This window comes from Rattus norvegicus, chromosome 1 (assembly GCF_021556685.1).
Source record: "Rattus norvegicus strain SHRSP/BbbUtx chromosome 1, alternate assembly SHRSP_T2T, whole genome shotgun sequence".
NCBI lineage: Eukaryota > Metazoa > Chordata > Mammalia > Rodentia > Muridae > Rattus > Rattus norvegicus.
Window position 1 is genome coordinate 204,939 of NC_141534.1, and position 72,089 is coordinate 277,027.

The 72,089-nt window shown below is 40.5% G+C and overlaps 2 long non-coding RNA genes across 4 annotated transcripts in view; one reads left to right on the forward strand and one right to left on the reverse strand.

Annotated features, from left to right (window-relative positions):
- Positions 1-27,171: 27,171 nt before the first annotated feature.
- Positions 27,172-56,358, reverse strand: Zfp950l14 (zinc finger protein 950 like 14). 2 transcript variants are annotated; one of them, XR_015644559.1, is made up of 3 exons: positions 56,259-56,358; positions 27,572-27,698; positions 27,172-27,380 (listed from the first exon to the last, which is right to left on the reverse strand). It is a non-coding gene; the product is annotated as a zinc finger protein 950 like 14 (long non-coding RNA). The 2 variants fall into 2 exon arrangements; XR_015644558.1 differs by lacking the exon at positions 56,259-56,358 and adding an exon at positions 45,214-45,337.
- A 14,736-nt stretch (positions 56,359-71,094) lies between these two features.
- The window catches only part of LOC148006783 (uncharacterized), a 4,917-nt gene continuing 3,922 nt past the window's right edge, over positions 71,095-72,089 (forward strand). Inside the window, exons 1-2 of one of the 2 annotated variants that reach the window (XR_015644539.1) lie at positions 71,095-71,409; positions 71,760-71,889. This is a non-coding gene — a long non-coding RNA (uncharacterized LOC148006783). Of the gene's footprint in view, positions 71,410-71,759 lie in introns of both variants that reach the window. The other variant, XR_015644538.1, reaches the window with a different exon arrangement.

Consider the following 72,089-nt stretch of genomic DNA (forward strand, 5'->3'; position numbering starts at 1 on the left):
GAGGCCTTATATCCAAAATATACAAAGAACTCAAAGAATTTAGACCACAGGGAGCCAAATAACCCTATTAAAAAAAGGAGTTCTCAGCTGAGGAATGCTGAATGGCTGAGAAACACCGAAAGAAATTTTAAACATCTTTAGTCATAAGGGAAATGCAAATCAAAACAACCCTGAGATTTCACCTCACACCAGTGACAATGGTTAAGTTCAAAAACTCATGTGACAGCAAATGTTGGTGAGGATGTGGAGAAAGAGAGGAACACTCCTCCATTGTTGGTGGGATTGCAGACTGGTACAACCATTCTGAAAATCAGTCTGCAGCTTCCTCAGAAATTTGGACATTGAACTACCTGAGGACCCAGCTATATCTCTCTTGGGCATTTACCCAAAACATGCCCCAACATATAACAAAGACACATGCTCCACTATTTTCAATGCAGCCTTATGTATAATAGCCAGAAGCTGGAAAGAACCCAGATGCCCTTCAACAGAGGAACAGATACAGAAAATGTGGTACATCTACACAATGGAATACTACTCAGCTATCAAAAACAAGGACTTTATGAAATCCATAGGCAAATGGATGGAACTGGAAAATATCATCCTGAGTGAGGTAAACTAATCATAGTAAAACACATATGGTATGCAGTCATTGATAAATGACTATTAGCCCAAATGCTTGAATTACCCTAGATGCACAGAACACATGAAACTCAAGAAGATGACTGAAATGTGGATGCTTCATTCCTTCTTTAAAAGGGGAACAAGAATACCCTTGGGAGGGAATAGGGAGGCAAATTTTAGAACAGAGGCAGAAGGAACACCCATTCAGGGCCTGCTCCATATGTGGTCCATACATATACAGCCACCAAACTAGATAAGTTGAATGAAGCAAAGAAGTGCAGGCTGACAGGAACCGGATTCAGATAACTCCTGAGAGACACAGCCAGAATACAGCAAATATATAAGCAAATGCCATCATTAAAGCACTGAAATGAGAATAGAACCCCAGTTGTAGGAATTAGAGAATGGACTGAAGGAACTTTCAGTTATTTGAGACCCCATATGAAGAACAATACCAACCAACCAGAGCTTCCAGGGACTAAGCCACTACCCAAAGACTATACATGGAATTGCATGAGGAATGACCCCTCATAGGTAGCAATGAATAGCCTAGTAAGAGAACCGGTGGAAGGGAAGGCCTTGGCCCTGCCAAGACTGAACCCACAGTGAATGTGATTATTGGGGGAAGGGAGGTAATGGGGGGAAGCTGGTGAGGGGAGCACCCATATAGAAGGGAAGGGTGAATGGTTAGGGGGATGTTGTCCCACAATCCGAGAAAGGGAATAACAATCGAAATGTAAATAAGAAATAATCAAGTCAATAACGATGGGAAAAAAAAGAAAAACAGTGGCACAGGATCTAAGATCATCTATAGATAATGGGATACTCATATAATTGCATAGCTTATGTAAGGCAAAGGATACTGTCAATAGGACAAAACTGCAACAAGGAGATTGGTAAAACATCTTTATCAATCCTACATCTGATACAGGGCTAATATCTAGTATATAAAAAGAACTCAAGTAGCTTGACTCCAAAGAATCAAATGACCCTATCAAAAATAGGATACAGAGCTAAACAAAGAATTCTCAACTGAGGTATTTTGAATGGCTAGGAACACTTAAAAAATGTTCAGCATGCCTAGTCATCAGGGTCATGGAAATCAAAAGGAACATGTGATTCCACCTCACGCAAGTCAGAATTACTAAGATCAAAAACACATGTGATAATAGATGCTAGCAGGGATATGGAGAACTACGAGCACTCCTTCATTGTTGGTGGAATTTCAATTTGGTACAACCACTCTAGAAATCAGTGGAATGATTCCTCAGATAATTGACATAGTACTACATGAGGACCCAGCTGTATCAGTCCTGGGCATACAGCCAAAAGATGCTCCAACCTGTAACAAGGCCATATGCTCCATTATGTTCATAGCAGACTATTTATAGTAGCAGAAGCTGGAAACAACTAAAATGTCCCTGAAAAGAGGAAAGGGAACAGAAATTGTGGTACAATTACACAATGCAGTACTACTCAGCTATTAAAAGCAATGACTTCATAAAATTCACACGCAAATAGATGGAAGTAAATAATATCATCCTGAGTGAAGGAAAATCAGTCACAAAAGAACCTGTATGGTATGTACTCACTGATAATTGGATTTTAGGGGAAAATGCTTGGAATACCCTGATACAACACAGAAAAAGTATGAAGTTCAAGAACGAAGACCAAGCTGTGAATGTTTCAGACATACTTAGTAGGTGGATCAAATACTCAGGGAGGTTAGAGGGTGGGACAGACTTGGGAGGAAGAGCAGAGGATAATTGGCAAAAGCAGGGCAGAATCAAGGGTGAGAAAACAAGAGGGAAAGTTTGAGAGGGTAAGGATTTTTAACAGAAGTGTATAGCAATAGTGGATGGGGAACTGAAGGTAGTTAGTGGAAAGTCCCAGATGCCAGGAAAACAAGAGGTTTCCAGGATACAATAGGAATGACATTAGCTGAAATACTCAACAAAGGAAGAGAGAACCTGTAGAGACCATTTGGAGAGATAAGGCACTGCCTCCTGTTGAGGAATGGGACCACCCACTCTTCTCAAAAATGTTGCCAGATTCACTCATGTCTAAAGGATATACAGTGACAAAAAGTGGAGCAGAGATTGGAGGAAAGGGCATCCAGAGACTGCTCCACCTTGGGATCCATGTCATATTCAGTCACCAAATCCAGTCTCTCTTGCTGATGTCAACACATGCTTGCTGACAGAGACTGATGTAGCTGTCTTCTGAGAGTCTCTGCCAGAGTCTTATCATTACAGATGCAGATGCTTGTTCCCAAGCATCAGATATAGCACAGGGGCAGCAATGGTGATGGTAGGGGAAGGAATAAAGGAACTGAAGCTATTTGCAAGTTCATAAGAACAACAATATCATCCAACTTGAATACCCAGATGAACAAGGGACTAAATCAGCAACCAAGGAATAAAAAGGGAGTGACCCATGGCTCCAGCTGCATTTGTAGAAGAGGATGGCCTTATCTGGCATGGATGGAAATGTAGGGCCTTGGTCCTGTTAAGTCTTGATGTCCCAGCTTAGCAGAATTCTACTGTGGTGAGGCAAGCGTGGGTGGATTGATGGGGGAGCACCTCATAGAAGCAGGTGTAATAGGGGGTGGTTTGGAAGGGAATTGTTTAAGAGCAATAACAATTGAATTGTAAATGAGTAAAATAACCAATATAAAGATTAAAAAAACAATATGTGTAAAAAAAACTAGAATTAGATGTACAAAATATTTTAATGTATATACAGTAACTTAGTATTATTCAAAATATTTGTGTTACTTAGCTTGATAGCAACCTTCCAAGATCCACAGACACTCTAATATGAAATTCAGTATCATATAGGAGAAACTGTATTTCTAGACATTGTATAGGGGAATTGAAAATGCTGTGAAAACTGTGTTATGGTCATTCATCTTAGTGCCTCCCAGTGTGGGATGATATCACAGATGAGGCAGGTGCAAGAGAGATTGAGGCCTGTCCTTGGTTGAGAAGGAAGGAGGGGTGGGAGAGAATTTTGAAGGAAGAGGATAATACTGGAACAGAAGAGAGTAGGAGACTGAGAGAAGCCACCAAAATAGAACAAGGAGGCTGATGTTAAGATTCTGTACTGTAACTTTACAGGTTGTTATAAATGTGTACAGGGTTTTATATGTTTAGGTGGGCAATTATATCTTATCAATTGGATCAAATTTTATTGTGTTGTGTGTTCTTCAATGTCTAGATTTAATTGTAAGAAAGTGTGCGGCTGCTAGAGATGCTGGGCTGCCTCAGCACTGGGATGTAGGTATCTGGCATAGAGACCAGCCTTGGGAACTAGATAGGTAGAGAAATTGCTGCCAGGCTCAGAGAGAGGCCTTTGGCAGTGTGATATGGGATGGAGCAAAGCGGGTCAGAGGCTTTGCAGACTGAAACTTAAGATATCTAGCAGATATCTTGGGGTACCACAGTGTCAGACATTGACTGTTTAAAAAACAGCAATTTTTTTTTAATTAACTTGAGTATTTCTTATATACATTTCAAGTGTTATTCCCTTTCCCGGTATCCGGGCAAACATCCCCCTCCCCCCTCCCCTTCCTTATGGGTGTTCCCCTTCCCAACCCTCCCCCCATTGCCGCCCTCCCCCCACCAGTCTAGTTCACTGGCGGTTCAGTCTTAGCAGGACCCAGGGCTTCCCCTTCCACTGGTGCTCTTACTAGGATTTGCATTGCTACCTATGAGGTCAGAGTCCAGGGTCAGTCCATGTATAGTCTTTGGGTAGGGGCTTAGTCCCTGGAAGCTCTGGTTGCTTGGCATTGTTGTACATATGGAGTCTCAAGCCCCTTCAAGCTCTTCCAGTTCTTTCTCTGATTCCTTCAACGGGGGTCCTATTCTCAGTTCAGTGGTTTGCTGCTGGCATTCGCCTCTGTATTTGCTGTATTCTGGCTGTGTCTCTTAGGAGCGATCTACATCCGGCTCCTGTCGGTCAGCAATTTATTTTTTATATTTTTACAACAACATCCCAGAATCTATGCCCTTTTCCTGAATGTACCTTATACTTCAGCTGCAGAACCTAGAAGTGCTAAGCTGAAACTAAAAATAGGAAGTTTCCATTCTGAGGAAAATAATTCAGCTTAACTGAAGAGGTTATAAATGTTTCCAATAGTGAAATCATATCCAGGTCCTACCCAGTTGTAAAACTGGTGGACAACCACAAGGCCTAGAAAGAATACAAATATTCTACTAGAGCTGAGGCAAATATAACTTCTAATATACTCTTAACTCTTGAGGGCTTACAACCTAAAGGAAAACCAAATAATGCTATTTCTGTAAACCAGACTAATTTTTAATGCCTATCCTTGTCCACAAATAAGCCCAGTGCTGTTTACTAAGAATACAAGTTATTTTCAATTGACTTATTAAAAATAAGACAATTTTTAATTTTCTGCATTGCAGAAAATCTCTACTTGTAAACAGGAAAGCCATAAAGTACAGGATACCCAGGATATACCCTCTGACCCAAAGAGTTAAACAAGAAGGAGGGTCAAAATGAGAATGCTTGAATCTCACTTAGAAGGGAGAATGAAATCATCATAGGAGGCAGAGAAAGAGAGGGAAGTGGGTGGAAGAAAGGAGGGGGAGGGGAATGGGGGGCAGGATCAGGTGTGTTTATAGATGGAAAGAGGCACAGAGGGCCAGGAGAATGAATAGAAATCTGCAGCTGCAGGTAGTGGGAGAGTTGGGGGAATCTTTAGGAAGTCCCAGAGACCTGAGATTGGGGAGAATCCAAGGAGCCAATGCAGATGGCTGAAATGCCTTAATAGTGGGGACAAGGAATCTGAAAAGGCCACCTCCTATAGCCAGGCAGGATGCCTGAGGGATAAGGACACCAACCCACCTACAAAACTTTTAACCCCAAAACCTGCCCTGTCTACAAGAAATGCAGGGACAAAAGAGGAGCAGAGACTGAAAAAATGACCCACCAATAACCAGCCTAAGTTGAAACCCATCCCATGGGCAAACACCGATCCCTGACCTTATTAATGATATTCTGCTATGCTTGGGGCAGAACATTAAGATAACTGCTCTACTAAGCAGCTGACTGTAACAGATGCAGATAGCCACAGCTAAACATTGGGTAGAGGTAGAGGAGTCTTAGGAAAGATTTGGGGGCTAGGATTGAAGGCTCTGGATGCAGATGGGAACCCCACAGGAGGACCAACAGAGTCATCTTACTTGGACCTCGGGGAACTCAGAGAGACTGAGCCACCAACCACAGAACCCACACAGCCTGGAACAAGGCCCCCGGCACGTATATAGCACAGGTGAAGCTCAGTCTCCATGTGGCACCACAACAACTGAAGTTGAGGCTCTCAGTTCTACAACAGGCTGCTTTGTGGGAGAGGATGTGCCTATTCTGGTGGAACCTTGATGAGCCAGGGTAGGGAGATACTCAGGTAGGTCCCTACCCTCTCAGAGAAGGGAAGGAAGGGAAAAGACCTCGCTTATATAAAGAATTATACATTCACTTTAGTTCTGTGTCTTCTTGCAGAAACCTGAAGTACCCCAGTTGAAACTATAATATTAATAAGATCTTACTAAAAGGGAATGCATGTCTAAACAGTTACAAATGGACAGATGAAGATATTAGCAATGTGAATGTTGATCGTGAATAGGCAACACAGGGCGGGAGAGATGGCTCAGCAGTGAAGAGCACTTGCTGGTTTTGCAGTTACTTACATGGGGCTCACAACTACCCATCCTTCCAAGTTCAGGAGTTCTGAGGCTATCTTCTGTCAAGGCCCATGTGAGAGGAATAGCAAACAGCGTTAGAACTCATTGCGGAGTATGACCCATTGCTTAGCACAACCGTGGTGGTGGTGCCTTAGAGAGACACATGATGCATAGGATTGCATCTTAAGGATTTCATGCACTTATGAAGTTTCATTCCGCTTGTTGTCTTTGTGGTCATCACATCCCTCCTAATCTATGAGTTATATGACAACTCTAAGGGGGTTTCCATCCCCTCACTGGGCAGTGTCCTTGGCATTCGCATTAATAGTCATTGATCTTTTTCAAGTATTGCTATGAGAATGAATTAATGATTCAACTAACACCCTCGGAAAGAACTTAGAGGTGTAGATTGTTACTAATAATCACCAACTTTACAGTGAGTTTGCAAATGAAGACTGTAAGTAAAGTTAGGGTAAGATGTTTTTCAAGCCACTTTGATGTAGAAAATATTGAGGAACAATTTATCAGAAAAGTACACACTTGATAGTTGAGCCAGGGATTTTTTGAAGTCAGGGAGCAAGCACAATGGCAGCCTGGCTAGTAGTAGAAGATACAACTTTCTTGTAAAGTATACAAATTTAATACACAGATTTCACAACTCCTCCAGAAACAACTCAAAGGGACCCCTAAACTGTTATATTTCTGACCCCACCCCCCTAACAGCTCGTACTGATCTCTCTTCCAAACAGAGAGACCCCATGCTTTAGAGAATGATTAGAAAGGTAGGCTATGGCTCTGCAGCTCCCACTGCCCCCTTGTGGTTTCAGGCAAACCCATCCCCACTGAAGCATACATACAAAACAGTGTTGAAGAATAATTTAATGTCTGCTTCCAGCCACATGGATTAAGGCACAAGAAGGGGACGCTGTCCTATGCATCCTGTCCCTACCTAGGAAAAGTCTGCATCTCACAAACTCCTTTTGTGCTCTGAAACTGAATTTCCCTGAATCATGCCAGGGCGGATGGTGGTAGTAGAAAGGTAAAAAGACTCTAATCAAGTACAGCTGAAGGATTATCCCATCACCTCCTTTCTTCCACTTCCATAACTACTTATAAAATTTGTCATAAAAAATCCCTGAATATGGAATGTAAGGTTCAGAATTTCTAGAAACCAAACTTTTAGTTTTTCAATCTGTCTTCCTACTGTACTCCTGTGTGTGCACACTGGAGAGTGATAAGCACCACAGCTTTCCACTGCCAAGGAGGATCTTTTTACAGGCTCTTCCTTCCCCCACCTTTCCCTTCCCAGAAAGGCTAAGCTATAGGAGATGTTGCTCAAATCAGAAACAAATATGAAAGCACTTGAGCAAAAGGAATGGAGTTCTTAATGACCAGAAAACACTGGAGAGTAGAAACAAGAGATTAGAGCAGTGGTAAATAAAGAAAATGAAGTTTAAAAAGTAATACCAGCTCAATTCCAAACTTCACTGAGCCCTGCCCACAGCTCACTGTTCCCTAACCCCGGGGGAGAGAGAGCTCACCGCCCAGACAGGTAGGCACCCCTGAGACTGCAGAGTGGGAGAGACCACCAATACTGCCGACCCCTGCCCACACCCCTGGCCCAAGAGGAAACTGTATACGGCCTCTGGGAATCGGTAGAGAGGTGCACTGGAGCTGCAGACCCCCTGCACCCAAGACACTGCTGGAACCTAAAGGGACTGGATTAACAGCTCTCTGCACCCAAATCCCGTGGGAGGGAGAGCTAAACCTTCAAAAAGGCAGACAAGCCTGGGAAGCCAGAAGAGACTACACTCTGCCCACATTTCTGAAGCCAGAGGAAAACACCAAATGCCATCTGGGACCTCGGTGCACAGGGGCTCCCTGAAAGGGTGGCGCAGGCCCTTCTAGTTGGTGCCCTCGCAGAGAGCTCACAAGCAACACTCCACGAACAAACTTGAGCCTCGGGACCACAGGTAAGACCAACTTTTCTGCTCCAAATGACCTGACTGGTGGTGTCAGGACACACAAAGGCAAAATTCCTCTAGGACCGGACACTTCCAGTTTTTAGCTGGATTCCAAACTTCGCTGAGCCCTGCCCCCAGCTCACTGCTCCCGAACCCCGGGGGAGACAGAGCTCACCGCCCGGACAGTTGGGCACTCCTGAGACTGCAGAATTGGAAAGACCACCAATACTGCCCACCCCTGCCCACATCCCTAGCCCAAGAGGAAACTGTATAAAGCCTCTGGGAAACGGTAGAGAGGTGCACTGGAGCTGCAGACCCCCTGCACCCGGGACACTGCTGGAACCTAAAGTGACTAGATTAACAGCTCTCTGCACACAAATCCCATGGGAGGGAGAGCTAAACCTTCAGAGAGGCAGACAAGCCTGAGAAGCCAGAAGAGACTACACCCGGCCCACATTCCTGACTCACAGGAACACACAGGAACTCTTCAGGCCCACAGGAACAGCTGAACACCTGTAGACAGGAAAAACTACACGCCTGAAAGCAGAACACTCTATTCCTATAACTGGCTGAAAGAAAACCGGAAAACAGGTCTACAACACTCCTGTCACACAGGCTTATAGGACAGTCTAACCACTATCAGAAGTAGCAGAACAAAGTAACACCAGAGATAATCTGATGGCAAGGGGCAAGCACAAAGCCAGGGCTCTGGGGCCTGACTTCGGTGGAGTCAAGGGTTGGTCCCAAGGAGGGTTCCTGAGCCACGTCTTGCCATACAGTGATGTACAGCTGCTGGTCTGGATGGGACCCTGGTTCTCTCGGAAAAAATAATGTCTTTAACGGCACAAATAACATCTAAATTAAAAGTCATTATTGGCAGCCATCCAACATTGGCCACTCAGAGGAACAGAAAGTCTGCAATTTCTTTTTTCTTCACTTCAACAGTCCAGTGGTCAAGAGTCAGGGAAAAGGGGCTCTCGTCACATTCTGTCCCATTCTGTCTACATAGTAGGACAAAAACCCAAAAAAGAAGACTAACAAAATGACAAGAAAGACAAGGATGTCTAAATCTACTTGCCCTGTGCGACTCTTTCACAAGAGACTAAAAGCCAGATCACTAGGCAAAGTCCTCCATGACTCTACCTCCAGGAGTCTAAACTCCTCACTGTGAACCTGAAACCAGGCAACCAGTTCCTTCTGGGCCCCCTCCACCCTCGAGGCGTCTCCCAGGGTTGCAGCCTGCAGTGCCGGACACATCTGTCCCCTGCAGTTGCAGGGTCCTCATGGCCCTCCTCAACAGCTGCCCTAAAAGCAGATCTGCTTCCCTCCTGCCAGGAGACGAATAAAAACGAAAGTAAGGAACAAACAGACTGACAGATGCGGCGCTGCTCACTCAGAAACTCTCAGATAAACATCCAACTCACCTCCAATGGGTCTTTGGGGCCTGGGGTGGTCGAGAAGATCCTGGATGAACCCCCAAATGAAACATCCTGGAAGGGAGAAACCCACTCAAGTCTCAGGAAGTCGCAGAACCCAGACACATGAGAGACCAATCTTGATGCAATAAGCAGAGGTGAGGATTATTACGGAGCTCCCAGTCTACATGTATCCCATGCAGGAGACAGAGGCATTGAACCTGAGTGGCTGGGAGAAGGGCTATTTAAAGGAAGAAGTCACAAGCCCCAGGAGATGAGGGGACGTCAAAAGGAAATACCAAAAATGACACAAGGGGAAACTCTCAAAGTCACAGGATTGTTCTTAAGACACTAGGGTTTAAATCAGAGGAAAGATCAAGCCCTCATTCTCCTGAGAACAGATCTTGATTCCTGTCCTTTAGGGTAAATGTTTGTCAGAATTGACGAAGCGTCTGCATCTGATACACATCTGGCTAGGCTTTGGCCCCGGTTTCCTGGAATACTATCTGCAGGACACAATGGGGGCTTGAACAAACATCACAGGGGCAGAACAGAACCCATTACTCACTTACAGTGACATCCGGAGGGTCAGTGAGTCTGCACCAGCCGTCCTGCACTTTTAACCATCTGTCTTCCTGAGTCAGATCCTGTTGCTGAGTTTTGAGCTAGTTTAAAACTCTATCTCTCAGTAGCACTTATAAATTGATGATTGAAATTAATTGTAAACAGTGCCGAAGTCTAAAGAAACGGAAAGAACATGAATGCTAAATAAAGACTGTGGATTTGAACATTTAAAAAAAAGTGATTTACTCTCTCTTCTGCTCTTCCACTCTTCTACTCTCTCTCTCTCTCTCTCTCTCTCTCTCTCTCTCTCTCTCTCTCCCTTTCTCTCTCTCTCTCTTTCTCTCTTCCTCTCTTCCTCTCCTGGCCTGACACGAAAAAAAAAAGTGATTTGGCTCCTCTTTGACATCATGAACATCTTGTAACAAGCTGGCTTTGTTGTATTTTATAAGTACCACTAACTAGTGCTTGTAAAATACAGAATATGCTTTGGAAAACAAAATGCTTCTCTTTAATGCTTCCGACTCATAACATAATTCTAGGGAACACATAATTTGATTGTTCTATTAGTTCCTTATTGGGGAAGGTGTTCTTTGTAATGAAAAGGTATTTGTCTCATGCTAGTTTCTTAAATTTATTTTTCTTTTAAGTTCAGAATATATGGTTGAAGATAGAATGCTTTTTTAATTTAAATGAAAAATAGCTGACAGAAAATAGCAGTAAGAAAAATATAATTACAGAGAAATAGCATCTTCCACTTTATCAGGAAAGCTACTAGAAAGAATAGAGCTAGAAATAAGAAATTGGAGACAAGGGGTATTGCCTCACTTCTACAAGACCATGTGGGCATTGGTCTTTGCTCTCATAAAGCTGCCATCTACACATCATTATAGACTGCTGTGCAGATGGTGCATGGCACATGCATGTTTCCACCTCAGGAGCCCAACATAGATTGTCCGTCATTATAAAAAAAAAGTCACATAAATTTCCAGCACAGAAACACTGGTAATACTAAGTCAGGGTGCCAGGTTAGGTGTTTGCTGAGGTCCACAGATGTCCATTCCCAGACTACAATCTTCTTGCCGTGTTCCCAAGGCAGAAGGAACAGCAGAGCTCTCCGGTCTCTTTTCTGAGGACAGAACCACACTCATGAGTACTCCATGAGGGAAACATACCTGTGACTTGGTTATCTGCCAAAGGCTCATAATCACATCACATGTGGTCCCCGTTACCACACACATATTTCAGGATGACATAAACATTCACTCTAGAGCACAGATTATCTAGTATTCCTGTGGCTCAATCATTGAGAAAGAAATCTGAGTGTCTAGGTCTTTGGAGAAGGTTGGTTTAGGGGCTAATGATGACAATGTAGAAGCAGCAGATGGGTCCCTGGTCAAGCCTTAGGCTGGGCAGATTGTTCCATGTTTATTCCTAACAATATACTTCTAGAAAGCTATGTGAGGGCTTGCAACATGGCTCAGACACACACACACACACACACACACACACACACACACACACACACACACACACACACACAAAAGCACTTAGCACATAAACCTAAACCTGAGTCCAAGTCCCTGAGCTCATGCAAAGGTAAAAAGATCCAATTCCACAAAATTTTCCTGATCTTCACACATAGGCCATAATATGTATGTGCCCACCCATTCATCATACACTATACACACAATACAAATCAATAATTTTATCAAAAACATTAAAAATAAATGTGATATGAATACCATATTTTAGTACATTGGATCTTATACAAATTGCACTACAGATAACAAATATTAGTGTGGCAATCGCTTTGCATGTTATTTAGAGTAATGTACATATTGGCCAAAATGATGTGCGCAATATAATCCCTGTTGTTCATTGAGAAAAGTGACGATCTCAGAAGACAATGGAGGAGTGACATGACAGCATCCGAGGAGCCGACAGAAGAGCCTCAGTTCCAGCTGCTTGTGGTCCAGAGAAGAGGGGGTTATCAACATGAGACATGAGTAGAAGAGTTAGTTGGCACCCAATGCACAGGAAGTGAGGGCTGCAGAAGCTCAGAGAGGAGGGACCAAGGTGGAGGTGGAAGGCAACATGAGCAGTGCAGGTGTCCCCTGAAGTTCTGTGCCATGACTAGCTTAGGAACAGAAAAGCCCTCAGCACAGTTTTGTGCTGTCTTCCTCGGTTTCACACCTAAGATGTAAACCATTACTTTGTCTGTATACGGTCTGTGTATGTCACCAACCCATGTGCTGCTCCATCACTGTCTCTCCCAAATCTACTGTCACTTCAGATAACCGTTCCACAGAAGCCCATTGCTCCCACAGTGCTTGTGTTTTCTGTCCACCTTTATCTTACTATGGAGTGGCATTGCCATCGCACATCATCACAGGAAGAACAGTGCACATAATATTTTAAGGGCAAAACAGCCAGTTTGTGTTACTTTTACTGTAGCATACAGTTAAACATGGCTGTTAACCTGTTATTGTGTTTAATTTATAGGCTAAAGTTTATCAACAACATTCTTGTACAGAAAAACAGCATGTGTAAGGCTTGATGATATTCCACTGGAGTCTTGGCATGCATTTGCCATGGTTAAGGGACTACTACTACTACTACTGAAGGACAGAGAACAGTACATAAATACACACTGAATGGACTTGACAGGATTAATGCAAACACACAGTCCAAAAGGAGACTATGGAAGCCATCATTTAACCAAAGCCTTCTTAGTAAAAGTGTTTTCCACATATGTACAATTTTCAGCCAACTAAAGTTTAAGTACCAATATTTTTGGTTAAAGTTGTTTTATATGGGAATATTTCTACAATGAGATAATCCCTATAAAGCATGGAACATGAGTCCTGGCACACAGAGTTCAGTAAGTGTTAGTAATTTTTAATGTTAATTAAGTGTATTATGTAAGTGCTTGCCTTAGGATTCAGAATGAACAGAGTATACTTACTCTTCTTGATGGCCCAAGGGTATCTTAATAGATATTAAATACTTAATGAGGCTACGAGCACAAGGACATCTTGGAAGTTACCAGGAATTCTGGGGTTGTTGGTTCCTGCACAGCTCCAATGTGAGGTCTGGCTAATGGTGGGACTGGAGTCAGCTAGCTACCACTAACTCTATCAAGCTGTCAGTTCTGATGGCTGTCAGAGTGCCCGCACTGGCTATTTCTCAAAGTTTCCTACCACTAAACATCTTTGAGCTGAGACATTGAGCTGAGACATTAAATATTGTAAATCAATACAAACAAGGACTGGTCTATCTAACCTACCTGAACCCATTTCCTGATTGTTCAGAAACACTGAAGTTTCCAGAGTGGAGTCTGTGAGTCTATTCTGGTTCGATGCTGCATACCTACAATAACAGCAATCAAGAGGATGAGGCAGGAGGACTGCAAGCTTGAGGCCAGCCTGAGGTACATAGTGATACTCTGTCTCAAAAAATAAAATAAGGAACAGGTAAGAGGCCCACCTGCCCTGAGAATTTTCCTAAGCCCTCAGTTGGGATCCCAGGAAAACCTAACTAAGAAGGTCCCCCAAATCAAATGAGTAGTGTCTTATTAGGGGTTTCTTCTGTTGTGAAGAGACACCATGGCCATAGGAACTCTTATAAAAGAAAACAATTTGTTAGGGCTGGCTTACAGTTCACAGGTTTAGTCCATTTTCATCATGGTGGGAAGCACACGGCATGCAGGCAGTCATGGTGTTGGAGAGGTAGCTGAGATTTCTACATCTGGATTAGCAGACATCAAGAAGAGAAAGGGAGCAACTAGTCCTGGCTTGAGCATCTAAAATCTCAAAGCCCACCCAACAGTGACAAACTTCCTCCAAAAAGGCCACACCTCCTAATAGTCCCATTCCTTAAAAGCCTATGAAGGCCATTTTCATTCGGACTGTCACAGGTAGGAAGAAACCGCACAGCTTTAAAATGTCTATGTGATCATTAGCCACTGTCTAGGTAGGGGAGGTGGAGGGAGGCACGGTGAGGAGAATATACAGAATGAATGTTTCTGGGAAGCATGACTTCAAGACTAGAAATACTTTCTTATGTAAATAGTTTTCTCAAATGCCCACATGTCTCTTCCTTTTTCCCTACCCTTTATAATGCAGAGTTGACATTTAATCAAGATTCTAGAGAAATTAAAGCCCCCATACTGCTGTGCTGGACTTGTGGTAGATGCTTTTCTAGCCTATTCTTTTTCTCTTATTCTTTCAACCACAACCTTTAATCGCATCTTCAGAGAAAAGAGAAAAGAGAAAAGACAGAGAAAAGAGAGGCGTTTGATTCTTCTGATATCACACAGGAGCAAGCACGAAAGAGGAAGGGCCATGGTGGCTGCCAGTGGAGAACAGGCATGTTATTAACTACAGGAGTTGTGGGACTTGGTAATTTCTGTTGCTTCTGAGGATGATATTTTAAGGAAAACTCTTCCTCATGACTGAAGGAGATTTTCACACATAAGACATACACCAGCAGCAGGTGTATCAGTGACATCTCATGGTGTCACTCTGCAAATAGGTATAGGGGAGTTACAGATTGTGGATGTGGAGAAGGGACTGTTAGTAGGTAGTGGTCATGAGAATCACAGTCTCTTGTTTCCACCAGGATCTCTATTTCTATTTTTCTTCCACAGCACTGAACAACTACTCATCCGCACTGTCATTTCCTTTGTTGAAGTTCATGTTTTTTCCTGTTGAACTAGTCTAATAGGGTGCAGCATTCCTAGAGACATCAATTTTCTAGTGTCACCTTGTGTCCAGGACACCTTAAGTAGGACACAACTAGAAGGTGCCCCCTGGTGGCTTCTACTGAACCAATCTCATATAACGAGTTGATAAAAGTTGAGAAAGGTGCTATACTGTGTACAGTGAATTTCCTTTAAATAAATGTTCATGTGTGATGCTTATTTTATTAGAAAAATTTATAATAGTTTTCATAAACAATTAGTTACATTATCTATATAAATACATTTAAAAATAAAAGATTTAAAGTAAAAATTAAATTTAAAAAAGTTTTCATGATTTTTAGTTTTAAAAGAAAAATTGTTTCTGGGTGAGTGAATCTTTGAAGCAGACTTCAGTAGCCTATTCCCAGTGTGATCAGGACTCTAGCTGGGGGACAGGATGTGCAAAATTGCTCAACTACATGTATTTTACATGACTGTCCTCCTATACAAAAGGGAATATACTGATCTGTAGTTTAGGTGCTAATTAAAGCATCTAGTTAACACAGCCTCTTCTTCAAATGGGCCATAGAGCCCTTTCTCATCTCAAATAAATTTCACCTACCTTCTTAAGGAGGGGAGACAAAAATTCTTCTTCCTTTTATGGCAAAGGTTTTGTATTTTTATTCTTAATACAATTTCCCAGTATCACTATATCCATAATTTAGTTAAGTAGTTAAATTTAATTTTCTGATAATGAACAAATTTATAGTAGGTCAAGAGGACTAGATGGAAGAAATCTGCATCACACTTCACAACAGTTTTCAAAAGCAGACTCCAATAATTGTAAATGTGGGCATCTGAAAGCTGCTCTCCTACTTTGGTTATACAAAATTAATTGCTGAGCATACTCCAGAGAAATGACAGTTTTTATAAAAAAAGATTTATTTCATGTATCCAAGTACACAATAGCTATCTTCAGCCACACCAGAACAGGGCATAAGATCTCACTACAGATGTTTGTGAGCCACCATGTAGTTGCTGGGATTTCAACTCAGAACCTCCAAAAGAGCAGTCAGTGCTCTGAACCACCAAGCCATCTCTCCAGCCCTGAGAAATGACACTTTTTGATTTAATGTTTGCCAGTGCAAATTTCATGAAAAAAAAGTATAATATGCTTCCTGTAAGTTAGATTGTCAAGAAGCAATACTGAGCAGCCACAACAACACTGTTGAGTTAAACTATGCTCGATGCATGTAAAATTGTATAGAAATAGCATAGAACCCAGACACATCTTCCTTATACTGTAAATCAGCTTAGATGTTTTACAGTACTCAATAAAATATTGATTCTAAGAAAATATATTCAATTACTAGGGAATGATCTCTGCATGCACATCAAAGACCAGAATTCATTACCTGTTCATCAGACAACATTACCAAAGAGAAGCGGCACGAGTCTTCAGAGACCAATCCCAGTTCATGCTTCACATGATGTAAAGGAACACAGGAGGGAAAGCTTTAAGGGAAACCCCTAGGACTTTTCTTTCCCTGCCCATCACTAACAGAGCCATAGGCACTTGTGTATTCTTCCTATGAACCTTTCAAATTCTGAACAGCTTGGAATTAAACATTTTGAAAACTAATAGTCACATAACAGGGATCTCTCTGGAACTGCTTAAAAGTGTCAGCAGCAGATCCCATGTTCTGATGCTCTGTTAAATGGCAAGGAGGTGGACATGGAGGATGGTTTAGGAAGACTGCCATGTGAATCTTAAGATACTCATCTCTACCCTGTCGAATATGTGTCTTCGTTTAAATAAATGCTAGTGTTTAAAGAAAATAAACACTGTGAGAAGCCAGAAGGAAGGACCTTGGAACCCACTCTTACACCTTTTCCTCTCTGGCCAGGAATCATTGAATCTGTTAGAGCATCTCCTGGAGTCCTTGTCTGACTTGAGAGGGCATTTATGATGTTTTAAGATCTAGTCCCTCTTGGTCATTTTGGTGCTTCTTATTTTCTCAAGTGAAATAGACTGCTTTAGAACCAATGCCTAGGGGTTGGGGATTTAGCTCAGTGGTAGAGCGCTTGCCTAGCAAACGCAAGGCCCTGGGTTCGGTCCCCAGCTCCGGAAAAAAAAAAAAAGAACCAGTGCCTAGGCTTATTCTATATCCCTACCGTAATGTGCTTCCAGGAGCTAACAGAAGTGGAGGCATGGCTGTATTCTCTGAGTATACTCCTCAATATTGTCATCATCTTAGGAATTTCCCAAAGATTAGACAGTTAATTTGTAGCTCAGGGTTCCACATCCATGGATTTCTGCTCAAAAAACTTAGGCACTACATACACACCTATAACTCAACCTTCAAGTGTTAGAGGTAAGAGGATTTTCAATTCAAGACCACCCTGAGCTACACGTGAGTTCCTATCTTAATACATCACTGTCCTCATGAGGAATAAAGAAATGGAAAGGAAAAGTAGATGTAGAAGGATATCAATGAGGACAAATGAAAGTAGAGAGGAGAAGGAAGAAGAGACTATTTAAAAGATGTTGTTTCTGTACCAAACACACAGAGATCTATCTGCTTGTTACAATTTCCTAATAATTCAAGATGTTTTCTTAGAAGCAACATTGTATTGAATATTGTAAAATATCTAAATTGATTTATGGTGTAAGGAGGGGGTATCTGGGTCTTAAGCTATTACTACACAATTTTACATAGGAGACCTGGCCATTCCTAGATGTAATATTTATGAGGTGACCTGGAATAAAAATCCCAAGCATACAGAGAACTGACTGTATGCTGACTGTAACTACACCTTATGGAAATTGTTGAGGTGATAATCAGAATCTAAGGGGAGAGTCATTAATACAGACGAGTCTGGCCCATGTATGTTTAGACAGGGTCAGTGTGAGGGAGATGGCATGGAGTCAAACAGTGATCACCAAGACCATTCCCGTCTTGTCTCTTCAGTAGATTGATCTATGACAAGAGTTGTCCAGAGAGAAAAAGAAGGCAGAAAACAGAATAATAACTTTCATTGCTCTCTGCTTTTTAACTTCACTCTGAACATATCTGTTGGGAGGCCACCTAGAGGAAGTACATTAAAGACTATGAACCGGAATGATCTCCCCACTTCTATGCACAGCAAGTGCCCATTACTCACAGGGACAATAGCACATTTCAAAGGAAGACACAGGGAGAAAGGTGGGATCCACTTCTCAGTTTGTCATGGGCAAGCCTATTTGTGGTTTGATGAAGCAATACTTCTTCTTTTCAAAGCAATAAAAGATTTGTTCCTCTGTGCTAAGAAGCAGAACTTTTGCTCAGTGTCTTCATTAACTTGAGTTTAGATACGACCACGAATAGAATCCCCATGATGGCACAGTGGCTGTATAAGGACAAGTAGAGAAACCTCATTATCACATCTGCCCTTTCTCACTAGTGATGCCCTCATCATGTTATGATGTAGCAAGAAGGCCCTAATCAGACACTGTTGCTGTGTTCTTTAAACTCCCAGTCTCCACAGTCAAGAGCCCAACAAATCTATTTTCTTTAAAAAAAATTGACCAGGCTGTGGCCAGAAAATAAACTAAGATAGTAGTATCTTTTGTTTTGTTTTCTTGTCAACTTGAGTATGGAAACTTTAAGGGATGTAAATAGAGATTTAAAGAATTTATTTAGAGCCAGTGAGATGTCTACGTGGGATGATGATCTGAGTTTTAGCCCCAGAATAGATATGGAGGAAGCAGAGAACTAACTTCTGAACGTTGTCCTCTTGTCTCTACATGTGCACTGTGGCACTCACATGTGTGCAAGTAGGTACATACACCCACACAAGTCAGTAAATATTTTAAAGTTATTTTATTTTGCAATATTTAATTCAAAAATATTAATAAATATATTTATTGATTTAGCTACACGGTATCAAAATTTTATAATTTTATAATTCCTACTTTCAATGATGAGCCTCTTACAAGCATTCTAAAGTACATGGCTTTTGGTTCTGACCTATTGAAGGCTGTGACTATATCAACTAGAAAACAAGTTCAAACCACAAGCTTCCATTGACTGGGAAATGAGTCAAATCATAAGCTTCTCCCTTATGATTGACTAAGAAAGATGTTTTTTCATTGATCCTATCATAACCTTCAGAATTTGAACAATTACCACTATCTTAATTGATGTTTAAAGTCGGTGTGCACTGACTTTCACCAGTTCCAACGTATGGTCCTTATACTGACTTATTAACCCTTTCTTAAGTGGATTTCCTTGTTTTGCTTTAAAATAATTTCTCAAGTGGCTTCTGTTAGGACCCTAAACTGACATTATTGAAGGTGTTTCCAGAAAGACCTAGTCTCAAAGCTATTTGGTGTCTACTAATGGACTTAGTGCAGTTCTTTCTGTTTAGAAACACTGTACCCCTGATCTTAAAGAAAAAAAAAAACCTGCATTAAAACTTTGCCATTGGTAAGCCACTGAGCTGATTTGCAGCAGGGCAGGGCAGAATATGATAGGGGTGAATGGAATTTCCCCTCTGCCCTCTGAAGATTTGCTGGAATAAACTGATTAAAATAAATTACATGGGAGAAAAGTGTGTTAATGCATTACTGTCCTTAAGTACAGCACAACATGGTTCAGAAGCTTTCGGCCCCACTCTTTCTAGGGGAAATGAAATACAGAAAATATCAGGAAGCAGCATGCTGGGGTTTTCTCTTGTTGTTGTTGAGCTTTTTTGTTTTTTAGAACAAATAGTAAAAATCATTTAGGGAAAGTTGGAAGTTTGAAAACTATACAATAGTTTGGGATAACATGTATTTACTCTGCAAACTTGGTGGGAAATAAATATTGTGTCCAATGTTGGAGAACCTCCCACCTGAGTCTCCATTACTACATCTGATGCAAATCTGACAGAGGCTGAGGTCAGTGAGAGGGACACCGGTTGCACTGTGCATGTCTTCTCACTCTTAATTTCTAAATCACAACCTGTATTTTTCTTTTTACAGCATCTGTTGTTTGTGATAGTCTTACTAGGTAATGTGATACAATTTTAAAACATGTGTTCCTTTCTTCAAGAGAAGCATTTTTGGGGCTGGAGAGATGGCTCAGTGGTTAAGAGCACAGACTACCATTGAAGAGGACCAAGGCCTGGTTCCCAGCATCCACATTGGAAGGTTCACAGCTGCTTCTAACTCCAGCTCCAGGGGACCAGACGCTTCTAGTCTCTGAGGGTGCCTCACACTCCCACACATACTAAAAATAAATATTAAAAAAAAAGAAAAAGCGGGCTGGAGAGATGGCTCAGTGGTTAAGAGCACCTGACTACTCTTCCAGAGATCCTGAGTTCAATTCCCAGCAACCACATGGTGGCTCACAACCATCTGTAAAGAGATCCGATGCTGTCTTCCGGTTTATCTGAAGACAGCTACAGTGTACTTATATATAATAAAATGAATAAATCTTTAAAAATAATTTAAAAATAAAAAGAAAAGAAAAAGCAGTTGTCAGCTTGCCTTAATAGTCCATTTTATGTATTTTTGTTTTTAAAAACAGATAAAAAGGTGGGTCGGATATTAGCAATGTTCAGAGGTAGCAAGACCAAGTGAAAATGTAGTCATTGAAATAACCCAAAATGTTAACTGCTAGAGTTGTCTTAGTCTCAATCTCTCATCATTCCTAATTCTGTGTGTGTGGTGGAGGGGGGGGGGATCATGCTTTTTAAACAGTAAGTGTGCACTTACTGTTGTCCCCTATCCTGCATAGGCTCTCTAATAACACAAATATCATTGACAGAAATAATAACTAATGTTTATTTGGTGTCCATTAGGTGACAGGGTCTGCACAGTCTTACACACTTCACCCCTAGTTTTACAGTAATCCCGAATGGTATGTGCTATTTAGTCAGTGTTACAGTTGAAGGTTCTAAGATGCTGTCTAGCACTCCATTGGTCTGGGACTCAGAGCTGGAATCTGTTTCCCTCAATCTTGAATGCTAAGTGTTGTGTTGTTTACTGCTTATTCTGTCTCGAGGAGGCTTGCCATCCTAGGAGTAATAAAGTGATATTTGTTACACAAAACTTTACTCTAAATATCTAAAGAGGCATTGAGCATATATTCTTATGCCAGCATGAATTTAAACATCTCTCGACAGCAAAAATATGACACAAACATTTAGTAAAGAAAAAAAATCCTTGCATGTTGCAGGCCGCCACCACAGCAGCAGGGGGTGGGGCGTGTTCATGTAACATGTACCCTAGCCTCAGTGACATACCTTAAAAAAAAAGACATTTGAGGACAAAGGACGCATCTAATGCTGACTTCTTGTGAAAGTACATGTGGTTAATCAACCAGATAGGCATACAATTTCATTCTGTAAAGTTTTATAAAGGAAATCAAACTAAGTACTGCCTGGGAGTTAGTGCTGTGCAGAGCACTCAGGCTTCTCCATGATTCTGCTTTCTTCTCAGCACCTCACAACCAACAGCTGCCGCCATTACACCAAGTCACTCAAAGGAGTTTCCTTTGAGATTTCAAGATACCTCAGAAAAGACCTTGGTAGACATTTTAACATTACTTTATTTTCAAGGTACAGGTATCTAAATGCAGTGAAACAATTATGAAACTCACCAAAGTAGATTAACATTGCTGTTACCGAGTTGCAGCTATACAGGGCCCAACCTCCTTATCACTTTATGGCGATGGAGGACTTTTATTATTCTTGTAAAATATACATAATATGAAAGCTATCATTTTTATCTAAGTTGATTAAGTTGATACTTGATTGGCATGAAGGACATTCACTGTATTGTGGGATTATGATTCCCATGCATCACAATTCTTTTATCATTTCATACTGAAATTCTATATTCAATAAATACCAGCTCTTCACTTCTCCCTCTCACAGCCCTTGGCAACCACCATGCTGCTTTCTAGTGCTTCCAATTTGCTGTCTCTAGGCTCCTTGTACAAATAACATCATATAGTATTTCTCTCTTGGCAACTGGGTTATTTCTTTTTGTGTAAATCCCTTGGGGCATCTATGTTCTGGTATGTGCCACAGCTTTTACTCTGAATTATGTTCCATTTGTATATAGTGTTTTCATATAGTGTTTGCATGCATTTCTTGAACAATTGTTGACCTCATTTTTGAAGATGGGTCTCTCACTTGAGATCAATAATTTAGGCTAAGCTGTCTTGACAATGAATCCCAGGCACCAGCTCACCAAAGCTGGGTTTACTGGCAGAACATCATATGTCTGACTGGTATTTTGCAGTTTTGTCATATGCATGTGTGTGACTGTCTTTGTTCCTAAAACCAGCTTGGATCTAAAGCTTTCAAAAATGTCTTAATACTTATTATACAGAATAATGGGATTATAGGGTTTTCATGCATTATGTAATGTATTTTGACAATATTCCCCCTTAATTTTTCTTGGGATTGCATTGAATCTGTAGATTGATTTTGGAAGTATGGCCATCCCATGAGCATGCAAGGTCTTTCCATCTTCTAGTGTCCTCTTTAATTTTATTCAGTATCTATAAAGTTTTCATTATAGAGGTCTTTCACATCATTGGTCAGGTTTAATTCAAGAGATTTTTACGTTGTTTTGAATGGGATTATTTCCCAGATTCCTTTCCCAGTACATTTTTACTGGTTGATAAGGCTACTGCTTGACATACATATTATTATGGTGAGATGTGTTTCGTATATTCTGAGTTTCTATGGGATGTTTGACAGGATTGAAATGATTTCTATTCTATCAAAAAACAAAAGATTAGAGAAATTTATAAAATATATTGACATATTGAGCCAGCACTACATCTCTCGAATAAACCAGTTTGACCATGGTAATCTTTTGATTTATTTTTGAATAGTTTGAAGGTATTTTTAAAGAAATTTTGCATATAAATTGCACCATAAATGGTAGAGATTGTTCTGTGTTTATCTGGTTTCAGTATTAGTCTAATAGTAACTTCATAAAGAGTTTGGTAATGTAACCTTCCTTTGCTATTTAATAGCATAGTTTGAGAAGGATTTGTGTTAGTATTTCATTGAAGGTCTGGTAATTTTATTTGGTAAATATTTGACCACAACTACTTCACTTGTACTGCTTTCTACAAAGCTGCTCAATTTTTTTTTCAATTTTATTTTTTTTTTAGTTCTTCACGATTTACTTTTGGTAGGTTATATACATCCAGAAATCTATGTGCTTTATTTTAGAGTTTTCCACTTTATTGGAATAAATGATTTCTAAGATAAGAGCTAATGATTTTTCTGAATTTCATTAATGTATGTAGTAACAACTCTCCTTACCCCTCAAACTATTTACATTGAAGCTTTTCAACTTGATTGTTTTTGTATTTCAGGATTTTATGAATACTATATATCATTTTTATCCCTCCCTGTACCACAGCCAACCTCCTCCCATTTCCTTCCCCAATTTCACATTTTCCTAACCCCCTAAAACTAAACGCCAACCTAACCCTACCCGTCTTGTCCCCAACCTTAACCCACACTGCCCCGCAACGGTTTAACCCTAACCCCTAACTTTCTAGCACTAACTGCACACCCAACCACACTATTCATAACCCCTACCCTTCTAACTCAGCTTGTTTCCAATAGACTCCTGGCATTTACTTTGACCATGTTTTTGAATTGTTAGGTATTTATGCAGATTTCACAAAGACTTTACCACACTGAGCCCATTCATAAGGCTTTTCTCAAGAATGTTATTTTCTGCATTCACAGGGTTTCAGTGAATGGAAGTATGAATACTTTTGTTATAGTGAGAACTATTGAAATGTGCAAAGGCTTCACCATGTTTAGTACATTCATAGTTTCTCTCTAATGTGGTATCTTTTATGCTGTTTGTGTTAATTTGGGTTTTAATGCTGTGAAAAGATACCATGACCAAGGCAACTCTTAGAAAGGACATTTAATGGGGGGAGGGGAGGTATACAGATTCAGAGGTTCAGTCTATTATCAAGGTGGAAGGAATGTCAGTGTCCAAGCAGACATGGTGCTGGAGGAGAGTTCTACATCTTGATCAGAAGGCAGCCAGAAGACTCTTCTGCCCTGGGTAGAGTTTAAGCATGGGGACTCAAAGCCCACCCCACCCCCACAGTGACATACTTCCTCAAAGGCCACATCTACTCCAAAAAGGCCATACCTCCTAACACTGCCACTTGCCATGGGCCAAGTATATTTAAACCACCATACCTTTGAAGATCACAGTAAAGGCTTTACTACATTGGTTACATTCATAGGGTTACTCTTTAGTATGTATGTGTTCTTTTATGTAGTTGGAGGTGGCTTGATTGTGAAAAGGCTTTACCACATTGACTACATTTGTAAGGTTGCTCTCCAGTATGAATTCTTTCATGTTGTCAAAGTTGATCATGAGAGGCAAAGAACTTACTAAATTGCTTACAATCATAAGGTTTCACTCTAGTATGTGTTGCTTTATGTTTTCGGAGACTAGCATTACATACAAAGGCTTTACCACATTCATTACATTCGTAAGGTTTCTCTCCAGTATGAATTCTTTCATGCCTTTTAAGGTCATTCTGACCTACAAAGGCTTTACCACATTGCTTACATTCTTAAGGTTTCACTCCAGTATGTACTGCTTTATGTTTTCGGAGACTAGAATCAAATACAAAGGCTTTACCACATTCATTACATTTGTAAAGTTTCTCTCCAGTATGAATTCTTTCATGCTTTTTAAGGTAATTCTGACCTACAAAGGCTTTACCACAGTGCTTACATTTGAAAGGTTTCACTCCAGTATGTATTGCTTTATGTGTTCGGAGACTACTGTTACATGCAAAGGCTTTACCACATTCATTACATTTGTAAGGTTTCTCTCCACTATGTATTACTTTATGTGTTCGGAGACTACCATTCCATACAAAGGCTTTACCACATTCATTACATTTGTAAGGTTTCTCTCCAGTATGTTTTCTTTTATGTTTTTTAAGATCATTCTGACCTACAAAGGCCTTACCACATTCATTACATTTGTAAGGTTTCTCACCAGTATGTGTTCTTTTATGTCTTTTAAGATCACTCTGAACTACAAAGTCTTTACCACATTGATCACATACATAGGGCTTCTCTCCAGTATGTATTCTTTTATGTACTTGGAGATGACTATGAGATGCAAAGGCTTTACCACATTGATCACATTCATAGAGCTTCTCTCCAGTATGTATTCTTTTATGAACTTGGAGATAACTATGAGATGCAAAGGCTTTACCACATTGATTACATTCATAGAGCTTCTCTCCAGTATGTATTCTTTTATGTACTTGGAGATAACTATGAGATGCAAAGGTTTTACCACATTGATTACATTCATAGAGATTCTCTCCAGTATGTATTCTTTTATGTACTTGGAGATAACTATGAGATGTAAAGGCTTTACCACATTGCTCACATTCACAGAGCTTCTCTCCAGTATGTATTCTTTTATGTACTTGGAGATAACTATGAGATGTAAAGGCTTTACCACATTGATCACACTTGTAAGGTTTCTCTCCAGTATGTGTGCTTTTATGTGTTTGGAGATGACTGTTTTGTGAAAAGGCTTTACCACATTGATTGCATTTGTAGGGTTTTTCTCCAGCATGCATCATTTTATGCATTCGAAAATTTTGGTGATGTCCAAAGCCTTTATCACATTCATTACATTTGTAGGGTTTCTCTCCAGTATGAATTCTTTCATGCCTTTTAAGATCATTCTGACCTACAAAGGCTTTACCACATTGATTACATTCATAGGGCTTCTCTCCAGTATGTATTCTTTTATGTACTTGGAGATAACTATGATATGCAAAGGCTTTACCACATTGATCACATTCGTAAGGTTTCTCTCCAGTATGTGTTATTCCATGCGTTTTGAGATGACTGTGTCGTGCAAAGGCTTTACCACACTGATTGCATTTGTAGGATTTTCTTCCAGTATGTATTAGTTTATGCTTTCCAAGATTACAACGACGTTCAAAAGCTTTACCACATTGATTACATTTGTAGGGTTTTTCTCCAGTATGAATCCTTTCAAGAGTTTGAAGCTGAGAATCGTATGTAAAGGCTTTATCACATGGCTTACATTCATAGAGTTTCTCTCCAGTATGTGTGCTCTTATGTCTTTGGAGATGACTATGTTGTGCAAAGGCTTTACCACACTGAGTATTTTCAGAGGGCTTCTCTCCAGTATGACATCTTTCATGCCTGCAAAGATAGATAGTTGGCCCATGGGAAAGCTTTACCACATTCACTAAACTAAAGAATCTTTTTACCTGTGGAAATCAATTTTATAATTTGGTCTAATTGTAAAGAAGAATCACATCTTAAGGTTGTATCACTTTGTTTACACTCATGGTTTCCCATTTACTATGGGTTGGTAAAAGTGTTATTACATGGGTCACATTTGTACCATCCTTTCGCTCTATGAGATTTCTCATATATTTGAAGAGAAATGGAAGAGCTCAGAGCTTTACCACATTGAGTACATTCATATGCTTTCCTTTATTGTGAAATACACTACATTTGCATACCACATCGACCAAGTGAATCAGGACAAACAGAAAGCGATTTCCACAATCCTAGAATCCTTAGGGATTTTCTGCTATGTGACTTTCTGGATATATTCCCAATGGAGTTGGGAAAACAACTAATTATAAACTTGTATCACAACGAGAGAGTCTGCTCAATGTGGACTACTACATATATCTTAATTTTTCTGGGGGTGGGGGGCATTGCTCCTTTCACTATCCTTGTGCTCACATGGCTTGTATCCATTGTGACACAGGATATACCTGTAAAAATATCAAACGAAAGATTTCCACATTGTATTCACACAGTTTGACTTTTTGTTCATCATAGACATATGGTATAAGAATCAAGGTTTCTCTTCAACAACATTCTTGACTCTCATAAACTGTCCCTCTCATTTAAACTTAACAATGTTAGTATATGAGCAATCAGCTTTACTATGATATATTTGCCTATTTGAAAAATAAAATTATCACCTACTCTGTGTGTGTGTGTGTGTGTGTGTGTGTGTGTGTGTGTTATGAGACTAAACAGATTGGCAGGTATACAGAGTAGCTGTAATGTGGCTATGATTCAAATGGTAAGATCTGTTAAGGCATTGTGTCTTTGTCTTCTTTCTTAGAGGAATGCCTTGCAAAAAACCAGTCAGACACCTGACATTGAGGTACATGGATTTGTGAGAATTTAATAATCAATACACTTAAAGAAGGGCTTTTTTTTTTACACTGTTGCGTTTGTTTAAAAGTTCCAGGACATACTAATGTGCCTTCAGAGGCATATTCATACCAACTTGCACATGAAAATTACCTTCCATGTCTTCTGAAACTTTGACAATGTTCTTCAATAGTATGGTCTTCCCAATTGTAACCTAAAATACAGTACCAGAAAATGTATGATATATTATTGGAAATTAGGCAACATTTAAGTTACTATCTTCAGTGAACCTGACCTTTTCACCTCATTCTTCTTTATTCTCAATTGAAGTTACAGAAAAGCAACAGTAACAAAGGAACATTTGTTTCCTTATTTTAAAAACTGAAAGAAAATTCACTGTCTTACCTATAGCAGTGAGGTTCCTATAGGTCTCCTGCATCACATCTTTGTAAAGACTCTTCTGTGAAGGATCCAGCAAAGCCCATTCTTCTCGAGTGAAGTTCACATGTACATCATCATAGGTCAATGCATCCTGAAACATCCCACACATTTGTACAACAGTAACCATGATACCGATATCACTGTAAATGTATGCTTCTTGTGCTTAACCCACTTATTTCTTGACCCAGATGTTCTAATGTAATTACGAAATCATCTTAGAAGAAAACTGAGTAATAAGGTTCACCTCTGTCATATCTTTGCTCTTTGGGTAGGATATAGCCTTGCAAGAGAAATGCTAATTAATGGAGGGGGGGCGCAGTATTGAGCACACAGAGAAATTGTATGAACAATTATTAACTGCAAAAAAATATCAAGTGAGCATATAGGCTCATGTCTTTAATTCAAGCACTCAGGAGGCAGAGGCAGGTATATCTGAGGTCTATCCAGGACAGCCAGAGGTACATATTAAGACCCTGTCTCCCCTATGAAAAATCAATCAAACAAACAAACAAGAAAGATAGAAAGGACTCAGAGGTTTTTACTAGAGTTCCTACAAAGAATTACATTCACTGCACTTCTGTATTCTTCTTCCATAATCTTGAGGTGTCCCAGTTTTAACTGTAACAGTAATGAGATCTTACTAAAAGGGAATGAATGTTTAAACAGATACAAACAGATAGCTGAAAATACTGGCAATGTAAATGTTGATCCTAAATAAGCAACATAGGACAGGAGCTGGCTCAGCAGTGAAGAGCTCTTGCTGGTCTTAAAAATAATTGGCCTCAATTGCCAGTAGTTAGAAGGGAGCTTCACAACTATTGATTACTCCAAGTTCCGGAATTCTGAAGCCATTTTCTGACTACTATGGGGATTAGGCATACATGATGTGCATATGAATGTCATGAATGATATGTATGAATGTCATGAATACATGCCATCCTGAGAAACAGAACATGCTATCTGTCAAATTTCAAAATTCATAACATGGATGAAGATCAACACAGCAGCATATGCTTGACATGTGCCAAAACCCACAGTCCAACCATCAGCCAATAACATAAAAATGAACAAACAAACAAACAAACAAACAAACAAAGAGAAAGCGGGGCATGTTGGCCCACATTTAATCCTGGCACTCTGGAGCCAGAGGCAGGTGGACCATTTACATCTGAGGCCCCACATTCTAAACAGCTACTTTCAGGACAGCCAGGGCTACATTGAGAAACTTTGTCCTCAAAAACAAAAACAAAATTAAAATTATAAAAAACACCAGGCTTACCCGCGGATCCCGGCCCGCAGCAGCTCTCTGCTCCCAAACCCCATGGGAGAGAGACCTCACCACCTGATCAGGTGGGCACTCTTGAGGCTGCAGAGCGGAGGAGACCACCAACACTGCCCACCCCTGCCCACATCCCTGGCCCAAGAGGAAACTATATAAGGCCTCTGGGTTCCCGTAGGGGAGGGCCCAGGAGCGGCAGGACCCCTGCCGGAGACACCGCCGGAACCTGAAGGAAACAGACCGGATAAACAGTTCTCTGCACCCAAATCCCGTGGGAGGGAGAGCTGGACCTTCAGAGAGGCAGACACGCCTGTGAAACCAGAAGAGATTGCACTCTGTGCACATCCAGACGCCAGAGGAAAACACCAAACGTCATCTGGAACCCTGGTGCACGGAGGCTCCCGGAAAGAGCGGCGCAGATCTTCCCAGTTGCTGCCGCCGCGGAGAAGACTTAGGCAGAACCCCACGAGCAAACTTGAGCCTTGGAACCACAGGTAGGACCAACTTTTCCCCTGCAAGAAACCTGCCTGGTGAACTCAAGACACAGGCCCACAGGAACAGCTGAAGACCTGTAGAGAGGAAAAACTACACGCCCGAAAGCAGAACACTCTGTCCCCATAACTGGCTGAAAGAAAACAGGAAAACAGGTCTACAGCACTCCTGACACACAGGCTTATAGGACAGTCTAGCCACGGTCAGAAATAGCAGAAGAATGTAACACTAGAGATAATCTGATGGCGAGAGGCAAGCACAGGAACCCAAGCAACAGAAACCAAGACTACATGGCATCATCGGAGCCCAATTCTCCCACCAAAGCAAACACGGAATATCCAAACACACCAGAAAAGCAAGATCTAGTTTCACAATCATATTTGATCATGATGCTGGAGGACTTTAAGAAAGACATAAAGAACTCCCTTAGAGAACAAGTAGAAGCCTACAGAGAGGAATCGCAAAAATCCCTGAAAGAATTCCAGGAAAACACAATCAAACAGTTGAAGGAATTAAAAATGGAAATAGAAGCAATCAAGAAAGAACACATGGAAACAACCCTGGACATAGAAAATCAAAAGAAAAGACAAGGAGCTGTAGATAAAAGCTTCACCAACAGAATACAAGAGATGGAAGAGAGAATCTCGGGAGCAGAAGATTCCATAGAAATCATGGACTCAACTGTCAAAGATAATGTAAAGAAGAAAAAGCTACTGGTCCAAAACATACAGGAAATCCAGGACTCAATGAGAAGATCAAACCTAAGGATAATAGGTATAGAAGAGAGTGAAGACTCCCAGCTCAAAGGACCAGTAAATATCTTCAACAAAATCATAGAAGAAAACTTCCCTAACCTAAAAAGAGATACCCATAGGCATACAAGAAGCCTACAGAACTCCAAATAGATTGGACCAGAAAAGAAACACCTACCGTCACATAATTGTCAAAACACCAAATGCACAAAATAAAGAAAGAATATTAAAAGCAGTAAGGGAAAAAGGTCAAGTAACATATAAAGGCAGACCTATCAGAATCACACCAGACTTTTCGCCAGAAACTATGAAGGCCAGAAGATCCTGGACAGATGTCATACAGACCCTAAGAGAACACAAATGCCAGCCCAGGTTACTGTATCCTGCAAAACTCTCAATTAACATAGATGGAGAAACCAAGATATTCCGTGACAAAACCAAATTTACACAATATCTTTCTACAAATCCAGCACTACAAAGGATAATAAATGGTAAAGCCCAACATAAGGAGGCAAGCTATACCCTGGAAGAAGCAAGAAACTAATCGTCTTGGCAACAAAACAAAGAGAAGAAAAGCACACAAACATAACCTCACATCCAAATATGAATATAACAGGAAGCAATAATCACTATTCCTTAATATCTCTCAACATCAATGGCCTCAACTCCCCAATAAAAACACATAGATTAACAAACTGGATACGCAATGAGGACCCTGCATTCTGCTGCCTACAGGAAACACACCTCAGAGACAAAGACAGACACTACCTCAGAGTGAAAGGCTGGAAAACAACTTTCCAAGCAAATGGTCAGAATAAGCAATCTGGAGTAGCCATTCTAATATCAAATAAAATCACTTTTCAATTAAAAGTCATCAAAAAAGATAAGGAAGGACACTTCATATTCATCAAAGGAAAAATCCACCAAGATGAACTCTCAATCCTCATCTTCGGTTGGTTTATATACAAGTGTGCAATTTCTAGGCTTGAAAGTAAAATGATGCTATCTGGTGCTGGATAGAGGAGCCTTATTTTTTATTATGGCAGCTTGCTATTTTTGTAACATGGTGATTTGGTTGAACACAATAAAGTACAGTAGTAACTGATCTCCCCTTCTTCCTGGATGAGTGAGGAGATGATTAAATGTTGATGTCAGCATCCTTAAGCATATTCCGATGTGCTTCTGCTTCTGTTGAAAAGGATGCTGTGTTTGATTGTGGTCCGAAGCTTTGAAGCACTACTTGGCATCTCCTTCGTTGGAGGTCTCACTGTTTAAACATAACAGATTTGATAGCTTGTTGGTAAGGTGAGGTCCAGCTTGTCTCCACTAGGTCATCTTCATGTGAATCCGGTGGTTATACGGTTTTGTTCTACGGATATTTCATTTTTTTAATAACAGTTTTAGCTGACATTCATGGAGAGAATGAATCCTTAGAACTGTGCCACTAGTGAAAGGAAATCCTGTCTAGAGTATGTTTCTTTACAAAGCTGTGTCACACCATCCTTTGGGCCCTCTGCTGGAAAAGTAGAATCAAGTCTCAAATAATGCCTTTTAAATTGTATCCTCTAGTATTATAGATGTAGGACAGTACTGTATCATACCTCTGTGGATGTAAAATAGCTTGTACCTGCTTTATGATACGTAGTAGTGACCGTGCTTTATAAGAGCTGTTTTTAATGATGTTGCTCAGAATGTTTTCTTTCCAGATGATGATTGAGAAGCTAATTTAAAAAAAAAAATGGTGCCAGGTACCACAAGAGTAACAGAACTGTGCTGTTTTCTTGGGTTTTGTTTTTTTACTATTTTTTTTAATGGAGTGTGCTGGATGTCTCTACAGTTTTGTTCAGATGACTGCAGAACCTGGAAAAGCTGTTGCTGCTGTTGATGCATAACACACTGCTATTATTGGTCTTTTTATATAAATATAAATATATATATACAGATATATAATTTGAATTTTTTGAAACTTTAGCTGTGCTGTCAACTTTGGAAAAAAGTATCCCCGTTTACTGTGTTGAGTTCACTGTACAAAAATTAACAGCCATATTGGTCTAGAAATGTTGAACTTAAGTTTTTTCCATTTGTACAGGGGTAACACACTGTATTAAATATGTAAGGTCTTATCTACGTGGGTTTGATTACAAAAACTAATAAAGTATTCTCTAAATTTAAAAAAAAAAAGAAATCATAATTCCACTCTACTGAGACGTAGGGCCTCTTCTCCAAACTCTGGCCATGATGGAGATTAAAAGAGAGGTGTCAGTAGACTTGAAAGGAAGAACAAGTATGGAGAGAACCAGAATGAATTCACTGACGAAACTAACATGATCCCTACATCCCTCACTATTTTCTCCAAGAAGTGAAACAGCAAGAGTAAGAAAAGAAACAAAGGAAGCACAAAAACAAAGAGGTGGGCACTTTGATTCTGAGGTATAAACATGCAATCTTGCCCTCATTTCAGCTTATAATGCAAACCATATTTGTATTGGCAAGGCACTAAAACCATAGGTTTACACACATGAATGAGCATATGTACCATATTGGAACATTTTCTCAAATATGACAACATTTTTGAATGCTGGCAAAAGCCCTCTGTGCATATATGTGTGTGTGTGTGTATATATATATATATATATATATATATATATGTATCAACTGCTAATTCTTTCTGACTTCTAACTGCCTGATTTTCTGAAAGTTGAAACCATGTAAAAGTAGTAGATTATTGTAGTCAAGGTAATAAAGTTCAAAAGTAGATGCAAAAAAAAAAAAAAAAAAAAAAAAAAAAACACCAGGCTTGCAAAATACCTTAGCACTGAATAGCAATTTCTTCAAGTGAATCTTATGTGATTTAGGTTTAGAGTCTACAATGCTGAAGGCAAGACAACATAAGAAGGAAGCTGACTAATCAGGTACAACCACTACACAATACACACACACACACACACACACACACACACACACACACACACACACACACCCCACACAGGGAATGGGTTGAGTCTATAGACACCCAAATGTCATCCCCAATAACTAATCATCTAGATAGGTTCCTCCTACAACAGCTTCTATTGAGAGAACTGAGTTGGCCAGAGCAAGGCTGACTCCTCCATGACAGGTTGTAAACTGACAGACTGGGAAGCTAGGTCTAAGTTTCTGTTTCCCAGAACTGGAAAAGTCCAAACAAGTCAATTCTAGGAAAACCATCCCCCACAGGCAGCTAATCAGGAGCTTCCAATGACCCTAATAGCCTGCAGCAGCCCATATACTCTTCAAATGCCCCAAATCACTTCTGACACTCTTGATTGTCACATCTTGTAAAATCATTAAGCAAGTTATATCTTTCCAACATACAAAGGCACAGAATACCCCTTCCCATTCCAGTGGAGAGGAATGTGTACATAGTGAGGGAAGATTGGACCAAAGCAAGAAACCCAGCAGGACAAACACCAAATCATGCAGCTCTGTCTCAGACACAAGGAGCTTCAGATTCAAAAGGCTTAGATGGCCATATCCCTGCAACTTCTCATACATCTCTCGGCTTTGTTACCTCCACTTGCTATATGCAGCTCTCCATGACAGGTGTCTCATAACTTGGGTATCTCTATATCTTGTGGTCTCAAATGCAACTCAGGCTTCATCCTCAGATTCATCCCATGCACTCTCACAGTGTCCTCTCTCACTGGGGCTCTGACTCTGCCAAACATAGATGGCTGGAACAGTGCTGAACTGAAACCACGGGGGAAGAAGCCATAACCTTACATTTTCCATCTTTCTTATTTCCAGAACTTGGGTGCCACGCTTGGACCAGTAGTAGCAGGTTATATATGAAGTTCCTTCCTGGGTCTAGGAATGACTTTGCCAACTCCCCCTTCCATTAACTGAAGGCTTAGCAGGAGGGACTGTTTCCCTTAATTCACCTTCCTAGGCTTCCAATCCTGAGCAAATTCCTTCTCTTTAATGGTGATAATCTCTCTGAAAATTCATGCCTCTGTCTCAGCATTTGGCTGCCATGTGTAACTTCCCAGGTCTGCTTTTCTCTACAAACCACAGACTTTGCATTTATATCTGCTTAACTTGTTTTTTTCTTGTAGTCCAGAATGAGTTACTAGTAATAATCACCTAACAGATTCAAAATTTCACCTAAGAAATATAGCTAATTGTTTTTTAATTCTGCCTTGCTCAATTTCTCAGAGCATGGGTGGAATAAGAAAGACTTGGGGTCAAAATACCACATAAATGACCTCTAGGTAAATTTTTCATGGAGTCTATTTTCCACTGAAATCCTATGACCTCAACTTCTGACTGCATTACTTGCATGACTCCAGTCATCCAGGTGCTACAACAACAGCTAATTAAGCTCTGAATACAGCTTTCTATGCTTTTTGCCATCTCAAGCCCTGATATTTACCACTTTCCTCCAAAGGAGAACATTTCTAGTTTCTCTAGTTTCTGTCCAGCAACAAAATAACGGGTTTTTTTGTTTGTTTTTTGTTTTTTTTTTTGTTCTAACTTGCTACTTTCCTACTTTGATTCAATTCTCTAACCAAAAGCATCTCAGGAAATAAACAGGTTCACGTGTTTGGACCAGTCACAAGACAGCCATAAATTCTGGAGCTTAGGATAGAAACTCAAGCTTTAAGAAAAGGCAAAGACCATGAACAATTATTCTTTTCTGCTTGGTCACTGTCTCATACTTACCCAGCTCTCTTACCCAGCGCAGGCCCACTTGCTCAGCGATCCTACCACACTCAGTGTCGAGCCTTCCCACATCAATCATCACAACACAATCTCTCACTGACACAGCATCCAGACATTTTGATGAGGGCATGCCCTCAAGAGAGACCGTCGGATGACTGTAGGCTCTAAAATGTTCACAACTGAAGCTAACTAGGACAAAAAGGTAATAATATATCAGAAAGTTTAAAAAACCCAAATCAAATGTGTTAACAATATCGTTTAAGTAGCAAAAAAAACAACAAACAAACCACACACACACACACACACACAATCAAAATTAATGATTACAAAAACTGGAAAACACAGATTTCTCAAGAAATGAGGAGAGGCAAGCCTTTAGAAGAGGACACTAAAACTTTTTCCCGAACTATCAAAACTTCAAGAAATTCATAACATAGTAAATTTTCAGAAGATAAAGGTGACAGAAAGTGTTTTAAACATGAACTACAAGAGTGTAATAACAAATTTATGAAATTACAGGACAATACTCATCCTGTCTATTCTGTTTCTCATCTTTGCCAATAAATAAATAAATAAATAAATAAATAAATAAATAAATAAATAAATAAATAAATAAATAAATAAATGGGATTAGCTGTGGCAAAATCCCAGGGAATTGGGCATAGTGGCAGCCTAAGGAATGGGATAATATTTTTTTTAAAGAAATCCATATCTTATAGAGGCCTAATATATAAAATACATAAATACCTCAAGAAATTAAACTTTCAAAGTAAAAAATTCAATTACAAAATGGGGTAAAGGGGCTGGAGAGATGGCTCAGCTGTTAAGAGGATTGACTTCTCTTCCAGAGGTCCTGAGTTCAATTCCCAGCAACCACATGGTGGCTCACAACCATCTGTAATGGGATCTGATGCCCTCTTTTGGCTTGTCTGAAGACAGCTACAGTGTACTCACTCACATTAAATAAATAAATCTTTAAAAAAAAGGGGGGGTATAAATCTATAGAGAGAATTCTCAAAAGAGGAATCTCAAAAAGCTGAGAAATACTTAAAGAAATCATTATCATCTCAGCCATGAAGGAAATGCAAAGCAAAACTACTTTGAGAATCTATCTTGCACATGTCAGAAGGGCTAAGATCAATACAAGTGACAAGTCATGCTGGTAAGGGTGTGGAGAATGGGTAACAACTCTCCATGCTTGTAGGGTGCAAACTAATACTGCAACTATGGAAATCAGCATTTCCTCAGAGTCCTGGTGCCTCAGAACCCTGAGAATCCATCTATCTCAAATCACAGCTATAAAGCTCTTGGCATCTATCTAAAAGGTGCTCCACCCTACCACAAGGCCATTTGCTCAACTATGTTCATTCATACTTGTTTATTCATACTTGCCAGAACCTAGAAACAACCTAAAAGTATCTCAACTGAAGAATGGGTTGAAGGACCCTAGTTCTTACTGAAGCCTAAGAGCTGTCAGGAGGCTTGGCCTGGTGGAAAGTAGGTAGGTTATGGGGACCCTAAGGGCTTTTGCCAGCTTTACATCAACTGCCTCTGGTGAAGATTAGGGCACGACCCAGCTTCACGCCTCGGGCCAAGGCTAGGACAAGTTCCATTCTCCACCCACAGTTCTTGGGAGGAGCAGGGGCATTCTTGAAAATCCTGCAGAATATACTGATAGTAGCCTGACCCTCTGGTCCCAGATGAAGAGCTCAAACGCATGCCATATAAGTGTGAACTGTAAACCTGCTAATGTAACCTGTGCCTCTGAAAGTATAAAAACTGCTTGTCACAGCCACTGGGGTCACCTTCCAGTCACTTATTACGAGGGGCTGATTAAAGGTTGACCCTGACACACCCGAAAATAAATTCTTGCCTTTGCATTAAACTCCATTCTCATGCCTTACTTGGGGGAATCTCCTGGTAGTTAAGACTCACTTTGACCTTACAGGGTAAACAAAACATGTGGTACATTTATAAAATGGAGTATCACTCAGCTGTTTAAAAAGATGCCATCATGAATTTACAGGCAAGTAAATGCAACTAAAGAAATCACACCCAGAATGACAAACATGACATGCATTTACTTAGAAGTGAATATTGCCTATTAGGTAAATAGTAATCAAACCCAGAGGGGTTAGTTAAAGAGGTGGACTCTAGGGAGGAAGCACAGATCTCTTTCTACAGGGGAAATAGAATAATTTCTGTGAGTAGACCAGAGTTTGATGGGAACAGGAGTAGGGAGGATCAGTTGAGGGGGATGCAGGGGAAAGTAAAATGCAGGAAGAAACAGCTGGAATTAGGGGTTATTTGGGAGTTAGTGTAGAAATCCAGTACAATGACAACTTCCTGGATGACCAGGTGACACTAATGAAAACTCCTAGTAATGGAGGATATGGAGTCTGAACTGACCATCCTTTGACACCAGGCAGGGTTTCGATGTTGCTAATAAGTTACATATTGTTGAGCTGTTGGCCAAGGCGGTCCCTTGAGATCCTTCAACAATCCTTGCTGATGCAAGGACAAATTTTGCTCTCAGATAACTGACAGCAGAGACTGATCATTAAGGACAAATTCCACACAGTTCACTGAATGCAGAGGTCAAGCTAGTACAGGCTCGGAACCTTCACCCCTGTGTTCTAGTCTCTTTGAGGAGAGAAGGTACTCTACAGGCTAAAAGGAAGAAAGAGAAACCTGGAAACTCCCCTCCACCCCCAACACCCATACACACCTACAATTGGTCCTTCCTAAGATGTGCTGGGGCATGAGGGTAACAAATTTGTTTGAGTGAACAACCAATGTTTGGTTTAACTTGAGGCCTTTGACATGAGAGGGAACCCATGACTAACACTGACTGGATTTCTAGGAATCTTACAGAAACTTAAATGGCAAGCATAGAGACAGCATGGGTCTATACCAGGTCCTCTGCTGATATGTTATGGCTGTTAGCTTGGTGTCTTTGAGGGACTCCTAACAGTGGAAGCAGGTGTAACTCTGATTCGTTGGCTTGATCTTGAGATTTTTCCTATCAGGTTGCCTTGTCCAACATGAAGGCTTTCACCTTGTCTTTTTCCATCTTGTTTTGTCTGTTAGGTCTGCTCCTTTTTGAAGAGGAAATGGGTGGGGGGGGGTGGACCTTGGGGAAAGGATAGAAGTGAGGGGTAGTTGGGAGTGGAGGTTGGGGAAACAGTGGTCAGGATATATTATATGAGAATCTACCCTCATATAAAAACTTAATTCAATATTGTTTAAATGAAAGGCAAAGAAGGGAAGCTATAGTGAACAAAGAAAAGCAAAATCATAAAGATAGGGACAGCAAGATTGTGATACATACAGTACTTGCTCTATTTTTGTAGACAGTGACTATCACATAGGAATGTAAAAATACCTAGAAGGCTTACTTCCTCCTTCTGATAATCTAGGCCTAGGAAGCTTATAGCTTCTGTACAATCTTATCTAGGTCTAGAATGGCCTGGGGGATTCAACAAAAGACAGAGACTAGTGTCATTTTTGCTAAGAAAATGCCAAAGCTTTACTGAGGTTCACAGAATATACACCCCAAGTTCACTGGGTGGAGAACTCCCGAAAGCACAGTGGAAAAATAGGTTATGTCCTCAGGACAAAAACAGGAACAAAAATCAGGAACTGTGTGTTACTGCCCAGGTGCCAAACAGAAAGATCAAGATGTTCCTTTGTTAGGAACTAAAGCTTCCACATGCATCAGCAAGGCTCAGCAGGGGGCAAACACCGAGGGGGCTCAGTAGAGTTGGACACTTGAGTGTTTTGGGCATCAGAGACTTAACTGTTAAATAATCACCCTTTCTTCTTCTTTTTGAACTCTGGCTGGTCAACTCTGCTCTTCTAGCTCTTACTCTTCACTCTAACCAATTCAAATTGCTTCTTTCACTTCTGACTGAATTGCTGTGCTTGGCCTCAAACCAACTCTAGTAAACTGCTCTCTTCTCATTCTCTCACTCATTTTCTCTTTTTCTGTCTTTAGCCTGCCTGTCTCTGTAAAATTCTCCAGGTAAAACTGCCTCCTCCTCTTACCCTCTGTGCTGCTTCCTCTTATATTGCCTCTTTTCCCTCTTCTCTTTAGAGTTGGGCATATCCTATTCTGTCAGATCTTTCCCTGATTCATCATTTTTTCACCCACTCAATTATACATTACTTACGATCATGAGCACTTCCTTCAAAAATGATGTTTACCTTCATCGTTTGAGAGCAAAGCTGTGTACTAAGGGCTGAGCCATACCAGATAGAAACAGCCCCCCCCACCCCCCGCCAACCCTGAGTCCAGCAAATTGGACAGTCTCTGGGTTCACAATGCCATCAAATACTCTGCAACACAGGAGTTCATGACAAACTCATCTTGGGGCCAGTCTATATCTGTGAAATCAGAAGTTGTGTTCTCAGCAATGTGAAATATATATCACGCAGGAAACAAAAGCAATCACTTTCTTGTGTTAGCGTTCACTAGTTTGGAGTGTGGAATTACAATGCTTTTCATTTCATTCCAAAAGAATACTCATAATTGTTCTTAAGAAAAACTAATTTTTCAATAACTATTCAAACAGAAATAAATGAGATATTGCACAAAATCGCTACATTAACTATATTATGCATTAAGCCTAAATGAACCAATGTATAAAAATATTAAATGTTTAAACGCTTTCTCCAAAGCAAAAATGAAAGTGTTACCATCTAAGTTACATAAGGCAGAGAAAACAAAGAGCCGAGTCAGTTATCTAAGACTTGTACATGTTTGTTCAACTCTAATTTATCGTTAGTATTTAAATTCAAACAAAACAATCAATGTGGTTCTTTTTTTCTTTTCATTTTTTCAGAGCTGGGGACCGAACCCAGGGCCTTGCGCTTGCTAGGCAAGCACTCTACCACTGAGCTAAATCCCAAACCCCTTCAATCTGTTTCTTAACCTCGTTTTTACTTCTTCATGCAGTATGACTCATTGGCAGAGGGCTCTCATGCCATCCAAATAAAGCCACTTTCTGCATTTTTATAGCATACTACAATAGCACATTTGCTTCTCATCTATAACAACTCTTGCTACAGAAAACTTGATATTTCATTTCTCTTCTCCCCATAATGTTCTAAATAAACATTAGGAAAAAAAAAAAAACCTTTGAAGGAGATTGTTTCAGCTGGATTCTCTGCTTTCTGCCCTTCTATACGAATTTGACGGGAATTTGACCATGGACTATGACTTAGGAAGTAGGTTCAGGTAAGAATATTTACATTTGGGCTAGTAACATTCCTTTTCTCTTATCAAACTGATGAGCCCCTAGAAACAATGATCACAGGACTTTGTGCCTTGTTTGTTCCTTGACCTATAATTGACCTTATTATTTGCTTGTACTAAAAATGGTAGAAAAGCAGACTAGGAAAAATAAACCCGCTTCAGCCTCAGCACTGGCTAGAATCATGCTATATATTGTCTAATTTTCTATTTCCTTCCAATCCTCACTCCCTCCCTTGAGACCCTGTTGACTGACTGAGTTGACTTGGTCACCCTTCATATTCGAGTGCTACCTACAATGTTGACAACATGGTTCAAGCTCCCATATCCATCTGATAATAAGAGTGCATTAAAGGTTAAAATTATATGGGAGAAAGAAATGGGTTGATAATGCTTAAGCTATAATTACATGCTGTTTTATGACCAATAAACCACTGACTGTGAGAGTCTTTACAAGTGCATAATCCTTTATCCACTCCTTTAACCCAAGGCACCCTAGGTTGCCTAGAGGCACCTAGCTGGTCCTCAACAAATGAGCATTGATGTTATTTTCATATTTAGGCAAGTATGAATACAACTGCAAGAAACATGAGCATTCTGGTGCTTTTTAAAACTAATTTCAAGTGCATGGAAACTATACTGAGAAGACTGCTGGGATCCATGGCAATTCTGTCATTTTTATGAGAAGTTAGTGTTGGTATGAGGAACCGGCTTTATGGTTGCAGGTTGTCTCCAAACCCAGCGATAGCAGTGACATCACCCAGAGGTGAAAGGGACCTGTGCATCTGTTGTCATATATTTCCAGTGTCCTCCTAGTCCATCTCCCACCCTTGTTTGCAAGAAGTTATGTCCCTACCCAAATAAAAAGCCAACCCCTCCTGACCTTCACCCCTTCTTTCTCTTTTCCTCCTTTGTGCATCCCCCATCCCCAGCACCAATGAAAGTCTCTCCCGTGGAACCATACTGGCCAGGTGTGGTCTGTCTAGGCACGGGCCTCAATTCCAATACAACACTCCATAGGATGGGGATTGCTTGAGTGTAGGTATTATGTACACATGTATCAGAATACATATGTTAAACATGCACAATTTTATATCAACTATAGAAACACAGTCTTAACTAGTTTTAGTAGGTATCTATGGAAAATCCCAACCTACTGCTATCAGAGTTTACTGCTAAGACACAAGCCTGTGTCACATCCAGATTCATTGTCCAATTCTGGACCATGCTTTATTTTCACTCTTTTTGCTTTCTCAATTAAGTCATACTTATAAAGATCTAGTCTATGTGAGCCTAAGGATGAATTCTGTGTCACTAAAGTCTACACTAAATTCCTCTTTCTATGGCTTTGTACATTATTTCACATCAGTTTCAGTTTTGCACACATACTATATAGCTTGCTAAATGAATTATTATGTAGAATATCTTTTACCAAGTTATATAACTGTAAACAACACCATTATAGTGATGTTAAAAAAGGAATGTTGGGTATGTTCAATTTGCAGCAAAATTCAAAATTTAAAGAAAACGTCTAATAATATATAACAGGACAGCTGATTTCAAAGCTATTTGTCATGTGAAAAAAACCTCAGAATCATCAACAGGATTATGAAGAAACAGTACACATTTTGGCACAGTATAGATTCCATCTGTACTTATCAAAGAGCTACAACGATCAAAAGTTTTAGCACATTTGTGAAAAAAGGAGATGTAGAGAAAAAAAGGCAAGAACATAAGCCCCAAATTATAGTCAAGTTTTAATCAAAAGACCTGAGGAAACTCAGCCAGGAAATGTGTGAACTTGACCAATATTACCTATGATTGCATGTGTATTCAAATAGAAAAAACACAGATGTCCAAACTCCCACAAGAATAACTCAAACTGACCCCTAAACTGCTATATTTCTGACCCTCCGGCCACTACTGACCCCACGCTCTAGAGCTCTCTATGTGGAGGTGGTAAGAAAGGAGGGTTATGGCTCTGCAGCTCCCAATGCCCCGTGTGATCTCACACAAACCCAGCCCCCCAAACCCACACACAAACGAAGGTTGAAGAATAACTTAATGTCTGCTTCTACATGATGCCATGTGGATTTTAGTAATGATGTAGAATCTGCCCTGCCTACCTACACCCCACCCTGCACACCTGAGAAACCTCTGCATCTCAGAAACTCCTTTTGGACTCTGGAACTGAATTTCCCTGAATCACTCCATTCACTGTGACTGCTGATAGTGGAAAGGTAAAAGGATTTTAACCAAGTATTGCCAAAGGATGATTCTCATAACCTCATCCCTATGTTCTGTACGTATTTTGGAGAATTGTTTGTTAACTTGTAGCTTTGCATTCTATGGCACTGTGGGGAATAAAAATTATGAAAAACAAACTTGAGGCAGTTGTATTAACCAGCAGTCCCCCCAAATCTAACTCTTGGCTTTGCATATTCACTGCCCCCAGCAGAGACTGTTCGACTCATGCTGCTGGTTCGAGTACAAGGAACTAGATTCAAGGATCTTTTTCTCCTCCATGCTTGTTTCTCTCTTATCTGGTATTAGGGGGTGAAACGAGGTTGGGGGGGAGGGGGGCAGAGGAGGGGGATTAAGAGTGGGGAAAAAGAAACCACAAAGTAGCAAAGACTAGCACAGATCCAGTTAGCTGGGTCTAAAATGCTAAAAGAGGATCTAGCCTAGGTAGATTTTACAGTCCATGTATGCTGTCACCCTTAAGTTTCTTTTAGTTTCAGGTTCCAAGTTAAGTTTTTTTTTTTCTTAAGATTTATTTATTTTATTTATATGTTAGTACACAGTGGTTTTCTTCAGACACTTCAGAAGACAGCATCCCATTACAGATGGTTGTGAGCCACCATGTGGTTGCTGGGAATAGGATCTCTGGAAGAGCAGTCAGTGCTCTTAACTGCTGAGCCATCTCCCCAGCCCATTTTTTTTTTCAGGTTAAGTTTTGAACAATTTAAATATAAACTGGAGGCTACAAGTCTGGCCACTTAGATAGGCCATTTACACAGCAAACATTTCCAGGATGTTTCTTAAGTACACCTGTGCCCTAAAACAGTAGGTTAGCGACAGTGTCCTAAGTGGAAGGTCTCAGATGAAGAAAAACATAGGAAAAGGAGAAGCTAGAAAGTATAAAAACTGGGGTGGGGGTGGAGTGGTCTTAAGCTAAATAAGCTTAAGAAGAATAGCACCTTGCATATGGTTTAGAAAAGGTAAATGGAAAGAACCGGGAGACATCTATGAAGTCAGCAGAAAGATTAAACTATGAACTTAGCAGAAACATCATATTATGGGACACACTCAGGAAAAGTCTAATAAACAGTGCTGCACAAGGAACTCAGTGTATTTCAAAAATATTCCTTACCAAGCCTGTAGTGGCCTTGGGAACCATAGCCCCATAAGGTGGGAAGGGATGTTGTAAAAATGTAAAAATAAAGAGGGTATTGTTGGTCTTTTATCCCGCTAGGTCCAGCACAGCAGTGCTCCAAGATATCTGCTATGTATCTTGGCAGAATCACATCCCAGCCCCACACTTTCCTACACTGAAACCCCCACATAAAGAACACACAACACAATAATGTTAGATCCAATTGGTAAGATATAATTGCCGTCTTAAACATACACAGCCCCGGACCAACCATCCCTTAGGAACATTGATAACAACCTGTAAATACACAGAGCAGATTCTTAACATCACCTGCCATGGCTTTTCCCTCTCTCCTCTCTCCTGCCTCTTCCTTTCTGTCCTAGTCTCCTCCTCCTCTTTCAAACCTCTTCCGCCCATCCTTCCTTCTCCTCCAATGACAGGCCTCCTTCTGTCCTGTACCTGCCCCTCACCTGTACTTTACATATTCAATGGGGAGGTGGATCTGGTGAAGTCACCTGAGTTCTGAGTAGGTGACTAGGCAGCTGTCCTTGGGGCAGGGGAATTAGCATCAAAATACAGAAAACTTCAGGGCAAACCACAATAGGGAAGACTTGTTTTCTCAGAATCTTAAGCAGCCTCTCCCAAATGCCCTGGCACCAAGCATATTCCTGGTTTTAGGGAAACTGTTTTATCTCTATACCCAGGGGCCCAGGGAAAGCTCCCAATAACTAGGCCCTAGATGGTTACTGGCTCTAGCAAGCATGTCCCTGAGTCTCAGAAGGAGCTCCAACATGGGGATCTCAGGAAAAGGAGGGAAAGCTTAGCTTGATCAGGCCTGCACTCAATAAAACAGTGTTTTGTTGTTTTACCTTTTTTTTTTTTCTTTTTTTTTTTCGGAGCTCGGGACCGAACCCAGGGCCTTGCGCTCCTCTACCACTGAGCTAAATCCCCAACCCCTTGTTTTACCTTTTCTAATGGTTGCACCCAGTATCATCCTGCCCATGTGGCAGAATTATGCTTTTTTTAAGAAGAAAACTGAACCTTTATGGCACACCAGGCCTTACTGTTGATTGTGATCCTGTAATGCCCCACTGATCGGCTTGTTAGATGCCTGCTCTTTGATATGGAGATGGGCCTAGTGGCTGGTTGCAAATCAGGGTCTGGTGCCATATTTCTGGACAATCCTGGTGAACAAACTTGTGTATCCTAGCATCCTAATCTCTAACAGGCCTGGTTAGCTTACTACTTACACGTGAGGTGTTTGCAGGCAGTCCTCTCTCAGCTAAATTCTACTTGGTGTGCCTTGCTATCTCCTAACCTTTAGCAAATCCTTTACATCATCAATTCTACTCTTACATTACAGCTTGATATTGGATTGCTACCCAGCACATGAGATGCCTTCCACAACCTCCACAAAATAACTCCAAATGGATCTTACACCTTAATGTTAAATGCTATGAAGAGAACTTGTAGAAACCAGGCTTCTGAGTTTGGGATCATGCAAAGGATCTTTCCATACACAAGCCAAATGCTCTGCACAGTTCCACCCCTACAGGGAAGTTATTCAGAAACTGCCTCTGGGTCCAGTGAGTGGCTAAGACCCCACAGGTAGTGGCCAATTCCCACTCAGCCCCAGGAAAGACCCACCACACCAGCTCCCACTGCTCAGTCCCTGCCCGCCCCCGCCCCGGCGCCCGCCTGGCTGTCCCTCCATGTCTCCTGCCCCTTTGTGTGCCCTGACAATGTGCTCACCATGTCGCAACTTTGGAGCTTGCCTGAGCATGCCTCACAGAATCCAACCGAGGGACACAGAGCATAGCAACCAGGACCATTTAAGAAGGCTTGAAAACTAAGCGAATCCTGCAACAAGGCACCCGGAAATGCCCGCCTTCTATTCTGATTGGCACGTCCAGTGAAGACTCTGATTGGCCAGTAGTCTTGAGTGACTTAGCTCTCAGCCTAAGCTTCAAGCCCAGGGCCAGAACATTTCCAGATCTACAGGGATTTGCATTTCAGGAGCACTTGTGCCTGTCCTCCAATAGCATTCTCATCTGTCTCCCCCGCCCCCCCAGCCCTAGGAAGTACCCACCAGGCCACCTACCACTGCTCAGCCTATTGCTCCTCCCTTTTGTGGGCGGTGACCCTGTGCTCACCAGGTCCTCACTTCAACCTGAACTCAGCTCACAACACTCAGTAGGCTCTTTCCCTTCCTTCTCCTGGAATCAAGGTATACAGCTTTCATAACCTCCATACTCAACTTGCAGTGGGGTTATTAATCTGTCCCACAAGTGGAAGGGTGCCCAAGAGATTAACAATTAAAGAGAGATTTGAGGAAACAAGAGTTTTGTTTTGTGGCTGTTGGGATTCAAACCCGACAATCAGCTGACCTTCATATATTTAACACACCAAAGCTGTCTGGGCCTCCAGGTTCTCCCAGCACTCCTCAGTCCCCACCTGTAACAGGGCCTGTCTGGCATAGCCCACCTTGTACCTTGAACTTTACAGCGCAGGGGCCAAGCTTTCCCTTCCCCAGAAGCTCTTCCTATATAATCCAGAAATTTTGTACTCTTTGTCTTTCTGTTTCTCTGCCTCTCCCTCCCTCCCCCTCCCCTTTCCATCCTTCCCTCTCTTCCCTCCACTTTCCCTGTCACCACCCTCCATTACATCATTTTTCTCTCCCTGTTTGCCTTGCTTGCTCTTTCTCTCTTTCTCCCACCCTTCGTTATCCTTAATCCCCAATCGACTTTTATGACTTCTTTGGGACTAGTGAACTCTATCCTTGGGATCAATGAGCCCACTAGAGAATTGCCCCCAATAAATCTGAAAACACTCTAATTTGGCATGGGTTGAATCCCTAACCCTAACTCTAACCCTAACCCTAAGCCTAACCCTAACCAACCCTAACCCTAACCCTAACCCTAACCCTAACCCTAACCCTAATCCTGCTCTAAACTGTCCCTGTGTGTTAAAATAAAATTAATACCTTTTAAAGAGTAAAGACAGAGCATAACCATAATTTTTGGAAGACAAAGACTAACTTCTAATAACTGAAAACAATGTGATGCCTTCACAATTAATACCAAGTGGGTTACTATTATGTGACAAGATTTGGCTGTCAGGGCCACCAAGCGAGGTCCATTGTTTCTGCTTTTGTTTTTTCCGACCCATAACAGAGACGGCTGCCAGCCATGTGGCTGCCCTTAAGTCAGTGAAGCTATGACTCCCCCTTCTTTATCCCATAGTCAAGATGGCAAACGGCCCTGTGTCGTTTAAATCATGCCCTGCCAGCCTGGGCATAGCTGTCTGCCCAAGGTCTATGGCAAACCCAACTGGATTAATGTCTCAGCAGACACCTGACGGCATCTGGCAATCGAGGTTTAAACCCAAAAGTGTCCATTTTCTAGTCTTAGCTGGAACCCGAAGGCTCAGCTGCACATAAGCCTGGGGCTGTACAGTTGGGAATGAGGGTAGCCCGGGTCAAACATCCAATCATCTTGCCTCTGACTCCTGAATGCTGGGATTACAGCCATGAAAACCACCAAGCACAGCTCAAAAATGGAGTCCTGAATTTACATTTTTGGGTTTGCACATTTTCTTCTGCTTTTTTGTTTGATTGTTGTTTGTTGAGACAGGGTTTCTCTGTGTAGTCCTGGCTGTCCTGGAACTCTCTCTGTAGACCAGGCTGGAATTCACAGAGATCCTCCTGCCTCTGCCTCCCAAGTGCTGAGATTAAAGGCTTGAGCCACCACCACCTGGACTCTTTTTGAGGCTTTATTCCACCTCCTTAGAAACTCTCACATTCCATGCATTTACTGTTTGGATTGCTATATATTCCTAGTAATTAGCCTTTTCCTCCTGAGTAACATCATTCTTCACAATTTTATCTTCTGAGTTCTACTTGGTCCCACATTAGTATAGCGACTTCAGAATTCTATTGGTTAAGGTTTGCACCATAAACATTCTTGTAAACAGTACAAAGTTTAATTTGCTTTTCAACCAGTTCAATACTTGCTGTCTTTTAATTGGTGTGTTTAAACAATTCCTGATTAATGTATTTTTATGTGTTGAATATTAAAATCTGTGGCATTTCTAGTTATAAATTGGACATTTTTATTATTCACTTCATCATTACAGTTGGATTATTACTCATTCCTAGTTATTCTCTTTGAAAAGCATTTTGTTAACATTTAATGAATTTCTCTACATTAGACTTCAAGCCACCAAGAACCAGTGACTTAGGCTTACATTGCTGTGAAGTGATCCATGACCCAGGCAATCTTACAAAGGTGAACATTTAACTGGGACTGCCTTCAGTTTCAGATAATGTTCAGTCCATTATCATCTTAGCAGGAAGCATGACAGCTGGAGAAGGAGCTGAGAGTTCTTGATCTGAAGGCATCTAGGAAGGGACTGTCTCCTGCACTGGGCAGAGCTTAAGCATAAGGCGTCACAGCTCAGCTCTACAGTGACACATGTCCTCCAACAAGGCCAGACCTACGTCCCGGGTCAGCTCTACTCTGACTTCGCTAGAGGCTCCAGTGCTGTCCCTGCAGTAAAGGACCTCATGGTTCTAAAACCCCAGGTCTTCCTTGTCCTGGAGGGCATGTTGTGTTCATATGAAATCACAATTATGTTTAATACTTCTAGTTGTCCCAGGTTTTACAGTGTATGCTTTAATGAATCAGAGTCTACATTCAAATTATATGCACTATGAAGACCTTAGCACAATAAATTCTCAATGTTCCTTCCTAACTTTGTGGTGCTGTTATTAGCGTTAGCACATATTTTACCTCTGAGTCTTCTGTAAACAAATAGACTGTTGATACTATTTTTACCACTGCTAATTTTCTTTTAGAGAATGTTAAAATAGAAGTTATTTAAACGTTCATTTATGTGATTCTTAATATGTTTTCTGCACAGTATGGATCCTGGTTTCTCTCTGGTGTCATAGTCTTTCCTTCCTGGAAAACATTTTATCACGAAATTGATCCACTGATTGAATTGATTACACAGATGATGTGCACTCAGCATTTTTCTGCCTGCAAAAGTCTTCATTCTCTTTACTTTACTTTGTGTGTAGAATTATGGATTCATAGTTTCTTCCCATAGGCCAGGTTAAAGATACCTTCAAGCTACTACAAGTTCTGGTATGACAATGACTATAATTTTTATCTTCACTTTCTGCATTAATGTTGCTACTATTTCTCTGGTTGCCTTCAAAATCATTTCTTCTCAGAAATTCAAGTGTGACACAATGATGTGTATAGGTTTTTGACAGGCTTATTGTTTTGGTTACAGATGTAGCTGGTTGGAGTTATGATATATAAGGCTTTATATTTTTAATTTCCAGATCTATTTATCTTTTTAATATTTTATGAATTTTAAGTTATGTTGCTGGTATCAATCAATTTTTAAAATTTATCAGGAATTGCTTCTTCAAATATTTCCTTTTTTATATTAAAGTTGGCTTTATTGGGAAGATGCTTTCTGGTGGGCAAGTTCACTGGCCCCAAGGACCAAGGCCAAGGAAGTTGCCATGGGGAAAGGGGGTGAGTAGGAGAGAGGAAGGGGCACTGAGAGAAGAGAGGAGAAAAAGAGCTCTGTTTTTTTCAAATCTTTGTTCTGTTCCTTGTTTCTGCTCCTATTGTGACTTGTGTTATTTTAAAACATCTTCATCTAAACCAAGGAGATTACTGTGTGCTTTCAGCACCTACGGGGTGGTAACGAGCTGCCCCAGGTTACTTCCTAATGTCTTTTTAAGTGTGGATTTTCCAGTCATTCATGTTTGTCTGTATGTATGTGTGTGTGTATGTATGCATGTATGTATGAGTGTATGTTTGCATGTATGTATATATTATTTCTAAATTTTTATATAACTATAATCTACAAGAATATAAACTGAAAACACACTTTTGATAAGTTAATTGACCAATCTCTCTCTCTATTTGGGGAGGATGAACAAGGGACAGACTGACACCGGCCTCACCTCTGTACGCGGATCTGTGAGGAAGCAGCTCAACTCTCAGACAGGAGACCCGAGTGGCTTGTCACTCACTCTCATCGCCATGAACTCCTCATGCCTGATTCTGTCTTTATAATATTCCAACACCATCTTAAGTCTTACACAGAGCCTTCCATGTACAACAATTGTTCAATGTAGACCAGGTCACCTGTACTTTGGTGATAGGATAAACCTTACATTATGCATATTAAGCTGCCTCTAACTCTCAAAAACATTAATTTTATGTGGCTCAGTGTAACACTAAGCTACTAAAAGATATTATAAATCCCTTCTTGAAAGACTCCCAGGCTTAGGTCCAAGAATACGGAATTAAAAATGAAAAATTTAGTACTTATGATTGGAAGTTAAGAAATCAGATTTCCACCATCAGTTTATTCTTCAGAATTTTTTTTTTTTTGGTCAACATTCATGTTCTGGCTAGTTTTATGTCAATTTGACACAAACTGGAGTCATCTCAGAGGAGAGAACCACAATTTAACAATGTTCTGTAAGACTGGGCTGCAGGCAAACCTGTAAGGCATTTTCTTCATCAGTCATTGATGTGGGAGGGCCCAGACCATTGTGGGGCCATCGCTGGGCTGGGGGTCCCTTGCGCTATAGAAAAGCAGGCTAAGCAGGCCACAGTGAACAAGGCAGTAAGCAGCACCCTTATTATATTATTATTATTATTATTATTATTATTATTATTATATTACGTTACCACTTAGGAGACTTGGTCAGCTTCATTTTCTCTACCTATTAGATAATCAAAAGGCTGGAAAAATCTTGACAGCCTGCTGGTGTAAGAATGTGGTATGCAAAACCTTTGTTTTAAGCTGCCACGCTTTTGTCTAAGGTCATCAAATTAGAGGGACAGAAGAGATGGCTCAGTGGTGAAATGATTTTTGTGCAAGCATGAGGACCTGAGTTCAAATGCCCAGAACCCACCTGCAAATTAGGCGTGGTGCCGATGTGTCTGTAACCTCAGTATCGTGGAGTATGAGGGAGACAGACAGATCTTAGAGCTGGCTGGACACCAGTCTCACAGAATCAATAAGGTGAATACAGGTGTGAGTGTGCAAGAGGTGTATGTGCTTGCCTTTCTGTATCACAGACACAAAGCTTGTGCTGCTTTTTGCACTGGCCTTTTTGTCCCAAGAAAGCTTCCTCATTTGTTTAGTTGTGTGACTGAATGCTATTTATCACCTGATCTCGTTGTTCCACCAGCTCTCAATGGGCCACCCTCTAGCTTTCTTGCCTGGCCCCTTTCTCCTGTTCTTAAGAATTTTATCACCTAATACACTGTGTTGTTTGACTTATAATTGCTCCCGTCCTACTAATATACATGTCCCAGATTCCCGTTGTAGAGGTTCTAATTCTAAAACAAGGGAACGGTGCATTCCCCTAAATATTAAATTTACCTCCACCGTTTGAAACCAGGATTGGACACATGGATATACTTGGGTCTTAGAATGTTTCAGTCAGATGCTGATACGAGGATTATATTTACCATAAAATTGTTAAAAGAGCCTGTACATTCCTACTCTCTGGCTTCTGGTCCTCTTTAAAACTTCAAAGCAGAAATACACAGGAAGGAGGTAATAAACATGCCTCATTTCACTAATCATGAGGCACATCATGATTTTGTGGATGGTGGGATTTCTTCTGGAATTGACCATCAATAGTTCAATGATGACCTTAAAAAATAAATGGAAACATAAAAAGGAATGCTAAAGTTTGTGGTGCTTGATAATCTGCAGTTTCACACCTGCAAAATACTTGCCGCAGAAAGCTGAGATCCTGGCCACCTTGAAGAACAGGAGGACCCCTAAACTCCATATATCCACAGGGTAGCTCTCATGTTCCTGTGCTTGCTAAAATTCTGGGGCACTGTAAGGAAGTGTGTCCCAGAAATCTGCTAGCTTCTGCCCAGGCCAAAATCACACAGCTTGGTGTTCCTACTGCTGTCGATTAACAGCTTGCTGGACTTTATGTCTCTGTGGAAAATTTGATGGTCATGGCAGTACTGCACAGCATGTACTATCTCGGCAAACATCTTTGAACCTTGCATAGAGACTTTCCTCTAAAGACCCCACCTTCAATGACTTGTTCTAGTATCTCTCCATCCGAGGCATTATCCTTCAACTGGTGGGTGTTTTCTCTTGTCTGACCATGTGAAACAGCTTGATAAAGTTAGGATGGTCAAGTGATTTCACATTGCTGATTTTCCTGCAGAAAAGCAAGACATATATCTTGACATTTTGGAAAATTTTTACAGCCACACAGGTCAGTGTGAGGACATGGAAAGCCAGTTAGACCTCTAAAAAGTTCCCTTCAACCAGGGTGGCCAACAACTTATAGTTAGTTGTGACATTCTCATCAATACAGGAGTAGGCCAGCTGGTCCTGCTCCATGATCACGCCCTTCATGATATGACTGGAACCAAAATTGCAATGAGGAATTAAAAATGGGACATTTTAAATCATGCACAAGACAATGTTTGTAGCTACAAATACCCAACAAGACAGGAGAAACAATTGAAAATACCTTTGATATGATATTTTGGAATCTTCATCGGACTATCCATAACAAATATTTTCATTTAATCATTACACACCATTATAGTTTGCAGTTAAAAATTGTGGTCCTTATATTTCATGCCACTTACAGTCCCTTACCATGATATTGCAGAACACTGTAGCAGTATCAAAAGAAAACTTTCTTGGAAAGTGGGGTAGTTGTCACAGCCACAAATTAATAAATATAATAAAAAGTAAAAAAAATGTCAGACAAGCTAGTCAAGCACATTGAATGCTTGAGAAGACAATGAAATACCTTCTAAAGCAGTAGATACAAACTGAGAGCCAGATCATGTTGACAGGGATCAACTGCAAACAAAGGCTCACAGACACTAAGAACTGTTCATTGAAAAGGACAGCCTTCCTCTCCCCTGATCTCAGCAATCACTGTGAACCAACACAGCAAGAAAATCAGGTTCAAGAGGAGTTGATGATACAACAGACACTTCAAAACTCACTGGGTCCAGGCTGGGGAGCTGGCTTTGGAGTCCACAATGTCTATGATTTCTGCAGAGGACCTGCATTTGGTTCTCGGGATACAGGTCAGGTAGTCCACAAGTACCCTAAATCCAGTTCTAGAAGGTCGTATACTTCTGACCTATAGGGCATCCATACACAGCACAGTCACAGGCACAATACGTCACTTTAAAAAGTTATACAAACCTTTTTATGTAACATTATTTATGACCTTTGAAGGACAGTACAGGGCATCAGATTTTCTGGAAGTGCAACTACTGGTAGTTTTAATAAGAGTTTGGGTTTGTTTAAAACCCCGATTATGGTAAGTGAACATGTTATTGTTTTAATTCTAGGTGTGGGATAGGAACTCACAACCATGTCCTATTCCAGTTCCAGAAAATCTGATTTCCTCTTCTGACCTACACAGAAGACACCAGGGACATGGTGCTCAAACATACATAAAGGCAAAATACTTATACATATAAATGAAAACAAAATTCTCTAAATTATCAAACATAACTTAAATTAAGAAAAAGTAGTTTGGAAGATAATAAAGAACATGGAAAAATGAAATGCATAAATCAAGACAGCAAATATGCAAATCACTATGAAAAAGGTAAATCAAAGTCACCAATGTGGAGATAAATGCACTATGTCAATGTGTAAAAGCTCCTGGAAGTTCCAGTAGAATCTTTCAGCAGCATCGGACTCTAGTAGTTTTTCAACCAAATGCCAACTTGAGTACTGTAAGGACAGGAGACAGTCGCAGGCAGATCTGTAAGTGAACAGGTATCTATGATGTCCTACGATGCTTCTTTGTGATGTCGGAGCAAAAATGGACCAATGGTGGCTGGGCAGAGCCCACTGGTTCTTCTGGCTTTCTGTTTCCAAGGTTCTTCCTCAGTGGGGCAGTAGAGGGCTGCTTACACTCAAATGTTTGTCTCCAATATTGTCCATTGATCCATTGTTTTTTTTCCTGTTAGGCCCACAGCCCAAGGCCCTTAACTTTCCTCAAAACGTGACACTGGGTGGGAACAACATTCAAACACTGGACACTCTGTGGGAACTTTGACACTGAAACTTTAATACAGACCCTTTCCATGTTAAACATCCAACCGGATATCCTAAGAATGTCAATGAACTCCAGAGCTTTGTCTGTCCTCATGTATGGGCTCTGGTACACACTAGCTAGTAGATGGAGAGTGTTTTGTTTTCCACTTGGAATCCAGCTTTTACAACTTTTTAGTAATTCATGTCTATACTCAAAGTATTCAGTTTGTTATTTTTAAAATAAGATTAATGGATGGTAAAGGACGTTAGCTCCTTACTAAGTTGGGAGTTATGACAAAATATTGTTTTTTTGTAGTGCCCCAGGGTGTGAAACCATAATCTGTGGGGCTGCAAAGAAGAGGACACCATTCATCCCATGTCCTTATTAGGCCTGAGCCTTCTCACCAAAGCCCATGATCCATGGACAGGGGGCTGACATGTTTAACATGACCAAGGAAATACCTGTCAGCCAGGACACTATAAACAAGAGATGTGAAAGATGGAGCAGTATCCTGGCAACATAGGCCCTTCTACTCTCAAAATATGCTTTAGTTGTCTCCTTAAAAACAACAGAAATTGCTTGCTTGTGCATCTTAATGTTGGCATGGCAAGAGCAAGGTAGCAGATTGCATAACAGAGTTGTTTTTAATTGGCACTGTAGAGGTATTCTAAGATAGTCAAAAAATAGCATGAAATCATTCTATAGATCCCTTTGCTAAAGGCCACATGTTCTGCACTGTAGCAAGTCTCTACTACTTGTGAGTTCCAAAATCTTACTATTGCTGTATTGAGGTTGAAGTTTGACAAATCAGTTGGCCTAACACAGACATGCATACAACACATCTAGACACAATCAACTTAGCTGTGCCCTGCCTGATCAGAGCCCTCCAAAGTCAGCTTACACACATTTTTTAAAGGGGAAAATCAATAGAATCTCATAAAGATGAGCCCATACTAATTATAAAATTTTTGAAAGTGGCAGCATGATGAGCAACATTCAAGCCAACTTTGGCTATATAGTGATGGTGAGGCCAGCATGTGCTCCAGAAGAGCCTGTACCATGAAACCTAGAAGAAAAGCAAACAAAAGAAAAGAAAGGAGTGGAGTGCTTTTGTTTTGTACATGATCTATGTTCCCAATGCTTCAAAAATTATTGGTTGCTGTTATACATGGGCATAGCCACAGATGAGTGTCACATCAATGACTGAGGTGCAAGAGCTGTGGTCAACCTTTACCATGTACTTGAAGTTATGCTGCCAACAACTCCTATCACACGTCTTTAAATTTATACATTAATGGTACCTCAATGGACACACCCAGAACCAGCTACATGATAGATGCCAAGTCACTGAACTGTAGTGTATCAGAGTCCTAGGAGAACATTCTCTCTTAATAAAATGTTCACCGTCATTTAGACAGAGAATATGTTGGCAAATTCCACACTAAACAGTAGGTAGCAATTATAACAGGCAAAATCATTATACAATAAAAGGGAGACAGAGGTACTTTTCACCAATGAGCACCAAAGCCTTTCTTTCCAGTAGTCTAATCAGAAAGTCATATAAGATAGAAACACCCTCTCATCAACATCTTGGAGAACAGGAAGGAACCTGAAAAGGGATTTGCTGCTGTACCATGAAGTTTTTGCTCCCCACTCTCTCCCTTCTAACAGATGAAAAGCCTAAGATTCGAGGAAGAATTTTACTCAAGCCTAGGTTGTAAAGTTAGGGAGAATCATTGACATTATAATTTCCCTGTGTTTTTCCAAAGAGGCAGATGTTTGGAGGTGGATTCAGTGTAGTGCTAGGCAAATCATTCCAAAATTAGGCAATTTTTGTTCCTGGACATGTTCTTTGAGCTCCTTATCTAGTAGGAATCAAGAGCACAGGCATGATACTTTGGTTTAACAAAATCATTATTGCCTCTACCTCCTGTGCATAAAAACATACTAGCTTTAGTGCAGCATTCACCCTCCTTAAGGCAGACTATAGTCTCTGGAATGATAGCTACAGACAGATGTACCCATATAGATAGAGGGCCAGGCTACGGTGGAGCACCAAGGAAAGTTCTTCCTGGAAATAAAAAAAAAGGCTCTTTTTAGATTTAACTTTCTTCTGTCTTTGGATTCTTTATAGATGCCCACTTCCATAATTAGCATCAAAATAATGGGATTTGAGCATTGCCTTTGCCCCTTACATGGAATCATGCCTTTTGCCTTTTTGATCCTACAATAACCAGGTAGGAGGAGGCATTCTTCTGAAGCATAGAGACACAATGGTGACCTTGCTTAAGAGACCATCTAATAGTTCCTGTCAGTCTTCTGAGCAGGAAGACTTGGAGTAATTTGTATTGTACTTGGAAACTAAGTGAACAAAAAGAGGGAAACACTGAGGGAATTAGAAGATCTGGTCAAGAGCCAGTGTGATCAGGGATTGGAAGTTGGTCAAATTTCTTCATGTGCATGTATGGAAAAATCACTGTGAAATTGCTCATGTTGTGTAGTTAATATAAACTCATGTTCCTACAGTGAAAGAAATAAAATCAAGCAAAGTAACACATTTTAAATGGAGTCAAATTCTAATTAACAAAGAAAATAAAAATGTCTATATTCATACTTTAAAGTAAGAAAGGACAGGAAGAGAAAGGTTGTTTAAGTCCATAAAACAAAAACCTCCAAACTGAAACACAGAAATGTCAAGGAAACTCACTATGTTCAGACTCAACAATTCATGAAGAACCATATGCTGTGGCTCACGAGCCCAGAAATCCAAGTACTCTCCAACCAACAGCAAAAGCATTCCCTGTAAGGACAGGAAGTGTAAGTTGGAAGGTCAATGACCTCACAATGGTACTCTTTGAGGTTAGAGCTGAAATGGAACAATGATGGCTGGGTACAGCCCACAGTTTTTCTTTACATTGAGTCCTAAAGATCTGAAAAGATGTTCAGTGAAAAGGTAGAGACCTGAGCAAGATGGTTATACCTTGTTAGCAATCCCTAGATTCCCTATGACCAATTTCTTTCTGATAAGCTATATTTCCCAGATTTCCTACAACTTGCCCAAACAGGGCCACATGCCAGGGTTCAATCTTCAAATACATGACCCTTTCTTGGATAGTTGATAACCAAACTCCAATAAAGATTTCACCTTTAATAATACTAGGTGGAATCATTTGAATTGCAACAAGCTGCAGACTATTATGCTTCATTGTATATTCACACAGTATTGTGTGCTTTCTCTTGCTGGAATTTAAAACACCATGACCAAACAGAACTTGCTAAAGAAAGGGTTTATTTAGCTTAAATATCCCAACATATTCTACCATAAGTAGAATTCATGGTAGAGTCATGGCAGGACTCTTGAGGCAAGAAACAAGGCAGTCACCATGGAATAAAGCTGCTTACATGCTTGCTGTCCTTGATGTTGCCTGTTTATGTATATATACATATATACAGCCATGACCTTGTACCTAGGGATATCAATCAATCATGATGCTCCCCTAGAGACTATAAGCCAATTAAGATCCTTCTGCTTGGTCAGATTTCTGTAGTTTGTGTCAAGTTGCCAAAACCTAAATGACAAAAGATAACATACATATATTAGTGGATGGTTCACTTTCACTTGAACCCTAACATTGAGTTTTACCTATTGGTTTATAGAACCTACTTCATCCATCCTCATAAAAATTGGTTTATTTTTTTATTAGATCCAGAGTAAAAAGAGTAAAACGGTAGCTTCTGACTGACACTGCGATGCTGTGACAAAACGTTCTGTTGCTTGGGACACTCCAGGGTAAGTGGGCTGAGACAGAGAGACTTTGTCACATTTTCACCATAAATTCTTCATCCATTTATTCAGCGCACAGAAAGCTAGCATCCCAGAAGGCAGTGGATTAATATGTTTGAAAAGATAGAGAAAAAAATATTTTGAACGATGTTCATTCTGGAATCTTCAACCTGGAAGGGAAAGTCATATATGATTTCCTCGATGAAACCTACTCTTCTCAGGCACATTTTGAGAAAGTAGAGCAAAGCAAAAAACCAAACAAACAAAACATAACAAAACAAAAAAACCAATACACCTCAAACCAAACAGCAACCAAAATAATTGAGAATGTAAAAGATTTACTGTGTACTTATTGGCTCACACAACTCCAAAATGGCTTGTCAGGTCATGTTTGGATAACTTTAGTTCCCAAGGCCCCTTTTATGATTTTTATCTCAATTTGTTCTTCAGTTATCCTGGAATATAAATACTAAAATAGTTTTTCTTTTCTCATCCTAATCCCTTAAAATCATCATGTTACTACTTCAGAATTATTAGTCATTGCCTTCAGCATCGATGCCATCTCCCACTATTAGGGCTCTTCTGGTTGTAATTTCTGATCTCCAGCCTTTCACAGACACTCTTTACCTTATAATATTTATTATGCTTGTTAGGCACTTTCATCTTATGACCAATCAACAAGATCCCTTGTCTATTTGCAGCTCTGAGGAAGTTCTAGAGGATGACGTTTGATTCTGGTCAGTGATTTGACCCTGACTATCTCTTAGTGGTGATCTGTCAGATAGAGAGCATTAGTGAATGAATGACTGTTCTGAGCCATATTCATCTTAGAACAAGACACCTTTGACCTCACAGAAGGCTGGATTTACCCCAAGACCCGGTCAACTTTATGTGTGACCAGAAGGGGTTAAACTTAACAAGACTGGCCCCAATCTATCTAGGGTGGTACCACCATTGTATAGAGTTAGACCTTCTTGAAAACAATGCTCTTTATTGTGATAGCCAAGGGAAGAGTCACTTAAGGGACTGAAGGAGGTGAGTGGTCTTTTCTAACTTAGGGTCTTTCTTAAGTTAGGTTTTCTGAAGCTGTGGTAAACACCATACATAAAACTAAGTCAAGAAGAAGGAAGAAAGGGTTCATTTCCTCCAACACTTTCCATGTAAAGTGACTTTAAAATGGGGAGCCACAGCAGAAACCAAAGGTCAAGAACTGTAGCCAAGGCCACAGGTGAAGGTTGGTTTTTGGCTTGCTCCCTCTGGCATTCTACCTTCTTTATACTAAGATACTAGGAACTACCTGCCCACGGATCACCCATAGTAAAGAGGCAAGGCATTCCTACCCCAATTAATAGTTAGGAATGTTCCCTATAGGCATGCATTCAGGCCAGTCTTGTAGGCAACTTTTCTTATTCTTATTCTTTTATTCTTATTCTTATTCTTATTCTTATTCTTATTCTTATTCTTATTCTTATTCTTATTCGTAGTAATAGTAATCATGCCTGCTGAGTCCTGGGAGCCTCATTTACCCTGGTGTCTGGGAACCTCTGGTGGCTATCCCCAGTTCCTCATTCCTCCCCTGCTACACATTTTTTATTCGATTACCTGACCATCTGTAACTCTCGCATATCTCTTCAAGATCCTGATGCTGTGTAGCTTATTTCCCCCTCTATTCTCCTTCCCGATTCCACTATCACTCTACCTCCTACAGTCATCCTGTTACACACTCAGTGCAGGACTGAAGCATTTACACCCTGGTCTTCTCACATTTTATGCACAAAATGTTCTGTGGGTTGTATGTTGGGCATTGTGGGCTTCTGGATTAACATTTACTTATTAGTGAGTACATACCATGAATATTTTTTTGCATCTGGGTTACCTCACTCAGGACGATATTTTCTTATTCCATTTATTAGCCTGTGAATTTCATGAAATCATTGTTTTTATTGCTGCATAGTACTCCAATGTGTATATTTCTCACATTTTTCTGTATACATTATTTTGTTAAGGGACATTTGGGATGTGACCAGCTTCTGGTTATTATATATAAGGCTGATATAAGCATAGTAGAACATGTGTCCTAGTTATATGCTGGAGCATCTGTTGCGTACAGTCCAAGGAATGGTATAGTTATGTCCTCAGTAATAACTATTTCCAATTTTCTAAGGAACCACCAGACTGATTTCCAAAGTGATTTAACCAGCTTCCCGTCCCACCAGCAATGGAGGAGTGTTCTTGTTTCTGTGCATCCTCTCTAACATCTGCTTTAAATGGATTTTTTAACTTAGCAATTCAGACTGGTGTGATTTGGAAATTCAGGATCATTTTGATTGCATGTCCCTAATAATTAAGATGTTGAACATTTCTGTAGGTTCTTCTCAGCCATTTGAGATTTCTTGGTTGAGAATTCTCTAAGTATGTACTCTAATCTATAATAGGATTATTTGGTTCTCTGGAGTATACCTTCTTGAGTTATTTATTTTGGATATTAGCCCTCTATCAGATGTAGGGTTGATAAATAGCATTTCCCACCCTGTGGGCTGCCATTTTGTCCTATTGACAGGGTTCTTTGCTTTACAGAAGTTTCAGTTTTATGAGGTACATTTGTTGACGGTTGCTCTTAAAGCATAAGCCATTCAGGAAGTTTTACCCTGTGCCCAAGTACTCAAGGCTGCTCATCACTTTGTCTTCTATTAGATTCAGCATATCTGGTTTTATGTGGAGGTCCTGGATATGCCTGTACTTGAGCTTTGTATAAGGATTTAAAAATGGATCAATTTGCATTCTTCTACTTGCAGACCACCAGTTGAACCATCACCATTTGTTGAGCATACTTTTCCCCCCACTGGATAGAACAGGTGACCATAAGTGTGTGGATTCACTTCTGGGTCTTCAATTCTATTCCATTAATCTTCTTCCCTGTATCTGTGCCAATTTCATGCTGTTTTTATCACTATTGCTCTACACTATAGCTTGAGGACAGGGTCTGGAGGATCCCAGAAATTCTTTCATTGATGGGAATAGTTTTTGCTATAATTAGATTTTTCTTATTTCAAATAAATTTGAGAACTGTTTATTCTAACTTTGTGAAGAATTGAGTTGTGATTTTAATAGAGATTGCATTGAATCTGTAGATTGCTTAGGTAAGATGACCATTTTGACTATATGAATCTTGCTAATCCATGAGCAGGAGATATCTTTTCATCTTCTGAAATCTTTTTTGAATTCTTTTTTCTGGGATTTGAAGTTCCCTTCCTGAAGAAATTTGATTTGCTTTGTTACAGTCACAGCAAGATATTTTATATTATTTGTGACTATTTTGAAGACTGTTGTTTCCTAATTCTTTTCTTTTATTAACTTGAGTATTTCTTATATACATTTTGAGTGTTATTCGCTTTCCCGGTTTCCGGGCAAACATCCCCCTTCTCCCTTCCCTTCTTATGGGTGTTCCCCTCCCCACTCTCCCCCCATTGCCGTCCTCCCCCCAACAGTCTAGTTCACTGGGGGTTCAGTCTTAGCAGGACCCAGGGCTTCCCCTTCCACTGGTGCTCTTACTAGGATATTCATTGCTACCTATGAGGTCAGAGTCCAAGGTCAGTCCATGTATAGTCTTTAGGTAGTGGCTTAGTCCCTGGAAGCGCTGGTTGCTTGGCATTGTTGTACATATGGGGTCTCGAGCCCCTTCAAGCTCTTCCAGTTCTTTCTCTGATTCCTTCAACGGGGGTCCTATTCCCAGTTCAGTAGTTTGCTGCTGGCATTCGCCTCTATATTTGCTGTATTCTGGCTGTGTCTCTCAGGAGCGATCTACATCCGGCTCCTGTCGGTCTGCACTTCTTTGCTTCATCCATCTTGTCTAATTGGGTGGCTGTATATGTATGGGCCACATGTGGGGCAGGCACTGAAGGTGTTCCTTCAGTCTCTGTTTTAAACTTTGCCTCTCTATTCCCTGCCAAGGGTATTCTTGTTCCCCTTTTAAAGAAGGAGTGAAGCATTCACATTTTGATTATCCGTCTAGAGTTTCATTTGTTCTAGGCTTCTAGGGTAATTCAAGCATTTGGGCTAATAGCCACTTATCAATGAGTGCATACCATGTGTGTCTTTCTGCGATTGGGTTAGCTCACTCAGGATGATTTTTTCCAGTTCCAACCATTTGCCTACGAATTTCATATAGTCATTGCTTTTGATAGCTGAGTAATATTCCATTGTGTAGATGTACCACATTTTCTGTATCCATTCCTCTGTTGAAGGGCATCTGGGTTCTTTCCAGCTTCTGGCTATTATAAATAAGGCTGCAATGAACATAGTGGAGCACGTGTCTCTTTTATATGTTGAGGCATCTTTTGGGTATATGCCCAAGAGAGGTATAGCTGGATCCTCAGGAAGTTCAATGTCCAATTTTCTGAGGAACCTCCAGACTGATTTCCAGAATGGTTTTACCAGTCTGCAATCCCACCAACAATGGAGGAGTGTTCCTCTTTCTCCACATCCTCGCCAGCATCTGCTGTCACCTGAGTTTTTGATCTTAGCCATTCTCACTGGTGTGAGGTGAAATCTCAGGGTTGTTTTGATTTGCATTTCCCTTATGACTAAAGATGTTGAACATTTCTTTAGGTGTTTCTCAGCCATTCGGCATTCCTCAGATGTGAATTCTTTGTTTAGCTCTGAACCCCATTTTTTAATAGGGTTATTTGTTTCCCTGCGGTCTAACTTCTTGAGTTCTTTGTATATTTTGGATATAAGGCCTCTATCTGTTGTAGGATTGGTAAAGATCTTTTCCCAATCTGTTGGTTGCCGTTTTGTCCTAACCACAGTGTCCTTTGCCTTACAGAAGCTTTGCAGTTTTATGAGATCCCATTTGTCGATTCTTGATCTTAGAGCATAAGCCATTGGTGTTTTGTTCAGGAAATTTTTTCCAGTGCCCATGTGTTCCAGATGCTTCCCCAGTTTTTCTTCTATTAGTTTGAGTGTGTCTGGTTTGATGTGGAGGTCCTTGATCCACTTGGACTTAAGCTTTGTACAGGGTGATAAGCATGGATTGATCTGCATTCTTCTACATATTGCCCTCCAGTTGAACCAGCACCATTTGCTGAAAATGCTATCTTTTTTCCATTGGATGGTTTTGGCTCCTTTGTCAAAAATCAAGTGACCATAGGTGTGTGGGTTCATTTCTGTGTCTTCAATTCTATTCAATTGGTCTATCTGTCTGTCTCTGTACCAATACCATGCAGTTTTTATCACTATTGCTCTGTAATACTGCTTGAGTTCAGGGATAGTGATTCCCCCTGAAGTCCTTTTATTGTTGAGGATAGCTGGGTTTTTTGTTATTCCAGATGAATTTGCAAATTGTTCTGTCTAACTCTGTGAAGAATTGGATTGGTATTTTGATGGGGATTGCATTGAATCTGTAGATTGCTTTTGGTAAAATGGCCATTTTTACTATATTAATCCTGCCAATCCATGAGCATGGGAGATCTTTCCATCTTCTGAGGTCTTCTTCAATTTCTTTCTTCAGTGTCTTGAAGTTCTTATTATACAAATCTTTTACTTGTTTGGTTAAAGTCACACCGAGGTACTTTATATTACTTGGGTCTATTATGAAGGGTGTCGTTTCCCTAATTTCTTTCTCGGCTTGTTTCTCTTTTGTGTAGAGGAAGGCTATTGATTTATTTCAGTTAATTTTATACCCAGCCACTTTGCTGAAGTTGTTTATCAGCTTTAGTAGTTCTCTGGTGGTACTTTTGGGATCACTTAAATATACTATCATATCATCTGCAAATAGTGATATTTTGACTTCTTCTTTTCCGATCTGTATCCCCTTGACCTCCTTTTGTTGTCTGATTGCTCTGGCTAGAACTTCAAGAAGTATATTGAATAAGTAGGGTGTGAGTGGGCAGCCTTTTCTAGTCCCTGATTTTAGTGGGATTGCTTCAAGTTTTCTCTCCATTTAGTTTAATGTTAGCAACTGGTTTGATGTATATGGCTTTTACTATGTTTAGGTATGGGCCTTGAATTCCTATTCTTTCTAGGACTTTTATCATGAAGGGGTGTTGAATTTTGTCAAATGCTTTCTCAGCATCTAATGAAATGATCATGTGGTTTTGTTCTTTCAGTTTGTTTATATAATGGATCACGTTGATGGTTTTCCGTATATAAACCATCCCTGCATGCCTGGGATGAAGCCTACTTGATCATGGTGGATGATTGTTTTGATGTGCTCTTGCATTCTGTTTGCCAGAATTTTATTGAATATATTTTCATCGACATTCATAAGAGATATTGGTCTGAAGTTCTCTTTCTTTGTTGGGTCTTTGTGTGGCTTAGTTATAAGAGTAATTGTGGCTTCATAGAAGGAATTCGGGAATGATCCATCTGTTTCCATTTTGTGGAATAGTTTGGATAATATTGGTATGAGGTCTTCTATGAAGGTCTGACAGAATTCTGCAATAAACCCGTCTGGACCTGGGCTCTTTTTGGTTGGGAGACCTTTAATGACTGGTTCTATTTCCTTAGGAGTTATGGGGTTGTTTAACTGGTTTATCTGTTCCTGATTTAACTTCAGTACCTGGTATCTGTCTAGGATATTGTCCATTTCCTGCAGATTTTCAAGTTTTGTGGAATATAGGCTTTTATAGTAAGATCTGAAGATTTTTTGAATTTCCTCTGAATCTGTAGTTATGTCTCCCTTTTCATTTCTGATTTTGTTAATTTGGACACTCTCTCTGTGTCCTCTCATTAGTCTGGCTAAGGGTTTATCTATCTTGTTGATTTTCTCAAAGAACCAACTTTTGGTTCTGTTGATTCTTTCTATGGTCCTTTTTGTTTCTACTTGGTTGATTTCAGCTCTGAGTGTGATTATTTCCTGCCTTCTACTCCTCCTGGGTGTATTTCCTTCTTTTTTCTCTAGAGCTTTTAGGTGTGCTGTCCAGCTGCTGACATATGCTCTTTCCTGTTTCTTTCTGCAGGCACACAGCGCTATGAGTTTTCCTCTTAGCACAGATTTCATTGTGTCCCATAAGTTTGGGTATGTTGTACCTTCATTTTCATTAAATTCTAAAAAGTTTTAAATTTCTTTCTTTATTTCTTCCTTGACTAGGTTATCATTGAGTAGAGCGTTGTTCAATTTCCACATATATGTGGGCATTCTTCCCTTATTGTCATTGAAGACCAGTTTTAGGCCGTGGTGGTCTGATAGCATGCATGGGTTTATTTCTATCTTTCTGTACCTGTTGAGGCCCGTTTTTTGACCAAGTATATGGTCAATTTTGGAGAAAGTACCATGAGGAGCTGAGAAGAAGGTATATCCTTTTTCTTTAGGATAGAATGTTCTATAAATATCTGTTAAGTCCATTTGGCTCATGAGTTCTCTTAGTCTGTCTATGTCTCTGTTTGATTTCTGTTTCCATGATCTGTCCGTTGATGACAGTGGGGTGTTGAAATCTCCCACTATTATTGTGTGAGGTGCAATGTGTGTTTTGAGCTTTAGTAAGGTTTCTTTTACATATGTAGGTGCCCTTGTATTTGGGGCATAGATATTTAGGATTGAGAGTTCATCTTGGTGGATTTTTCCTTTGATGAATATGAAGTGTCCTTCCTTATCTTTTTTGATGACTTTTAATTGAAAATTGATTTTATTTGATATTAGAATGGCTACCCCAGCTTGCTTCTTTTGACCATTTGCTTGGAAAGTTGTTTTCCAGCCTTTCACTCTGAGGTAGTGTCTGTCTTTGTCTCTGAGGTGTGTTTCTTGTAGGCAGCAGAATATAGGATCCTCGTAGCATATCCAGTTTGTTAATCTATGTCTTTTTATTGGGGAGTTGAGGCCATTGATGTTGAGAGATATTAAGGAATAGTGATTATTGCTTCCTGTTATATTCATATTTGGATGTGAGGTTATTTTTGTGTGCTTTCATTCTCTTTGTTTTGTTGCCAAGACGATTAGTTTCTTGCTTCTTCTAGGGTATAGCTTGCCTCCTTATGTTGGGCTTTACCCTTTATTATCCTTTGTAGTGCTGGATTTGTAGAAAGATATAGTGTAAATTTGGTTTTGTCATGGAATATCTTGGTTTCTCCATCTATGTTGATTGAGAGTTTTGCAGGATACAATAACCTGGGCTGGCATTTGTGTCTCTTAGGGTCTGTATGACATCTGTCCAGGATCTTCTGGCCTTCATAGTTTCTGGCAAAAGTCTGGTGTGATTCTGATAGGTCTGCCTTTATATGTTACTTGACCTTTTCCCCTTACTGCTTTTAATATTTCTTTCTTTATTTTGTGCGTTTGGTGTTTTGACTATTATGTGACGGGAGGTGTTTCTTTTCTGGTCCAATCTATTTGGAGTTTTGTAGGCTTCGTGTATGCCAATGGGTATCTCTTTTTTTAGGTTAGGGAAGTTTTCTTCTATGATTTTGTTGAAGATATTTACTGGTCCATTGAGCTGGGAGTCTTCACTCTCTTCTATACCTATTATCCTTAGTTTTGATCTTCTCATTGAGTCCTGGAGTTCCTGTATGTTTTGGACCAGTAGCTTTTTCTGCTTTACATTATCTTTGACAGTTGAGTCAATGATTTCTATGGAATCTTCTGCTCCCGAGATTCTCTCTTCCATCTCTTGTATTCTGTTGGTGAAGCTTTTCTCTACAGCTCCTTGTCTCTTCTTTTGAGTTTGTATGTCCAGGGTTTTTTCCATGTGTTGTTTCTTGATTGCTTCTATTTCCATTTTTAATTCCTTCAACTCTTTGATTGTGTTTTCCTGGAATTCTTTCTGGGATTTTTGTGTCTCCTCTCTATGTGTTTCTACTTGTTTATTTATGTTTTTCTGGAATTCTTTCAGGCATTTTTGCGATTCCTCTCTGTAGGCTTCTACTTGTTCTCTAAGGGAGTTTTCCACGTCTTTCTTGAAGTCCTCCAGCATCATGATCAAATATGATTTTGAAACTAGATCTTGCTTTTCTGGTGTGTTTGGATATTCCATGTTTATTTTGGTGGGAGAATTGGACTCCGATGATGCCATGTAGTCTTGGTTTCTGTTGCTTGGGTTCCTGCACTTGCCTCTCGCCATCAGATTATCTCTAGTGTTACTTTGTTCTGCTATTTCTGACAGTGGCTAGACTGTCCTATAAGCCTGTGTGTCAGGAGTGCTGTAGACCTGTTTTCCTGTTTTCTTTCAGTCAGTTATGGGGACAGAGTGTTCTGCTTTCGGGCGTGAGTTTTTCTCTCAGGTCTTCAGCTGTTCCTGTGGGCCTGTGTCTTGAGTTCACCAGGTAGGTCACTTGCAGCAGAAAAGTTGGTCTTACCTGTGGTCCCGAGGCTCAAGTTTGCTCGCGGGGTGCTGCCCAGGATTTCTCTGCAGCGGCAGCAACCAGGAAGATATGCGCCGCCCTTTCCGGGAGCTTCTGTGCACTAGGGTTCCAGATGGTGTGTGGTGTTTTCCTCTGGCGTCCGAGATGTGTGTGCAGAGTGCAGTCTCTTCTGGTTTCCCAGGTGTGTCTGCCTCTCTGTAGGTTTAGCTCTCCCTCCCACGGGATTTGGGTGCAGAGAACTGTTTATCCGGTCTGTTTCCTTCAGGTTCTGGCGGTGTCTCAGGCGCAGGGGTCCTGCCGCTCCTGGGCCCTCCCCTACGGGAACCCAGAGGCCTTATACAGTTGCCTCTTGGGCCAGGGATGTGGGCAGGGGTGGGCAGTGTTGGTGGTATCCTCTGCTCTGCAGCCTCAGGAGTGCCCACCTGACCAGGCGGTGAGGTCCCTTTCCCACGGGGTTTGGGAGCAGAGAGCTGCTGCGTACAGAGTGATTTTAAATCTAGCCTTGACTAAGTGATAAACAAACAAGAAACAAAAAGAGAAGGTAGAATACAGAAGAAAAAGCGCCTGTTTATCAGTCATATGCATTTCCAAAATATTTATGTTTCTAATTGTCTACGGCCATACCACCCTGAACGTGCCCGATCTCGTCTAATTTTCAGGAAATAGTTGATCAGTGAGGGTAGCTGAGGTGGTTTTAGTAGGAATGCCCCCATAGACACATGTGTTTGAATGCTTCATCATCAGGGAGTGTTATTATATTAGGAGGTGTGGCCTTGTTGGAGTAGGTGTGGCCTACATAGAGGAACTCTGTCAATGAGGTGAGCTGTTGTGGTTTGCCCTGAAGTTATCTGTATTTTGATGCTAATTCCACTGCCCCAAGGACAGCTGCCTAGTCAAGGACTCAGAACTCAGGTGACTTCACCAGAACCACCTCCCCATTGAATTTGTAAAGTACAGGTTAGGGGCAGGTACAGGATAGAAGGAGGCCTCTCATTGGAGTAGAAGGAAGGATGGGCAGGAGAGAAGTTTGAAGGAAGTGGAGGAGCCTAGAAGAGAAAGGAGGAGTCAGGAGGGAGATAGGGGCAGAGAAGCTGTGGCAGGACAAGATAGCAGGTGATGTTAAGATTCCTGTGTATCTACAGGTTGTTATTAATGTTCTCAAGGGATGGATGGTACCAGGCTTTGTATGTTTAAGTGGGCAATTATATCTTATCAATTGGGTCAAAGATTATTGTTTTGTGTTTTCTTTTATGTGAAGGTTTGAGTGTAGGAAAGTGTGTGGTGACAAGAGACACTGGGCCGCCGCAGAGTTGGGATGTGTTTCTGCCAAGATACCTTGGGCACCGCGGTGCGGACCTAGCGGGATAAAAGACAACCATACTTGTTTATTTATATATTTTTACAACAACAGTAAGTGTTGATCTTTCAAATGTTCAAAACTGTTCAAAACTCTTCTTGCTGCCTGATGATGTAGACATAGGACTCTCGTCTTCAGAACCTGCTCCTTACTGTGACTGAACCTCAGGAAACTGCACCAATTAAGGGCTTTCCTTTATATTAGTTGTAGTCATCATGGTATCACTTCACAGCAATAGAACAGTGACTAAATCAATCTGGAGGAAGAGTTCATGGAGAAATATTCCTATTGGCTTGCTCTCTTTGGTCTGCTATCCCTATGCTCTTATAGAACCGAGGACCCCCACTTAGAAGTCACTCCAGGCACTCTGGGTTGCACACAGGAAATTACTTAAGAGACTTGCCCAATTGTCAGTTGGATGGAGACAATACCTCATTTAATGCTTCTTCTTCTAAATTCAACTCTAGTTGATATTAGGTTAACAAAGACTAAACAGAATACACATTTAACATTTTGTGAATTCTTGTCCTTTGAGCTTTTAAGTTTGATACTGCTGATTTCTATCCCAGAAGGTCTTGAGCTTGTCTTTGCATGGCTAACTTAAAACGATACTTTTAAATTCCTTAAAGGGCCTGGAGAGATCACTTACCCATTAAATCATTGACAGTTCTTCTATAGGTCCCAAGTTCAATTATTAACACTCACATGACAGCCAACAACTATCTGCAATTGAAGAAGCAGGGAGTCAGATCTCTTTTCTGTCCTCTTACATACCAGGAATATGTGGTACATATTCATCCATATAGAGACAGGCAGACATTTTTGCACATATAAATAAGTTTATTTTACTAAAATAATAAAAATAAATTTCATTTACTTTCAAATTTTTATTTATTTTATGTGAATGAATTGTCTCAGTCAGAAAAGGATGTGGAATCCACTGGAACTAGAGTTACATTTAGCATGTTGGAGTTGAGCATCAAACCTGAAGAACATCTAGTGCTCTTAACTGTTATACCTTGTCTGCAGCTCCAAAATAAATGTTAATAAACTTTGCTTTCATCTATGTGGAGGTATCAGTGCATGCTTTTCATCCCACCACTTAAGGCACATGGCTTTCTTGAATTTGAGACTAGCTTGATCTACAGAGTATGTTCCAGGACAGCCAGGGCTACGCAGAGAAACCATAACACAGACAACCAAAAGAAACAAGAAAAAAGAAAAAAAAGTTCCTACATCCTGTAAGTCTAGAAATAACAGCCCTGTATAGGATTGTGATTTATTTTGAGGAGAGGCTAATGTTTCTCAGGGTGACCTAGAACTTAATATGTAGCTGAGGCTGGTTATATCATCTCATGGTGAATCTGACCCAACTTCTCAGCTTTCTAACTACTGGAATTTCAAGCAATATTCCTAAGCCCTACCTTTTGGCTACATCATTCAAAAGATGTACAGAGGGGGCTGGAGAGACATAGGAGTAGTTAAGAGGAGCTGACTGTGCTTCCAGAACACTAGGGTTCAATTCCCAGTACCCAAATGGAAAGCCTCTGGCATTCACTATGCATAGCACACACATACTGCATATATATATATATATATATATATATATATATATATATATATATGTGTGTGTGTGTGTGTGTGTGTATCTGTGTATGTGTGTGTGTGCCACACACACACACATATACATGCAGGCAAACAACAACCAATCAATAAATAAATAAACAAACACATACATACACAAATACATAAATACAAAAATAAATAAATATGATGTAAAAAAGAGATTTTAAAAAGATATATGAGGGCTGGAAAGATGACTCAATGTTAAGAGAACTGACTAGTTTTCCAAATGGTACCTAGCTCAGTTTGCAGGAACCGTGTGGTAGCTCAGAACAAGGTTTAATGGGATCCAGTGTCCTATTAGTCTTATTCTGCTGTATCTGAAGAGATCCATAGTATACTCAGATACACTAAATAAGTAAAATATTTTTGAAATATGATTCGAACAAGACTCTCTATACTTACTTTCCTTTAAGAGATTTCCCTTTCCCTGTTTTTTTTTGTCTATATAGTTAAAGTTTGTGCCTATTCCTGTGTGACTGACTGTATAGTTTGACATGCCTGTCCATTTCTTTTCTTTTTTCTTATCTTTCATTTTGTTTGTTTGTTTGTTTTATGTTGCTTTTGTTTTTTGTTTGTTTGTTCGTTTGGTTTTTAGATGGGGTTTCTCTCTGTGTTGATCTGACTGTCCTGGATCTCATTCTGTTGACTAGAGTGGTCTCAATCTGAAAGAGTCCCATTCCTCAGCATTAAAAGGATCCCTCATGCAGGGATTAAAGGATTCACAGCTGCCTGGATAATACAGGATTTCTCTCTGTGTAGCCTTGCATGTTCTCGAACTTAGTTTGTAAACCAGGTTAGCCTGAAACTCACAGAAATCCACCTGCGTTTGCCTCTGGAGTTCTGGGATTAAGGCAAGCACCACGACTGGTGAGCAACAACTAGCATTTTTAACGTGGGTTCTGGGGTTTACACTAAGCAAGCCTTTCACTGAGAGGGTGTAGGCTATCTCTGTACCCCACCCCCTTTTGTCAGTATTGTCTTTTGTCTTGAGACAGAGTCTCATATAGTCCACCTGATCTTGAACTGATTATTTTATTTGAAGGTTTTTCCACTACTTTTATAAATAAACTTACAAATTCAAAAGTCTACTGATAGAACTAAGTAGTTTTAAATATACAGTTCTGCAGTAAGGGAACCCTGGCATAGAGAAAAGGCATAGATGCCATGTTGGGAATGATGCCCTTGAAGCCCTCCATTGTTGATGTTATTATTATGGTTAGAATTAAGTATGACTGGGTTCATGGAAAATCCCCAGCCAGCTGCAGAAGACTAATACAAATCTGGTGGTCAAGAAAAATAATAATATGATAAAGATATCCTGCTGACTAATAGATAAAACAAAACTGTGACCTTTCTGACATCCTGTCCTAACCCTGACCACAGGAATATTGTGTCCTTGGCCTGTGTAACTGTTTCTTACTCTCCCCCTCCCTCTGTTACCCATGTTATGGTATAAATTCAGCCTTGGGAAAAAATAAAATTGTCGCCTGGATCAGACTCTTGTCTTGGCTTCCTTCTTCACATCCTTTGTCCCCTATTCTCTTCCAGGTACACCCCTGGACCAGTCGTTTACAAATGGCGCCCAGTGTGTGGCTGTTTGGAGGTCTCCTGGAGGAGAATGTCATCCCCAGTGAATAGGCAGGCCTGTCTTTCTTGTTTGTCAGAGCCTTTGCTCCCCCTCAGAGCTTTTGCTCCTCCTTGGAGCCTTTGCTTCCCCGCTTCTGGCAACCATGGACTACCCGACCTTGGTTCAGAGGCTTGGTGTGTGTTTCTCTATGGATGACACAGATCTCAGTGGTGAGTGATGGGACAAGCATTCTACAGTTACCTTTTGTGACAGGACTCAGGGAGTCATTCAAGATGCGAAGAATAGGGATTTAAAAAAAAGAAAAGAAAAAAGAAAAAAGTAAAGAAAAAAATTTTAAAAAATGCTTAGATTTTGTAGAAATATTTGTCCATAGTTCCCCCAGGAGGAAACAATTAACACAAAAGATAGTGCAGAGTTAGTGATTGTTTTTGTTGCTGAAATATGCCCTCTGTAATGAATAAAAATTGTGTGCTTTTTGGGTTTGAGGTTGCCTCTTCCTGTATGGTTGGGCACCCCCACGTACCTGGATTAAAAACCTTATACCCTCATGCTATTTCAGCGGTCACTTTGTCAATCTGTGCTCTGTGGGTGGCACTCCTGAGGTAGGGCCACTATGGGGTCTTACAACATTTTGGTGCACCTGCCAGGAACTGTGCTCCCCCAGACTACAATTGTTGAGGATATCGGAGGTAAGCTCTAGCAAATCTGTGTTTTGTGTTCTGTGTTACTTTCTGTTTTGTCTCTGTGTCGTGTCTCGTCTTTGTTTCATGTTGTCTTGTGTTTGTCTTCGTCTGCTGTCTGAAGAGTTTGAGTCCCCCCTGGAGAGAAGTTAGAGTCCCCTTGGTGGTTGCTGTGGGTCCTGTGAGGGGCTTATGTCTGTGACAGGCAG